The 72,089-nt window shown below is 39.5% G+C and overlaps 3 protein-coding genes across 5 annotated transcripts; 1 reads left to right on the top strand and 2 right to left on the bottom strand.

Moving 5' to 3' along the window:
- Nucleotides 1–7,665: 7,665 nt before the first annotated feature.
- LOC135473470 (probable ATP-dependent helicase PF08_0048) lies at nt 7,666–8,785 on the bottom strand. The gene is made up of 3 exons (XM_064753321.1): nt 8,581–8,785; nt 7,942–8,175; nt 7,666–7,886 (listed from the first exon to the last, which is right to left on the bottom strand). Exons 1-3 carry the CDS (start codon nt 8,783–8,785, stop codon nt 7,666–7,668), a joined length of 660 nt encoding a protein of 219 aa, XP_064609391.1.
- A 7,224-nt stretch (nt 8,786–16,009) lies between these two features.
- On the top strand, nt 16,010–28,517 carry LOC135472547 (uncharacterized). 3 transcript variants are annotated; one of them, XM_064752100.1, is made up of 7 exons: nt 16,010–16,053; nt 20,489–20,626; nt 22,423–23,006; nt 24,136–24,295; nt 24,597–24,779; nt 25,376–25,507; nt 28,140–28,517. In XM_064752100.1, the coding sequence occupies exons 2-7, from the start codon at nt 20,585–20,587 to the stop codon at nt 28,434–28,436; spliced, it is 1,398 nt and encodes a 465-aa protein (XP_064608170.1). In that variant the 5' UTR covers nt 16,010–16,053; nt 20,489–20,584; the 3' UTR covers nt 28,437–28,517. The 3 variants fall into 3 exon arrangements, with proteins under 3 accessions (XP_064608170.1, XP_064608167.1, XP_064608168.1); XM_064752097.1 differs by lacking the exon at nt 16,010–16,053 and adding an exon at nt 19,243–19,449; XM_064752098.1 differs by lacking the exon at nt 16,010–16,053 and adding an exon at nt 20,147–20,362.
- A 1-nt stretch (nt 28,518) lies between these two features.
- On the bottom strand, nt 28,519–66,200 carry LOC135473469 (cadherin EGF LAG seven-pass G-type receptor 1-like). Its single transcript, XM_064753320.1, has 25 exons — nt 66,178–66,200; nt 64,945–64,995; nt 51,013–51,239; nt 50,302–50,455; nt 49,277–49,461; nt 48,826–48,970; nt 47,031–48,533; nt 45,569–45,670; nt 44,625–44,737; nt 44,199–44,402; nt 43,695–43,766; nt 43,324–43,480; nt 41,238–41,363; nt 40,795–40,863; nt 39,193–39,413; nt 38,632–38,741; nt 37,844–37,943; nt 36,856–37,006; nt 36,393–36,459; nt 35,619–35,682; nt 34,675–34,769; nt 34,149–34,278; nt 33,188–33,229; nt 31,600–31,782; nt 28,519–30,784 (listed from the first exon to the last, which is right to left on the bottom strand). The coding sequence occupies exons 1-25, from the start codon at nt 66,191–66,193 to the stop codon at nt 30,626–30,628; spliced, it is 4,446 nt and encodes a 1,481-aa protein (XP_064609390.1). The 5' UTR covers nt 66,194–66,200; the 3' UTR covers nt 28,519–30,625.
- Nucleotides 66,201–72,089: the final 5,889 nt, after the last annotated feature.

The raw sequence follows: 72,089 nt of genomic DNA, 5'->3' as shown, positions 1-72,089 counted from the left end.
GAAACTTAGATGTTTTTTTGATATCATTATGTTATCTTTTGCCATGTAGTATGGTCAATATCTTCTCCCCTTCATGTGAGCCTTTTACATTACATGTAGTAAATGAGCTGATCTTTGTGTGGAAGATACTGATATGTGGAAGATGCTGATATTATGCGTAACATCTGTTGAGCCCTGCTCAGTTTTGTTGTGTTACCCCATTTACGCAGGTGAGGAAGTGTCCCAGCGTGTAAAAATATGAAAATACAAGTTTATTCATGGAGAGAAAAATGGCTTTAAACCAGAGCTTTACCACTAGTATTCAGTCTGAAAATCAAGTAGCCTACATATCTCCCCCCCCCCCCCCACCCACTGATGGGGTAAGAGTTCAAATGGCGGCTCTAAGCTGGTCCCAATTTCCCGTAAGTTCAGACATTTTCAACCAATGATGGAAAATATGCAGAAAATAGAGGGGTTATTAATGGATATAAAATAGGCCTGAAAAATGGAATTAAAAAAAAAGTTGGGCAAAATGTTCGTCTCCCTGAAAACCACAATTTTCATTCTAGTTTTCCTTTTCATGTAAAAGTAATTTTCATACTTTTGTTAATCTCATCAGAGGGAACAATGATATTTGCTGTGTGGCTTGACCAAGACACGTTGACAAATGACTGGATGATTGACTTCAGTGTATAGAAGAGCAGCTATGTTTTTATAATACATCTTTATAAACACTGTAGATTTGTATATTGCAGTCTTTGTTGAATTCTGTGTATATGAACACACACTCATTTGTATCTATTTGTTAGGTATAGGTGTGGCCTTGTAGCTGATGTAAATGTAGATACAAGTAGATCATTGTTAGAGGGCTACTGAGTATAAGACAAGCACTAGCAGTTGATGCCGTGACCCCTTACTTCATACCAAATTGTACTATAAAGATATATATGTATGTATACATATGAAAGTGGTTATTTATTTCAGTCTAATCTATTCCATCCAATAATGTCAATCAAAATTATGCATGTGGCATGTTTGTAACTTAATGAAATAAACACACATAATGTGAAACTTATTAAGACCTGTCGGATTTTCATTTTAATTCCTGGCGCTTGCTCGAAGAAATGACTGAATGATTTATAGTATGTACTAGTATACAGTGATCCATGTGTGATGCATACTTGTGCTTCTCATAACTACAGATGGGGACGAAGTAGTCAGCATGCCAGTGCCACGCCATAACCCAGCAGCCTCTCACCAGTGCAGTCACTGCTTCACCAATGATGGCTTCCTTTCCTGTTGTGCAAGCAATCTGTGGATGGTTATGGGTTTGCCCTGGGCTCTGTTCAGTTTCCTCCCACCATAATACTGGCCGCTGACATATAAGTGAAATATTCTTGAGTGTGGTGTAAGACACCAATCAAATAAATAAATAAATAAAGTGACTGCAGTTGTACATGGCTAAAATGATCCTTAGTGTAAATAAACGCTAAGACAAGAGAACTTTCAAACAAAATCAACATTTAAATAAGGTGACAAGAACATTGAATGATGTCTTATATTTTGGAGTTTCTGTTTCCGCCACCTGTAAAGCTGACAACTGTCATATGAGCGAAATATTGTTTTTGGCGTTCTTCGGTTTGATAGCAGACAGTTCTGGTCCGTTCGATAGGTGTAGTGCAGATGATGTAAGGCTGGATATGCCAATACCGTAGACAAGGAAACCACGGAAAGGTCTCCTTGAAAACGATCTTACGATTATCGATTAGGAATATCTCTTTCATGGTCTACGATTGGAACACGAATGTCGAACTTGACGCTTAAATTCTGGAAAAAGACCAGGGTGTAGATGAGACACAGTGGTTATGATTTATTAAATATGCCTGTTAGATTTGGTTAGTGATGTGTACACAAGGTAATTGGGTAAAGGGTACTGAGACATTATGCTGGATCGCTTCACCTCTTTGTAATGTTTATGACAAAATTCACCAAACAAATATGTTCAGAGCCCACTATTGTTAAAGTGTAAAACTTAGTTATGTATGCCTTATTTACTTATTTATTTGGCTGTTGTTTTACGCCGTACTCAAGAATATTTCACTTATGCGAGGGCGGCCAGCAATATGGTGGAAGGAAACCGAGCAGAGCCCGGGGGAAACCCACGACCATCCGCAGGTTGCTAACAGACCTTCCCACGTACGGTCGGAGAGGAAGCCAGCATGAGCTGGACTTGAGCTCACATCAACCGCATTGGCGAGAGGCTCCTGGGTCATTGTGCCGCTCTGGCGTGCTAACTTACACGAAGGTCCCTTTTGTTGCAAATCGAAGCAAAAATGACGCCTGTATGTTTGTATGTCCATTGCCTTGTTTGACAGTACTGTACTAATTCAAATATAGGTAAATATGTCTATAAATACTGTGAATCGGCATGTTTTGTTTCATCGCCTTTTACACTTCAAAACTACCAAGCATACTTTGGATATATAGCACGCTACTCTTACGTGTACTTCTAAAACAAGGTCACCTAACTGACGGTCTGTCTGGCGTCCTTTGGTCACGTTTTGTCACCATTTTTTGTATCAGGTATAGTCAAGATCAAGATCGTGACCATATCAATAGGCCGGTGACAAGAAATAACAGATGATTGTATTATTCAGGTCAAAACATAAACACTGGGTGAGGGGTGGCAATACTATAGGTTTACTATGGCCTTGTGGACGGGAAATCTGTATGAATTGTATATACATACAGGATAGATTTGGTTGAAAGCAAGGTGTCGGTGATGTATTGTATTTGTTATTTTTTAATTGACTGGTTTTCAAATAAAAAGAACTATTACAAAATTGCTATACGATTGCGGTAAGATTGCTAGTAAGAATGACACTGAAGACAACTACAACACGCAATGCAACATTATTAACAATGAAAAATTTTGAGTAGTGTAGCCTGTATATCTTTCATACAGGGAAGTACAAAGAGTTCTAGTGAAATGTTCTAATGTGAAATAGTACCCACGATATACGATGCCCATAGGGTGTTACACTTTTACATTTCACCGGGATACTTTTCACGATTTCGGCCTTTCTTTTTTTATCTATCGAAAATATAGAACGTTCTGCGTAATATAAAAAAAGATGGGATTTCCTCTGTTGTATAAGTGAATACTGTTCATTATGGCGTTAAACCCAAGAGATATATTATGATGTAGAAAAAATTTGTGCAAAGTTTTATAAAAGCACGGCTGGTGTTCTACAAGGTTCATAAATGTGCCGCTGACTTTTTAGTAAATCAATGTCAAATATTTATTTTACGGGCGCTTTGTAAATATATGCTAAGTTTGTGTCTAAGTTTTATAGTCCGGTCTAAAACCTCAGGGTTATGTCAGTGATATATTATCTTCGTGTGTACGTAGGGTCACAACTAGGACAGGAAACTCGATCCAGAACACCAAATCTTGAGTGTATATCACTAAAGTAATTACCTGCGGAGGAAGTATGGACTACATTATAAAAGGGCGACGAAATGTCGTGTTTATATAGAGGAGGCAACAGTCCGTAAACATTTTCAACACCTGTCAAAAAAAAACAGGAAAATAATCCATTATAATGGCCAGTGGAATAAGAGAGAGAAAAAAGGGGAATTCAGCGCACCTATATAAGACCGTTTAATCCTTAAAGTGACATACTTTAATATAGAATGATTTGTTATAAAGGGCAAAAACTTGTTTTTGAGCCTTGAAACCGACCTGAGTGGAAAGCGTTTAGCGCTAGATGTAAAAAAAAAATCAATGAAGGCTTTCTTTATTAAACGCTATCCCTTCTCCACATAAGAAAATACCTACACATACATAGCCTGTTGATGCTACCTAGCGAATGGCACCGGTGCGGTTAGGATGAAAAACTGATATTAAATAACCTATATACGTGTTCTTTGCAACACTGACAGTTGCAATACACTAACCGTCACCTGATGAACATGGGTCATTAATTACTAAGTTTTTTAAACGAAAAATGTTGCAGTTCACAACAAAGGAATCAAGTAACGCAGTATAGCTTCATTTTTAAGACAAGTGTATCTTCCACTTATTAAATGACTTTGCGAGCAGGATATGTTTCATTGCAGGTCTGCATTTTCACGTAAAACAACTGTACATCTTGAATTTGTCTCCCTCCTTTCAGAGCCTTTGTACGGCAAAGGTCGGTATAATGTAATCCATGTTATATGTGTTTTGTCAACTTTGCACGTTTCATGGGATGAAGAGCTGTCATGTGGTTTAGATATATAACATTACACAATACACCTTAACACTATTTTGCGGTTACGTGTCGTGCAGGGTTCACTTCTGAACCTTCACTTAAAAACAAATTCAAATCAAATATTTGTATATTGTCTATATAGATATGCGCCTAGCTTGCACAGGTTTTTTTTATGACTTTGTGTGTAGCAGGGCATATTACTTGAAATGGACGTACTTACGGCACAACAACTACTCAGCTCAGTGGCCGTATTAAACGAATCCTTCAGCCTTCAGTACCTGGCAACCGAGGCCTCTTCTCCGCGAACCGTCCTTATAGGACTATACAATGTTGACGTGACCTGTACACTATATATATAGTAAATAGTACTTTAATTATTTACTAACTGTCTGTCATAAAAAAGGTAAAATGAGACTTGATTTATCATATGAGCTTAGAGGTGTGTACCCGGTAAATATTTAATCGTAATGTAAAGAAATGACCATAAATTTCATCCATCATTAACTTGTCCATTTTTCCTGATTTTGAAAGTTCGGTTGATTTTAGAAAGGTGTTTTGAGGTTTGCTTGGAACATGGGATGATATTCCACTGGAAAATTGTAAGTTTCTGCACCAAAAATAATATTTTGTGACATTTTTTGCCTCTAAAATGCACTGATGTGTGCTAATTTTTTAGGTCATTTAGGGTACGTATTAGTTGGCCCAAAATTTGGTATCTCAAAGCGCCACCGTTGTTTATATAGGCCTACTCGCTTTAACTTTCATTTGGTTTTCGTTACAAAGTGGATATGGCCTACCGTTGGTTGTATAGAGTCAATGACTGAGCGAAATATAGTGTCAGTGTAGGGTGTCGTTTACTTCGAAATCCTTAGTTCCTTAAGATACAAAAAGAAAAACAGTGAATGGAAATAGACATTCTAAAAAGACAACTGACATTTACTTTGTTCAGGGTTTAGACGGGCAGCGTGAAATGTCAAGTGAATGTTGCAATGGTGTGCTCAAGCTAAGGAAATTCATTCTCTTTTAAACGCCAATATACAAAAGCCAGAGTTCCGGGCCAGTTGAGCTGGAAATTTTTCTGTGACAAAGCGCATCAGTTATACACCGCATTGCAGTCGACTGGAATCTTTCTGTAGACATGCATGCAACTCACTGGTTCTTCGAGTATATAAAACACATCCGTGTATATACTTGTATATATCGTGTCTGCCATGAATGTTTAGGTGATTGTTTTCATCGCAGCTGAAGGCTATGACCAAATGTATTATTATATGCATATTAAACACATTTCAAAGCAAATGTGTATCAGATTTTATGCAAGATGGCAAGCCCTGATATCGCTAATGTGTCTTAAGTTATTAATGTGTTTTTAGGGGTGATTTAGACTGTAGGACTTCGGTATATCTTCATGGTTCAGGTGCAGTTGTGTAGAAAAATCTCTATTAGTAATGGGCGATAAACACTTCTGATGACATATGCGTGTCAGAGATTCAGATGACAAGTGTATGTATTGGTATATACACCTTACTATTTACACATGAACAGACACGGGTTCGTGCAAAACAGTTATCAGGCAATAAACTCGAAAAGTGGATTGTTGTGACTTCACATTCTAGAGCGTATCTGGTGCATGCGCATTATGTGCTATAATACTTGTACAGGTTATCATGCTTCAAAATTTAGACGAACAGATATACACGCCTGTCGTCTTCAGTAACAGTAGGTCTATTTGAAGAAACGTCACTTACTATGCATCCTGTATGCACTAATATAATTCAGAGTTATATCAAAGAGAGCATGGCTAAATAGTCTTATTATCAGAATTGAATGACATTCAAGTATAGAATGTCGCCGTGACTCGTTACTTGTCCCAGCGCATTGATCTATGTGTTCGCTTTCAAAGGAAACTTTTCTTTCTTGTCAGTCACTGCATGCCTGGATGTGGTTATGCAGGTGAAGAAAAAAGTATGTCTCTTTCTATTTTTGGTTGTATATATATTCAGATCTAAATTCGTACTCCTTCAACTAAGGTTTGTATGCTTCAAGTTCTGAGTATGTTAAATCACACAAATGCAGTTACAATGGTTCAAACAATGCGTTGGCCACTTGCCACAATTATAGGGCGTGAAATGTCCATTATTCCTTTAAAATGCACTTTAAACACTGAGCCGTTATCTTTACAATAATTAGTATCTACCAATAAAGAAGTAGACATTTGTATTACCTCTAAATTTGCGCTTTATATCGGCTGTACTTTACCAGTTTCAAGTAGCTAAATATATGTTTTAACGTTGGTGGAGAAATAAGTCCGTTCACACAGGTCCACAGATGCTGCTCGTTTTTATGTTACCTTTTCTATCCGTGTTGCCAAAAAGTCAGTCCGTAAAAACTGCAACGTCATGCTGCTAGGGACACACATAGTGTTAAAAGTGAGATTTGTCTGTTTTAACACCAGAATGAACAGTTAAAAAAATCTGTAGTATTTCAATATAATCATGGCTGATGAAGCCTACGCTTTTCATTAGATGCACTTCTTATATACAAGCTCACCAATGCGGTCGCTGTGAGTTCCAGTCCAGCTCATGCTGGCTTCCTCTCCGGCCGTACGTGGGAAGGTCTGTCAGCAACCGATGGTCGTGGGTTTTCCCCGGGCTCTGCCCGGTTTCCTCCCACCATAAAGCTGGCCGCCGTCGTATAAGTGAAATATTCTTGAGTACGGCGTAAAACACCAATCAAATAAATAAATAAATATATACAAGCACTGACCACCGGGAACCAATCTAGTAACCATTCAAGCAAGAAATTAACCATTCATTCAAATATTTGGACAATTTTGGCGACTTTTTAACCAAGCTTTAAAGACCTTTATTAAATCCAGCCGGACTTTTCATGGTAAAACTCAGTTTCGAACGTATAGGACTATTCACTACAAAATGGACACATTCTTTAATACCACAAAATTCAAGGCGTGTTAAACCTGCAATCCATGGTATCACAAAATAAAACATTGCAATGTTAAATAACATCTTTGTCACAAGAGCGATTGTGGTGGAAGCATGCCATAAAATAGCCAAGTCACAATAATATGTTCTCGAAGAAGCATTGCATCTACACAAATCCTACACACCTAATCAAGGATCTGCCTTCATTCAAATTATACCAAACACACGCAATTCACTTTAAATCGAAAATTAATGAAATCCTAATATATTGTCGTAGAAACACGGCACCTACACGGCTATTGCACACTAATTCGTATTGCATGGATTCGTATTTATCCAAACAAGCGCTTGTGACCCAGTAGAGACCCTGAACGAAATAAATCCATCCACATTCTCCCGCATTATAGAAGCACGTATCAAACATAATTAGCAAGCATCAGCAATTATCTTTTGGTTTGTTTGTATGTTTGTATTTTCTTTTCAGAATATCAAGTTTTTGGTTGTAACATTGTTGTCTCCATCATTTCCACACTGTCCGTCCTCATGATATGGGCGTGGTTATTCGGGCACCCATTTCCATCATGGGCGGAGTAAGGCTCCTCTGTGTTGATCATTGTCATAGAGCCTAGAGCATTCGCTGCTGTCCAACGGAAACCAGACAAATCCACAAAGAGATCCACTTCCGTTTCGTCTTCTTCCTCTTCTTCGTCTATCGAGACAGCAAAAGACGAAACATTGCTTAAAGTTTCCGATGTGAGACAAACTGTCGTTTTCCGATTCCCGTCCATTGGTTTCTTTCTCTTTCTCGGCATCTATTTTCTTTTCCTTGTCGCCATCTTTTTTATCATCGACGTCATTCTTTTCATTGTCTTCTTTCTTGGTATCACCATCTTTCTTGTCGTCTTCCATTTTTTCATCTCCTTTTCCGTTATCGCCATCTTTGTTATTGTCATCATCATCTTTTTTCTCCTCTTCAAATGGGTCTTCTTGACATACAACTAAATCAATCAATGGCCAACTCTGCTTGTACCCATTAATGATTTCATCAACTTGTCCCTTAAAGCTAACACTATTCAAATTCAAACTTTTACCCTTTACCTTTGAAATAACACTTCGGAAAAGCCATGGAAGCAAACCTCCAGCCAATGTCGCTGCATCTGATTCGTGGAGGACACTCGATAAACTTCGCCGAACGCCATACGACAATGGAAACGAAGAACAAAAAGAGCACAATGACGAGGAACCTGCCAGTGGCGTGGAGAAGATTCAGATAGACTGGACCGGGACATCCTGATATCTGGATCTGACAAAGCTGCTGAAACAGGCGTTTAGAATCCTTGGCGTGTCATAAGAATCAAAGAACAGCAGTAGTTGTCCGACATCAAACCGTAGTCTCTTCTTACGCGCATTCAGTCTGGTTTTGATTCGATATTCTTCCTCAACAGTTTTGACCTGAAACGCCATGTTTTCCTGTTCGTCAGAAGACAAACAGGCCACTTTTTGCAAATCGTCCACTCTCTTAATAATATCTCCAATGACCGTCTGATTAAATTTGAGGTAATTGTCGTAGACGTTGTTATAGCAGTCGTTCATGTACAGGATCACCATGAAGATTAGGGCTACGTAACGTAGTGTGGTTGCCGGCGTTGACAATAATCCCCATGAGTGTAAAAACAATCATCTCCACGAGGAGTCCCAGCACATTCATGATCATGGACAGTCATCGTGTATAGAATACACAAACAGAACAGACTCATGAGAAGCTGCGCTATCAGTTTCTTTCCATCGAGTCATCCTCGTGCGGGATTTGGCCACAGCCAATTGAGCCGCAATGCTGTTGTGCGTGCGTTTTTTCTTCTGCGCGAATTTAAGTTTCTTTAAGTTTTTGAAGCGTTTTCGCAGCCTTGATCGACTGATTTCCTCGGATTCGGTTTGCGCGTCGTCCTTGACGATTTCTTCCCGTGACTCCATGATGGAGTCTGAAGGTCAAGTAGACAGTCGGCAGACAGTACAGAAAGAAGCCAATCACAGCTAAAGGGATTCCTACAATCCAGTAAACAGGCGCAATCAACAGGCCGAAGACTCCCAGCCTCCGGAATGGCCAGATGATGATCCCGACGATCATACCAAGAGTTTCCAGTTGAGAAACATTCGCCATGTCGCGAAAAGCATCCTGTGCAATGGCCTTAAACTTTTTCCTGAGGGAAGATCCGGTTGATCGATAAGGATAGCAGCCAAAATATAGAAAGAATACATACAGATGAATACTGGGTGGGTTGGGGACAAGTATTGGAGAATGGTACCTTGGTATAGGGTAAACTTCTCCGTCAATCCTAAATGGCCCATTGCCGATCGGCGACTGAATATCTCTCCTGTTTCGTAGTTGTAATAAATCAGTACCCGTATATAAAAAGGCAACGGCAGCAGAACAAAAGCAAGCAGTTTGATGAATAGTTTGCAAGTGGTAACCCACTTCACTTCGTGAGAACATCGATTTTTCAACGGCCCGAATGTGCTCTTCGAGCAACAATCCACAAAAGGGACCAACATGCCGGATTTGCACTTGAATATTTGAAGATATAGAGAGTACAAAAGTCCAGTAGGAACGTCGTCTTCAGGAATGATTTTTCTTGTTTTTGATTTTAAGTCTCAACTCTGGCACAAACAGATCCAGAATTTCATCTTTTGGTAATGTTTCCATTGTGTCTAAAAACCGCCTCCAGTCAGCTATATCTGTCACGGTGACCTTATGTTGAAGCTCACGGGAATGTCCCGTTTTTCGCTGATGTACAGTTTCATTTTCAGCTTTTCTTTACTTTCACCACATATTCGGCAGCAACAAAACCTTCTTTGTACAGCGACTGGGGGACCAAACAATGGGCTGTACATGAGTAAACCAAGTTTCACCATCATAATGCACACATATAGCAAACTAATCCAAATATCCTTGGCCGTGTCCTCACAGATGACGTTGCCCATTATATAGCCGTCGGCAACAGCGATACACAAAGTTTGCGTATCCATCATCGTCGGCTATAAACTGGTTACATGCATACTGTACCTGTAGGGTCAGCTGTGGAGGTTTCGGCTCCTGACGAAGATCGTTCAGCACAAGAGAACGGAAGATGTCCACTTTGCCCTGTTCATCGAGGCTCTTGAAGCAACCTGTCGGTGAGTCCACGAGGCCAACCTTCAATTTCTCTACCCCAATCGTTAGCATAGACAAAGAGAGCACATTGTAATGGAACGACAGCATCAACAAAGTTACACCATGGCGACTGACTGCCTTCATCCAGAAGAACGGCTGGTAATTGCCAAGATCGTCCACTTGGCGACCAGCAGAGTGGTTGTTGATTGTAAAATCATACTCAATCAGCTTAGCACGACCTTTCTCTAGCAAAGACAAAGTGTCAAATATTCTCTCGTTCACAACATGAAGATGACAGTAGGTGTCGTGAACATGACTGTGGGATGTCCTGTTTGGATCCTTGGTGATCTCAGCACCTTGGCCCTTTACAACAACGACAACAACAAAGAATAGAGCGATAATAACAGTCACACTGTGATGGCGAGGGGGGACCCGGGAAGGGGTCTGTAACGTTTGTAGCAGGCATGATACCCTACTGTCCTTAACTACACTGTCTCCACATAACGATTCAGTCGGCGCGTGCCTTGGAAAGAACTGCAAGAGTTCATTCCCGGCGAAATCAATACTTTATGTCCATACCTATCTCATCAGCTACTACATGTAAACGGTAGGTCGATCGGACTGAAAGCACACGGGAGCTTAGACCTAGGCTTGAGTCAACTGCACTCGTTTAGCACAGGTATAAGGTCACACGGTTTTACTTCTTTAGACTACCGGTTGTCCATTCAGATTTCCTATACGGCGAGTATATGTATATATAGCCAGGAAAATACCTGGCGTCTCAACCCACTTTCTTCCTCCGCACACATATAGCATACACACAGTAACGCCCAGGTCCGGCCGGGTTTCGCGTTTTCAACTTTCTACACAAAATATAATATTGTGTATAACACTGATGGTCTGTATTCGCCTCGAGGCCATAGCGCTACGGGTTGAAAAGGCAGGAAAATAGTCATTATAATTTCAAAGCGTACCTATGTGATAAACACCCTTGTATTGTGGTCCGTTCCGCTAGACCACATTACCCACCCCCTTTCACCCTCTCTGTCCTCCACCTCGGTTGATGAACTCTTTATCTGAAGTGCTCATCGGGACTTAAAACTTAAGCGATCTCTAGAATCAGACTACATTACGTCTAATCGTATGGTATAAAGGAAGTGTGATTAACAATTTTGACTACAAGGTATTTGGTGCATAATTTTTCAGCATTGCTTATCTTCTCGACTAAGTTTTTTTAACAAGTCTTGTGCAGTTTTGACGTTCCAGTGTTGATTTATCCTGTCAGACCGAATGCAGGACAAACCCTACATCTGACTACTCAATATTGTGGATTCAGTTAACATTGATAACAATTTTTTTTTACAAATACAGGTGTAGTTATAATATAAATGTGAATAGCAATGCATTAATGAAGACGTTTATTTGTAATTGCACGTATGACTTTACTCCAAGAAGTTGCATTGTTGTATCCTGGATATATATAGGCTTATTAGTGGAGGTAACTTAGTGGAGTACTTCTGTTTATTTAAAGTATTCTTATTTTTGGATACCGGCACGCCAAGTAGTAAGTTAGCTTGTGGAAATTGACTCGGAAATTGACTCAGAAAAGTGTTGGGGTGAGGAGTGTTGGATCTTATGTGCTCAGTATGCCATATCTTATATAGTATTCATCACTAATTATTGAAGTAATATGACACGATATTACAGTAATTTATGACTAATTCATAGCAGAGGAGACGAATTCTGTGACACCACCGTTACCGCTATATAGCTGCTAACTATAGTGTAGGTGGAGTGGACGAGAGTCAGCCTCAAGCCTAATTAGACTGTCTGCGGGAGAGAACAGGTATGTTGACACATTCCACGTATTCAAGGCAGGTGGGTGAGGCGCGCCACCTGATAAGCACACATAAATGTACCCCATTCTATGGGACTGGATCGAGTGACAGTGTGTACTTTTGAACGGGTGGTTGTGTGCAGTTGGTATACTACAAAGACGTTTTTAAACTTATTATATACGTGCAGCCCGTAGAAAAGATAATGGGTCATGTACAGTTGATACAGTTCTGTGTATAAGTTTTTTTTATGCACTTCTCTAAGGCACGGAGTGTTCAAATCGTATGCAGTACACTCATCTATGCAAGCTTTACTTTTTGTACTTATCGCTCAGCATTAGTGGATAAGCCTAGCCCAGCGTCCGACCACAGGTACTGGGGCTGGAAGGCCAAGAGCATCGTGTCTGGGGTCTGCTGTCATCGGCATGCCGTTCCAGTGAGGCAGCATTATAAATATGTATCGGCGTTCACATTGTTCCATCACAAAGAGACGGTGTCGTGAATTGAACGAAACAATGCTGACACCAAGGCAATACCGCAGGTCTACCTGTCAAAGGTCGGTGGTTTACGCCTGGCACAAATCTGAGTCAATGCGCCTCGCTGGCAAGCTAATCACCTCAGAGAGCCCGAGGGACATCCCAACATGTGACGAACAGATATGCGCATTATATGGGTGGGGGACAAGCGGCCTTCAAAGAACACTATTTTGCGCAAGCGGCCAAGTGAGAGACATCAAAATATAGCCCCTCAAGAGTGGTTGAATCAGTAAATTTCCTGCCCGTTGCCGGGTTTGAATCCACATCTCGTGTGTCCATGACGTTTTACCAGCCTTTTAAATTTAAATGTCAGATTCGCTTTTTCGGTCACAGGCCCTTTTTGTATGAGTAAAGTTTACAAGAATTTTATTCAGGCCTTAAACATACAGTGTAGAAAAAATTGTGTGACGTCAATGACGATATTATCTTATACATCTATATTATACAATCAAACGTTGGACTGCATTGAACTGGGAGTGTTTCCCGTCTGAAGAAACTCGGACCAAAGCTATGTCGTCTGTTGTTCATTTCTGCATTTGCGATGACGCGTAGCAGACATTCTGATACCGTATATATAGTACTCATTCACTACAAGAGAACAATGGGCAACTACACAGGGAACAGCCCAATCACTATATCGTGCTGGAAAACGTATCCAATTCCATGAAAAAGTTTATAAAAAATGTACACATAATTTCAGATACAGTCTTTAACGGTCTTTCTACGTGTTTTAGCCTTTCTTTTCCTTTATAGCCTTAGCTCATTCAATGCGAACTAGATTCGATCCAAAATGTTTTGAAACACTATACTTTCAATTGTAAGTGTTTGCAATTAACATGCAGATTTAATTACAAGGATGTCGTAATACATACGTCTCTTACTCATTCTGTGTTAGTTATAAGTACATTTATATATATATATATATATATATATATATATATATATATATATATATATATATATATATATATATATATATATATATATATAGGGAAAATCTCACAATACTGAAACATGCAGCAGGCATCGCAAAACAAACTTGTATTTTACGTCTAGGCCTACTTACACCCTGAGTGACGAGTTAATACTACTCAGCACTGCGAATTTCGGGCAAACATGGCTGAACTTTGGAGATTCATGACCTTCAGACATGGATGTTTTACAATGGCCACGAAGGGATATATAATCATTTTAATACTTCATAAATACCGTGCTCCACCTTTTGGAACTGTACCATATTCCGGTGTTTCGCAATATTTTTCCCTTTACTGCCGATCATTAATCCTAAATTACAGAAATGACGGATTAGTGAGCAAAGTTGCCGCGTACATTTATTCTTAAATATACCAGTAAGACCCGTTACAAGCGGACGACATTTTATTGCTAGAGTTGTGTCCCCTGGTCATCCTAACGATTGTGTCTACTGGTCTACAGGGATTTTCTCAAAACACTAATAATGGCCATAATTGGAAGTGGCAGCACTCGAATAAACAAGAAAACAAAATGCATTAGTCGTGTACAAAAAGGTTTGTTTCTGTATAGAAAAGATTGAGGATTGTCTTTCTCCTCCTAAAACTGAGCGTCGTTTTCAGGTGTCAGTAAAATGCCAGTATATGTATACATTTTGTGGAGACGCAGGTTAAATTTGTATGTTCGCAGAATTGATCATCACGAAACTGATCAGCTTTTGTATCAATCAATAACTATTTATTTACATGTAGCGGCCTGCGTGGCCGAGGAAATAGCACGCTAGGACGGCCCACTGACAAGGAGTCTCACACCAATGCGGTCGATGTGAGTTCCTGTCCAGCTCATGCTGGCTTCCTCTCCGGTCGTACGTGGGAAGGCCTGTCAGCTATCTGCGGATGATCGTGGGTTTCGTCTGGCTCTTCATGGTTTCTTCCCACCATAATGCTGGCCGCATTATATAAGTGAAATATTCTTGAATACAGCTTAAAACACCAATCAGATAAATAAATATTTACAACTATACCTTGTATTTCACTATGAAAGATATTTCACATTTTCTTCACAGGTGCGCGTTCCATTCAAGAGCGATAATCATAACATACTGACCATACATCTTGAGAGTTCATGAATACAAACAGCGATATCTGATATCAGATTTGGGTACCTGTTAATGAATTGATTTACGTGCTGAATTGTTTTAACACCGTACTTTAGAATATCTCACTTGAGTAACGGTAATCCAGTTTATAAATAAAGAGAGCATTTGCACCTTGACAGATATCTGGGGGGAGAAAAGCCGAACGGGGATTGGATTCGAACACGCCACCTCAAAGCTGAGGGCGTTTAGATGATTATAGCGACATCATGTCATAGGTTTACCGACATTTTATGACTTTTAAGGCCCTTACATGTTTTACAAGTTTTTACAGGTAGTAATAACAATATGGGAGTTACAATGCATGAAAACTACGTGACAAGAGGGGAACTCTGTCATGCGAGGCAGATCTAATCTGTTCTTTTTATTGCTCAGTGTTCTTTTCTTCTTCAGCAGACTGGTTTTTGTTGTTGTGGGAAAAAGACAAGCGTGCAGAAGAGTGAATAATTATTTTATTCACTCTTTATGAATTATTAATTAAAAAATATGACTAATATATATATATATATATATATATATATATATATATATATATATATATATATATATATATATAGACCACTATAGTACTATTACATGTACTTCTACTACTACCTTACCCAAATGAAGTCAGCTTGAGAATCCTGTTATACACTTCCACGCACTGGTCATATCTGAGTTTGTCAGCCGGAAATAGGCTATTCTGTCTGGTGGTCCTGGACAGACCAAGCAAGAGTACAATAATTCTGTGTGTCTCAGAAAAACTGAGGTACCTGGTACCACAAGGGGCCTCACATAGTTCAGCAACCAAAAACTACATTTGATATAATCAAGTGTCACTCAAAACACACAAACCTGTCCCCATAGCGGTTTTACAACACGTTTTTCCCCTCAATTACGTTGTAAATTACCACACCTAGCGTGTGGCATGATATATTAGATTGTTATAACTTAGTTATTTCCGCCCATTGGCATCAGCTTCTTGTCATTAAGGTGCCTTAATGTACGGTTTCGCTGATATTCCATCTTGCTGATCACAGATTTATATGGGAGCATTGAGATTTATGCTTTATTTACGTATTTTTTTATGGTGTTTGTGCTGTCGGTTAAGGTTGCAGCTGTCGCCCAGGTCCGCGCCATGCAGTATCGGCATATAACGGCGTTTCAGTTATATTCCTTTGGCTCGCAGAACGATATTGAGATTTACAGGTATACAGGTTGGGATGGCCTTACCTTGCCATTCATTTGAACAGGTAAGCGTGTATCTTCTGTGTCTGTGACAACTGACTGGTTGATTGTTGTTTAACCCAGTATATCAAGAATATACATGAGTTCGGGTAATATTTATGACCAGCTGTTTTATACGCTTTTAGGTTACAGCATTTCCACACAATACATGTATGTATACTTGACATAACGTATACCCATTCATACTCCGCATTCATACAGGTCATTTATATATTTACTATATATATGGTCAGACTGCAAACTGTTCCTTAATCGCATATCAATTCTTGTGTAATTGCACTACCTAATTCTGTATATACGCATAGACAACCATATAGACGCAACCAGTTATGCTGTTGAAGTGCGTGTGGCTATAGCTAATCTGTATGGCTGGTGTATCTGGATACAACCTATATGAAAAGAGAAATGAAAATTGAGTCATATTTACATATGCATTAAGCCCTAATCGCTTCAGGGAGATCTGAAGAACTTGATAGCAGACTATAAGGTCAAATCTGACAGCCAAGATAAGCATATGTCCCTAGCCGACACCATCTGTGCCGCCTCGTCCGACCTACATGTGCATATTCAGTCATTCACTGTTAACGTATCTGTATACTATATAATATCGACTCCTAACATCAAACAAGCATTTTAACGCATCCCCAGGGCATTCTGAAGGCAGAGAATATTTATTTCTAGAGTTTGTTTTCTTCCGTTAAATATGACTGGACATTCAATATAAGTTATGTCTGCATCGTAAGCAGTATAGGGCCAGGGTTCAATCCCGATTGGGATTATATACTTCAGACTAAAACAAGCTGACACTGGGAACGCCCTGCTACAAGGAGACAGGTCAAACAGATATATGACTGAAACCTTGTTCAAACTTTGTTATTTAATCCTTGACAGTGCTTTCTTACTTTCCTTATTGTGTCGACTAAGCAATCCCTGCAAGCTGTGTATGCACGGTTTGAATTTCTTCAGGTTTCCTTTGGACATGATACTACAGCATTTTTAACCTTATTCTTCTTAAAACTAGGGGCCATTTTAAGTTGTTACTATTTAAGCATTTAAATAAAGTGTTAAAAGAAAATCATAAATGAGGTAAATTGACAAGGGGTTTTTTACCGCTTTGACGTGACTATTTGCCAACTGTCTAACCTCTAATACATTGCAAATAACCTCTAGCTTTTATTATATTTTATCCTGTTCTGCGCACGCCATGGTGATATGGTGTGTATAAACTACTACTTTGTACACATGAATGTGAACAGTTAGAATAAAACCCTAAATGAGGTAAATTGACAAGAGGCCGGACTTCACCTGTTACGTTTCACATCTTGCCAACACTTGTCACTGCTCTAGTTTTACTCTGCATTCCGTACGACTTTGTATTTATATAATGGTCTGAACATTTCACTGACATTGTTTCGTCTTTAATCCTTGGTTAAAGCCATTATATACTGAGTATTTGCCTGGATACAGGATGATATAGGATGATACATCGTCCTCCTGAATTCTTGCCAATATCGAAGCTTCTCACAAGGATTAGATATAAAAGACTAGAATATTAAAGACGACAGCATACACAGAGCGTAAAACCAGAACAGCGATGACAGTGGGATAGTTGGTAAATGGTCACCCATGTTGTGTCATGCTGTGGTGTCATCACATTTAATAGACAAACATATTAAAACAATGCAAAATGACCAGGCCTCGGGCACCAGCAGAATCCCAGCTTATTGCAGGATTACAATGTAGCAGACGCCGCCCTGGTACAAAGGCAGAATTAGACTAAAGACATAAGAAAATATGTTAAGTAAGAAAATGGGACAGAATCATGGGAAGAAGATTTCAGCCATTTGGAATTCAGTGAATCTGATCAAAACACAATCTGTTCCGAGACCCCTTATTAAGTTGCCAGGACCCGTTTTCACGAAACATACTTAGTATTAAGTTGCCCTTAACTAAGTGTACTTTATATCTCTACAACATACGTCGTCATGGTAGTTAAGGGCTTACTTAGCTAGATGAGCTTCATGAATCTGGCAACAGGAACAAAGAAGGGAATACAAACAGAGAAGAAAAAAATCCAAACGTATGTCTCATAGTTACGTTCAGACCGGTGGTGTCTGCGTCAAACCATCAGACAGACCCGTTATTGGGGAGGATCTCACGCGCACTGTCGTTCACTGTTGACTTTGACTTTGGTATTGGTGTATAGCCTATATTCATCCACGAGCTTACTGACATCAATATGTTGATTCTTCGACGCTGCTGACAGGGTTTAGCAGGAAGTTCATAACGATAACCTACTTTCATGCGATAACAGCTTGATGTGTTCTTCAAGACATACTGCATGAAGTGTGTACGAGCATGTATTGTAAAAGACTACAGTATAACGAGTAAAACCAGTACAGTAACGACAGTGAGAAAGTTGACAAATGGTTAGACAGTTCAGCTACATGTAGGTTTGTTCTAACGGATCAGGTAAATGCATTACAGGAGCAACATACGCCCCCTGTATCTCCAGGTCAATAATCGCAAAGCTATGCATTTCAACACAAACCGTAAATGTAGTAAGAAACACAAAATAAAGTAAGAAATTAGAACGGCACGATGAAATGAAAAGCAACAGATTTGAATGATGTTGGAAAGTCTCGCGATATGCCAGTGTCGTGTACATGCTAAGGTGTCGTTAATATAAAAAAATCTTCACCTCTTTTGCGTTTTTGCTAGCAGCTGTTCAATGTAAACAAACGTGCTGATTTTTTTGGTCCTTGATCAAATGGAATTATATAGACATATTCATAGAAGTAGAGCCTCAGAGATTCTGAACATTCAGTTCATATTTACTCTAAGTAGAGTCAAACTTAAGAAACGTACGGTGAAAACGTTTGATAGAGTACCCTTAACTAATGGTGCTGAGTCTGGCTTAGTTTTTAATACACTTTCAGCAACTGGTCCCAGACCCGCAGCGCAATTGTTGAAACAATGCCGTTGTTTTGTAACGGTTCGGTCAACTCATATCTGGGGGCTAAAGGCCTGTCCACCCCGATCGTACACGTTAGGTTAGAGCCCCGTACAGGTGTAACCGTGATTCACCAAGCTGTTTTCTAGGACAGATCAAAGTGTCAGCAGGTGTTATTCTGTAACTGTCGTGGGTGTGATAATGCATCAGCCTACCGTATTGCCTCAAAGATTAAAACTGAGGTAGCCTATACCTTCAACGTTGTGTAGCTAAGAGCAGGTGGTTACAAAATACCGAGGAACATTGTGCATATGGTGTGTCGTAACCTTCACTGTGACAGTTTTACCGACAACAAGCATTGGTTTTCCATTGATTTACGAGATATTTACCCTATATATGACGGATTTGTCGTGATGCAGTGCGTTATTTATTAATGCTAAGCCACAAGGTAAGTGTAATGACTACATCCATGTAGAAATCTGCTAGTAGATATTTCTATACAGGCACCGTATGCTACACAGGAAATCTTCGGTTATGTCTATGGCACTGTTTAATGGAAGGTCACCATACCCTGGATTAGACGTATACAGAACGTATAAATTCAACGCCTAGAAGAGTTTAACAATACTTTTTGCTGTATTTGCGTCTGATAAAAGATTGTATATTATATTTGATTAATTCTTGATGTTGTGATGTTATCACCGTTTGCTTTAGGGATTGGGGTGTGTAAGTTGCTAGTATTTAAATATATATCCACAAGAGGGCGGATTCCACCGTTACGCGTGATCATTTGCCAACTGTCATACTGTCGTCGCTGCCCATGTATCCCTTTCTATGTTAATGTTTCTATGTGTGTAGTCTCATAATTTCCATTTGCATTGGCGACATGTCAAAGTAATTTGGCATTAAGAAAAAGCAAAATTTTGTCGACGAAAGGTTGAATGCAGTTCCCTACCTGGACTTACAGGTTATCTCGTGCTACTTTACTTTATCAACGACGGCATGAATATGTGTAGGACAGGCTATGCATAGGCCGTATCTGGGCGTTCCTCTAGCTGATTAGTTCTTATCGTGCGTATTTATTTTTCAAGTCAGTTCTCAAATCACGTTTGTACACAAAATTAACCGATAATAGCAAAGGCTTTCGCAAAATGGCTGTGGGTCACTTTTTTCACCTAAAGTGTCATAGATAGTCAATGTTAACCGACATTGCACAATGGATGTCCGTGTCATATGACAAAACCAACAGGTAAAATCTGCGTCATGTGACTGGAGTCCATCTATCAGGGTCAAGAGCCGATTTGTTGACGACTGATCACACATACATGTACACACCACTGCCCTTATACAGCTGCAAGACTGTAAGTAAAAAAAGTAGTGCGCGTTTTTTTTTGGGTTTGTTTGAGCGAGTAACGACTTTGAAGTGTATACCTATATACGAAGAGTACTGTATAGCCCAACCCTACATGGCGACGTTGTTGTTTCAGATCAATGGGGAGTAATCCTGATGTGAGAAGACATTTAAAAGTCCTACTTTTCTTTAAAAAGTTCAGAGAAAGGTAAAGCCGGTGTAGCTGAGCAATATGGCGGATTCTATGTACAGATCCACCGGTGGTCCTGTAAGGGTAAGTCTTACCGTGGTTTATTATCATTTGTGTTTAATACTAAACCTGTTCCTCAACTCTATTTCAATCAATTGGTGGTGAAAATATGCCCGTTGCACAATTAATACAATGCTATTAAAACAATGCCACGATAATCTTGATGTCAATGATCCGGTGCCCACAAGCGTGTTATGACAAAGTAGTGTTTTAAACATGACGTGACGCTTTAAAGGACAAGGCATAATCATGTCACACAATACCTGAAAACTTTCTATAAAAACATCTTGATCATTAGAAACAAGAAGTTCCATCATTTACTTTTCAAAATAAATAAAAAAACGATAAAATAATTGCAAAGTGCATTGCGTAACTTGCCGTAATACCTTAAAATAAAAGAACAAGAATAAAAATATTATTACAGTAAACGGATTTAGACCTTAATACATCAACGTGGAACCCAGCTCTGTTGATATTGCCCATCTCAAAAAGTTTCACAAAATAACCGTCTCTGATGACTGTGAATATATATTGCCCTGCCTATACCTTTAAAAAATTGGAAACATTTCGCTAAATTCCAGTCAGTAACTGTGACTGAAAGTTTAAGGTAAAACACTTGATGAAGACCACAGGGTCAAGGCCAAGTTGTTGTTGAGGGGGGTAGATGATGATGACGACCGAAGATGTTTCAACGGATACCGTCAGACGACGCTTTATATAGTTTCGTATCGCTTCTTCCACTCAAAAAGTCTGCTCACGTAGCTTTTCAAAGCCATAACATCTTTGTCGAAGGTGTCTCAAGCTTTGAATAAACACAACCTCTCATCCTCTGGTAACCGAAATTATGCACGACATAACACATAACCTATGGTGACCTCATCGTGATCATGGATCTATTTCTCTTTGTTTAATATAAATGTCATAACGCTCTCAGATATACGCACGATCTGGTCAGTGCCCTTGCTGCTATATATAGTCAAAGTTCATGTGATTCTCAGAAAATCCCAAATCCTGGAGGACAACTTTCCAGGGTAAACTTTCGGTTGAGGATTAATTATGAAATGACTGTATGTAATGTATGTAGCAGACTCGATAACGAGGAGGTGAGATAGTGGGTATACATTAAGCCTGTAGCACCTTCTACAAAAATGACATGGCTCTGGAATATTAAGGACGCACATTTTTTTGGAGTGGAAAAAGTGATATGAGGCTTGATAACCGGGTATCGCTCGTTGCTAAGGTAACTGTTGATACGTCATCGGCCGTCAGTGACAAATACACGTGGCCTTTTAGTGATGTTTGAACTTGGCTAACAACGTGCCGGGAGTTAAACGTGTGAGGCTGACTTAGTTAATGTGACCCTTCAAAGACAAGCTTCTCCTCATACAGTTTCTAAACAAACACATAATATACTGTTAATAAAAAAATATATTCTATATATTAAACACGCCAAGTTTATTTGTTGATTAGGGGAATAATGTATCAATAAAAATGACGCGACTGATGAAGGAATCTGTATGCAAATAAGTCATGGTTAAAACAGTCATGGTTGAATGAAAATTTCCAATTGTGCCCTCAATCAGATTCAAGTATATGTCATATAAACTAATATTTTTTCGTCATGATTTCGTCGTGATAATAAAGAACAGGAAGTCCGAAAATTTAACTTCAAAATGTTTAGTTGTTAAAATGCTGAACGTTTTTATAACATATTTATGGTTTAGCATTTATGAATTTATGGCCTTTATAATCATATGCTCATTCTTGTGATAGTAAAAACATTCTTTATGTTTTATTTTATATATTGTCTACCATTTCAGCCTGGTTTAGTATCATATGGGAAGCCGGACAGCTTCCGTTATACTCCAGCGCATGTTGAAGATCAGTTTTCGAGGTCATACATGGGTCAAGGTCGAGGACAAGGTGAAGGTCTGAAGAGGTACATAGACAGAGTAACTTCAACCTGGGAAGATTTGGATGCTCTTGCCCTCTTACCCATAAACTCTCTTCCAGCGCAATCTGTGACAGCCCTAGAAAAGACTTTAGAGAAACTTTTAGAATTCCACACGTTTTCAAAGACCATATCTAAGGACCACGACCATTTAGCGAAAGTAAATAGAAGTTTATCCGAAGAAAAGGAAGTTTTGATTAATGAAATCCGTGAGCGTGATACCATCATACAGCAACTGCAATCCTCGCTGAAGGCTTTCCGAGATTCTCCGAGAACGGGACTCGGCGTGCACACGCACACTCGTCAAGGTTCCGACGGTATCCGGAGATTGCCGAACAACGCATTACCGAAGACCCCTGGTGCCGCCGCAGGAATGGATTTACTGACGCTTAGAGAAAGAGTTGCTGAATTGGAAGATCAGCTTAATTCTCAGCAGTCGAACACAGTCGGCAGGTGGGTCTCAGCCGAATAACTGACAGTTAATTCGTAAAATAGAATGCTAACACTTTACATGGCCATATTCTTTCACCGTACGAGTTCCCTGTGGGATTCTCTATTGTCTTAGGGTTCTCATGCTTCGGCAGTCTCAAACAAAGCCAGATAGACGAGTCGCAATACAGTGTAGGCGACATTATTTTGTTGATGGCACGTCATGTCAATCTGCTTGCAGCAAATTTAAATCCTCCAAAAAATTCCTCGTTGGTTGTTTAATGTTTTAAATCTGTTGATCGTATGGCCTTGGTTACCTTCCAACCGTAAAGAGAATGGTTCATCTTGTACGATTACAACCCAGGGGTAAAATGGGCCCCTTCATATTACGCGTTAGCACTTACGCTGAATCTTAAACCGTTACCATATCTTTTGTCTGGAAAGTAATGATTTTGGTTTTGAATTATTATCCGAAGTATCCTGGTGGAAGGATTGTCATTTCTATCACAATAACAATTATATTGTTGTTTGCTTCTCGCCAGAATCGACAGAGAGTGTCCAACTGATTCAAAAGCAGTTGTTTCCTTCTGTTTTCTCAACCCATACCCCCAGTCAGAAATGTGTCCTGCACTTGTAAGCCAGTTCGCTGTCAAGCGATACATTGATCATAAAAGCAAATAAATAAATCAAGAAAATAACACCTGACCAATAAGATCGTTTGTTCGAATGCATCAAGTTTTGGATCTCATCGGCTCGGTGTATGGAGGTATATCATCGAATACGGCTGGCCTTAAACAACATTATGCTGGACCGAAAACTGGATTGTTGAACAGGGAATTTGCCTATATTAGCACGAATTAAAACTAAGAGTAAGCGATCAGTGGTCTTATGCATACACCATCGTAGCATGACATCTGTCCAAATATAAGGAATAAGCAGTGTCATTGGTACAGATGTATTTGCCTAATACGGCTGCTTATTTTCATGACCTTCTCTGTCAGACACCAATAAGCAGTGTCAATGTTATAGGCTATATGTATTTTCGTCATAAGCCTGTTCATTTTCATGACCTTCTCTATGAAGCACCAAATAGCAGTGTCAATGTTTTACGTGTATATATGTACTTTTGTCAAACACCGGTTCATATGTCCAGGATGTCACCAGAGAAAGAGCTAGAGAGGATAGACGAGATTCAGGCCCAGTTCGACAGTCTGGAATCGTTCGGTCTCAACCAGATGAAACAAGTTGTCGATCACGTGGCCAGGCAGCTTCCAGACGAGGAACGGTTCAAAGTCGTTTACGGAATATTGGTGGTGAGCTTTGTCGCGTAGGGTGTATTACTGGTGACATTTGTCCTTCACAGAGCATTAACTGTGCGTTTTGATTCTTCAGAGAGATTGTTTTGCTTGGTTCTTTGGTAAACGCATTTTCAATAAAAATCTTCCGCATGGCTAAATCGGTGTGAAAGTTCAAAAAGACATCTTGATAAAAAATCAGATCAAGAGTTTATCAAGAACCACACCATGGACATCTTCCGACCTGCAGGTACTAGTATCAAGCAAAATGTCTTTTGCGACATAGTGTTTTCAACAAGACTTTCTTTCGCCATCACAGGTTGCCCTTGACCGTAGTGGTGATATGTTGGCGTCGCTGAAAACAGCTATTAGGAAACTTATCAACCAGCCTGACCGATATCTGACGGTGGCTCCCTCTGGCGGTAATGACAAGGATGAGAATGGCTTGGAGCATCACTCGTCATTGATCGTCAGGGAAAACGTTAAAATGTTTGAAAATAAAGTAAGATAATGAAATCAGTTATCTCTTCATGTAACACTATGCTGAGATAACTTTATGCACAGTTACTAAAGATCCGTTCTTTAATGCTTCTTCAACTGAAATACAGCTCTTCTATAGTGTTTGTAAAAATAAAAAATAACCAGTACACTGTTGTATAAATGTTCCGCACTTTCGAACGTGTTTTTTTTAGGATAAAACTGTATAGATATCGATTTTTTTACATTGAAAATGTCTTTCTTTAATTTTTCAAGAAGCTATCTATTGAGATCCTAACGATTTAAAAACCTCAGTGATTTAAAAACCTAATATTAGGGCCTCCGTGACCTAGTCGTTAGTGAAAGACCCAGGAGAATCTCACAAACGCGGCCGCTGCTCATGTTGGCTTCCTCTCCAGTCGTACGTGCGATAATTTGAAAAACAACCCTCGGCTGGTGGTGGGTTTCCCCGTTTCCTCCCACCGTTATGCTGGCAGCCATCCTATAAGCGAAATATTCAAAAGCACGACGTAAAACACCAATCAAATAATTAGATAATTTACATAAAAACGTAAGGGTATATCAACAATTAATAAATTCAAGCGTGGTGTTGTTTTCTAGGAGTCTGGTCTGACAAAAGATCCTAGACAGCAGGCCAGGATAAGCCAGGAGCGAATCAACAATGTGTATAACCACATCCGGGAACTCTTGAACGAAACTGTGGACAGTTGTAAGCTCCATGCCTTAGAAAAGGTAAGCCAGACGCAAGGTTTTACCTTGTAGCCCTCAAACATGTTCTCCACTGACAATGGTCGTTTGTCACATTACCTCACACAGCACAATGCTGTGGTTAAATCAAATGGGTTTCCCACGTGCTCAAAACAGGGAACTGGCTACATCAGCTGTCATAGGGAGATATAAAATAGAACCTCAGCTGAGACACGACCGTGTGTACGACCATGACATACAGGGCACCCGTGAAAAGTTTTCTTAAAAAATGATAGTGGCCTTATTATAGTTGGAATAAAGGCCATGTTTTTGAAAAAAAAAAAAAACTAACGAACGATTTGGCGGTTAGCTTTACCTGAATGCTCTGTGAACTGTTCTGATGTTGTTAAGGTCATCATTCACAATTAATGAGTCTTGAGTAACAATAAATCTTCATATTTTAACTCAATTCTGTGGAAGCTGGATAAGGACTATGGTGGCCTTATCCGGCTTCCATACAATTGAGCTAATGATAACCGTTATCTCGTGTTAAGGTCCACCTAATAATGCATTAGTGTATAATAACTATCCCCCTCCTGACGTGCCCTACTTTATGACAGGCCTCACTTTTAGTAATCCTAGACCAGTGATGTTTAATAAACTCTGTCAAAAAAGAAACGCAACCCCCGTATTTTAGAGATTTTAATATTTAGTTTTAGGACGGCACAACTTTTTTCTTATTGAAGACAGAAGTCAAAAATTTGGCAGAATAATAATCAAGATGGTCATGTTTAAAACTGTCTTTTCAAAAGTCATCTCACAGACACCAATTGCTCACCAAAGGGCGTCTTCCTCAGTATCTCGTATGACCACCACGAGCTGCAATCAATGCACGGCATCTCCTTGGACAAGAACGGATAAGACGCCGGATTCTCTCCTGGGGAATGGCCCTCCACTCCTCCAGTAACGCAACGGCGAGCTGTTGAAGCGTCTGTGGCGGTGGCTGACGTTGACGCACGTGTCGATCCGTTGGAATCCTGCAGAAAGTTCATTGTTGCACGTGCAGTATGAGGCCTGGCGTTGTCCTGTTGAAAAAGCTGTGTCTGTCGGTCAATAATCGGGAGAAGGTGAGGCTGTAACACGTGGTTAATGTAACGTTGGGCTGTCAGGTTCCCTGGAACGATCACCAAGTCTAATTTCTGGTTTTACGAGATGGCTCCCCAAACCATAACACTGCCTCCGCCAAATCTGTCCACCTGCCGGACGCAGATGGGCGCAAAGCGTTCATGACGTCTCCTATACACACGCTGTCTTCCGTCGTGACGTGTCAAAAGAAAACGTGATTCATCAGAAAACCAGATGCGCCTGCAGTTTTGTAAAGTCCGTATCCTTACGTTGTTGCACCACCTGAGTGGTAGGCGTCGATGTAAGGGGCGTAGTACAGGTCCAACAACTGGTCTACAGGCACGTAAACCCGCTTCTTTCAGACGGTTCCTAATCGTTTCAGCCGACACTCTCCTCAAACCTGGTAATTGTGTGGCAGACACGGTTGGTAGGGCATGCCGATTACGCAGGTGAAGGACCCGGATGTACCGATCTTGAAGTGGGGTCGTGATTCTTGGCCTTCCACATCTCGGGCGATCGTTGGTCGAATTAAAGTTGTTGTAACGGCTCCAAAGTCGGGATATCGTTGTTTTGTGAACATTTAGGTGTCGTGCAATAGTACCAAAACTTTCTCCGGCTTGAAGACGACCAATGGCGATATTTCGGTCGGCAGCACTCAGTCGCGGCATTTTACCGACTGCCTTTCGTCGACGAATGAATGAATAAAATACGAAAGCACATGGGCTTTTATACACCCCCACACTATAGCTGCCATTGACATGGGCCAGTCCATGACGTCATAAGCAATAAAATACACTTAGGAGAGAAAAGGCAGTTGTTTGGATGGTAATCTTCATTAAAAACGTGTATAATTTCATTACATTTGGCTAAAATTTAGTTTGGAAGCAATAACTTTATTCGAACGAATTTTTGATATCCGAGGACAGAGGTTGCGTTTCTTTTTTTGACAGAGTTCATATTGCAGATAACATCACTGCATTTTTTTTTACCTAATTCTTCTTAAACAATGGTAGTAAGGGGCGTATTAATTTGCTTCTGTATAGGCATTTGCGCGAACAGTTAGAATAAAACCCTAACTGAGGTAAACTGACAAGAGGTCGCATTTCATAGGTTACGTGTGACCATTTGCCAACTATCACACTGTCGTCGCTGCACTATCCTGTACGTCTTTAATTATATCATACATGTATACATGTATGCGGCCTCAGGTGCCTTACATGGTTCTCTCCTTAGCTGTGGCTAACTGGTGTACCGGGTTTAGGTAACTATGATTCTTTATGGTATTAATTTAGTTGAGATCTGGGTGTGGCTCAAAGGAGTAAGGTGCGCGACCCCTAACAATAAGATACGGGAGGCATGGGTTCAGTCCCAGCCATTGGCGGGGATTTTCCCCTGCTCTGACTGTTCTGCCTCGGTTGTTTCCACCCATAAAACTAACTACCTTTGAAAAATTCTTCCGTCCGTAAACAACAACCATTTTTATTGTTTATACAGCTAATGATAAACCTTTATTGCAGTCACATTTTTTTTTATCTCTTTCTTGCTTTATCAGGAGGTTACGGATGTAATGAAGAGCGAATACGGCGCCACGCTGCATGCTTCACTTTGGTTTGACTCAAAATACACCAAATTTTTGGCGGACTGCTGCCGACTGGCCTGGAAAATCAGCTTGACGGATCGGGACATCGAGCTAAATTTCGCACCATTTGAAGTCTACAACGAAAAACGCCACCATGCGTTCCGCTCGGAACCTGGACCACGATCAAGGGTAGACTACTTTGCGTGGCCCATTCTTGTGGATGTGGAATCAAAATATGTGCTGCATAAAGGCAGAGCTCATTTCAGCTAACTCTTTTGAAAAGATTCCAATACACAAGATATCTATAGAGGGAAATGTAACAACAACAACAAAAAAAAAAACAAAACAAAAACAAACAAACAAAAAAAAAATAAAACATAAAACAAAAGTTTTTGTACTGAATCGTGCAAATGTTTTATTACAAAAAAGAAACATTGTGAAATATACAATTCGTTCTATGTACAAGTCTACATATATCTACTTTAAGAAACATAGTTTGATTTATGTACACAGAATAGCACTAGTATCACTTAGGACCGTCGGTGGGGACGAAACTGTACAAATATTATTAAGTGGAAAGTGCATTACTAGAATGTTAGATATACATGTATATAAATCGCGTGTTCAGTCAATCAAGGGAGTTAACTCTTTGAGTTGTTTCCCATGAAATGGTCTCGCCGGACTGGTAGTCGAGACAAGCGAACGTATACCTCGATATAATATTGTGCCTGGTTCATACTTTTTGTATCAGATCGTTAAATAAAAGTGCCGTTAAATGGAGATTGTGGTTAGTTTTGATCGTCAATACATCAGCCACAATTGACTGAATGAGTAACGTATCTAACTTTAACTGGTGAGATTAAACATCACAATCGCTAATCCTTCGGAGTTTTCGCATATCTGTCCAAATACTTCAGAACCTCTGAGTCAGTGTCTACACAGAAGACAACGGCGGAATGGGGCACTTCCGGACAATGGCGAATCGAGTCCAAGCTAAACTGACACCATTGTTCTCTTGCAATGCATGTGTAACACGTCATCAGTTTTAACACAACGCGTCAGCGCAAAGGCAGGAAAGAAGAACAGATTACACGAATAAGGTTCAAATTATTTTACACGTTTCCCAACGAATATCTGATAGGCCTTGTTTTTTTATTTTGGGCGCAGTTTACAATAAGGATCAAGAGTCCAGATAAAACGACATAAGCCAACCACAATCAATAACGTAATCTCTCTGTTCTGTTGTTATTGTTATCGGTATTTTAAAAATTTCCCACAGTTATGTTACCATCTATCTGCCTACGCTCTAAACCCATCACAAGACGACTTTCAGCAAAATGTGCATACGATGTCGTTTACCATTCACCATGACTGCTAATTTACGTGTACATGATTAATGGAACATAACAAGTAAAACAAAAACAAATCTCAATTAATATATACATGGTAATTAACAAATACGTATCTAGGACTAAAATGGCAAGAAAAAGCATAGTCTGGAAACATTATAGGGTACTCCTCTGATATTGCACGTCTCCAAAGATACAACTGAATGATTTAAACTTTTGATGTTTTCAGCACAATGCACGAAAATATAAGAAAAACTCTACAATGCATACATTACAGTATCATAGCAATCCATTCTGTCGCACCATGCTCTCTGACTAGAAAACTCCAAAGATTTGCCGTAGTTGTGGAACTACTTTGTACAATCTGATTTCATTATCATGTAATTATATGAAGGCATAAAAAGATAATAAGGACGTGCACTACAAGGGCAAGTATAGCCCATGTATAGTTTTACAATACAGCATATATAGGATGGTGTTGTGCACAAACTATAACTATATATGTTTAATACATACAGTTGAGCATCAATAGACCAAGAGTTACACAAGTTCAGTAGGTAATTACTATAGAGTATCTTCTTAAAAATAAAGTCAAATAGGCCGGTTTCCTATTAATATTACAAAGGTCTTTTTATATTATAGGCCCGTGAGGTAAAATGATATTAGAGTGGTCATTTTCACAACTTGAGGAAAATGGGGGTTTCGCCGCAGAACGTAAACACTTGATTACCCTGAGATATGTAACGCCATATACTATCAACAAACAAATATAGTCAGTGACCAGCTAATGGTTAGAAAAAGCATCATAACAACTTGACACTTTTACTCATTACAAATTTTACCAACCAAGAAAGCCAACCACAAATCAACAGGGTTGTCTCAAAAGTAGTAACAATGAGGTTACTGTCATCTTCGTTGGGAGATGTAACGTTAGAAAATGTATGCATTTACATCCGAGTAACATCTTGCTAGCTTCAGGTTTTACGTAACAACAACCTACACAAGCATAAATATTTACATCCGGGACATTCGTCACAGACTTCCGGAACTATTTACACTTATGTATGGCAAGTGATTATGTATGGTTATAACGTCTGTCACGTGATGATGTCACGTGGGCTTAGGAAGTTGTGACAGGTAACTCTCTGCTGTGTTTTTGTCCGCGGTAAAAGAGTTTTCAGGAACTGTTGATGACAGATTGTTGATACCCCCCTGACTTCCGGTTGATGGCTTACTGTAATAACTCAGTTCTGAGAATTCGGTGTCGTCCTGTGTATAGTAAAATATGAAAGTAAAATATCATCCACAGGCAATGCATATAATACATACAAATGACAGAGATGTTAGAGTGCAAAGCAAAAAAATGCAATTTTCAACAATATTTATTTTTTCTTTTCCGCTACCTAACAAGTCACATTACTGTTTCATTTTTGGGCCTTAGCTACTATGCTGCCTCATGCAAAATCAGTTAAACTTATGAATCGAAATTTAGAACACGCTTAAATTCTCCTTTGTATTAAAACCCAGAGGTGTAATTAATTTTTTTGAATTGTGAGGAGGCGTCTATATGGTGAGTGGGTGCTTGGGGTTTAACGTCGTACTTAAACATTTTTCAGTCATATGACGAAGAAGGAATCCTTAGAGTGCGTCGATATGGTCCGTGCTGATGGGAAAATATTTGACCAAATTATAACGTTACAAGGTAACTTGTTGGAATTAAACTCTTGATGTTCCGGCTCTGTTTTCATGTTGGGAAAATTTCTTGCGACCCTATACCCTCTTTGTTTGCGTTTTAATGCCGCTTCAACATTATTTCTGTCAAACCATGATGGCGTCTCGTTGTGGTAGGCCAGCCACAATAACGACATTCATATAGTGGTGCCTGACAAGAACAGTGTGTCAAAGAACTGAGGCTTCAACCAGTCATAGCATATTTCGATACCAAACTGACCAGTACTTGACAGTGTGACAAGAGATAAAATGCCGAGATTACCAATAAAAAAAAGCTTATGGTGGACGCCCTACAAGTGACGTGATCTTGGGTAAGGTATAACTCATACACCAACAGATGAATATATACTCACAGATTTGGTGGAACTCCTATAGGAGAGCGAGGAACCGTTGTAGGGCCCCGTGTCCACAAAGGGGTCGCAATCCGTGGTCATCAAAGATCCCTTCCGTCGTGACCCCGAATTCCGGTCGCCGTTGGGGATATTCACAGATGTCTGTTTTGGACGTTTATAACGCCTTTCGTACGCCTTCCGCACCTGAAGATACAAATAATTCTTCCCTTAAAAACTCAACATTTTGTTGTTGAAGCGCCAAAATCCGCTGTGGGCGACTCCATTTTGCCTAAGAACTAGTCCTAAATTCTGTATTAGGAGGAGAATTGCCGTCGGAAACCGACGAAGTGCAGTTCGTACATTTCCGGTAGAACCACTCTCACTGGCTGAGAGGTAACACACCCCAAGCATAAATTGCAGGCTGTTAAAGATGGACGCGATGGACTCAGCAATTTATACCAGCTTTGCCGTTTTCAGGCTTTACGTGTATGGCGAGGAAAAATCGCAAAATTATGCAGCAGGTACCACCAGATAGAAAAAAAATGTGCCCATTTCAGCCTATAGTGTTATAATTTTAAGTTTTCTTCTCCTTTAACGTATTTATCATGCTACTCTCAGAGGACCCGATTACCAATGTTCTAGAGTGAGTGAGTGCTTAGGGTTTAATGTCGTACTTGACAAATTTTCAGTCATATGAAAGAAAGAAAGAGTTCTTAGAGTGCATGTTATGCGCCTCCCTGTTCCAGGGCGATTTCCATCGCCTTTTTTGCCAGTGCTGCTTTACTAAGACGCCTTAATGAAGGCAAGTATGGCGCCCGCCCAAGTCATTATACTGATACGGGTCAACCAGTCATTGCACTATCCCTTCATGCTGAACGCCATGCGAGGAAGTTACAACTCCCTCTTTTAAGGGCCTTCGGTGTGACTCGACCCAGGATTGACCCTGGATCTACCGCTTCCAGAAGTGGACGCTCTACCAACTGTGCTTTTGGGGCCAGTTCAAACGAGCTAGCATATAGGCGTGTGTCACCCTCATAGGGACTGAAGGCCTATTGGGAAACTTTCCAAAAGGAACATATGAAAACCAATACCACACGACCTTGACATTTGGTTCAGTGTTTTGATTACAACTGCTAAAGAAACATGAGTGCCATTATAGTTCAACATGATATACATATAAATGTAACGTACTGAGGATTATCCCAGTTTTACCATCTTGAAACGGAACTTAAAGCAAAACGACACTTCAGAACTCTTTCCATTTTATACAGAATTTGCAGTGCAGTTAGAATGAATGACTGGGGCTTAACACCACTTTGGCAGCATTTCAGCTCCGTGGTTAAATGTAAGATATGGCATCAATGGTGTTATAAGCTGTTATGGAAATGAATCTTGCGAATATTTATTTGAAAGGGATGGTCGTTAGTTTGCCCCGGCACCTGTCGGTCTCCTATAATCATAATGATGGCGGCCGTCGTATAAGTGAAATATTCTTGAGTACGGCGTACAACTCCAATCAAATAAGTACATAAATGTTAATTATACATAAATATTTATAGGCCGATGGTTGATATATAAATGTAGGGTTTGTCACTTTATTCATACTTACATCAATGTTCAGTAGGCAGTGGAAAACAAAGAACAGCACTCCCTAAGAACAATCAAGTTTGATAATATATAAATAAAAAGATAACACTTATATTTAACAATAAACAAGTACATGCTTGTGTCTACAATCAAATACAATAAAGTTTTCACTTCTTTTATGGTACCCCAAAAAATACATGGCAAGTTCCAAAATAACTTATATCTATACATCGATAAATAATTGATCGCCTTGCATTACTCGAAGCACAATAATCAGTGTTTGTAAGGAAAGTTAAGGTAAAAGAAAGCTAAAATCTGAAGTAAGGTTCATCATAAAGACGAATGAAAACTATGCGTAAAAATACTTTCAATAGTTTTCCAGATTTTTTGGAGAGTTTTGAAAGGCATTCAAATATTTGAAAACTGTGGTGGGCTAATTGAGCCATACTGACGGTATGTAGGAACTCTGACGTCACATCCCCTTTTTTCCTGATGTTCAGGAGGTATTTTTGGGAACATTATTTCAGTAATCTTTCGATCATGGGTAAAAAAAAGTTATTCCAGCATTCGGTGTCGTGATTAAAGTTGGATACTTCCTGTGACGTCAGAGTTCCTAATCTCTGATAGTATGGTCCATAAAGCCCACCTTAGAATGCAAATGTTTTAGCGCCTTTAACTCATTTCACAAAAATCTGAAAAAATAAACGAAAGTATATTTATGTATAGTTTTAAGTGGTCTGTTAAGTTATGCCTACTTCCATTTTTAGAGTTATTTTCCTTTAAAATAACATATCAACCTTTATAGAGCCACTACATAGGCACGATTTGTTGCTTTTTTAAACAATCTGGTCAGCAAGAGGCCACCTATTAACCTGACCGTCGTGTCATCTTAGTCAACAGTGCGCTCAGATGGCACATTGTTATTTGAAAGAAAATGATTTCAACATTTGAATGTGAAAAAGATAAAACCTTATATGTCCTACCTGTAAACAGTTAAACAGAGTAAAGAGGTAGGTGAAGAGGAGAGTGGCTTTGGTGTCAAACGACAGGAAACAGAAGCTCCAGGTTAGACCCAGTAAAGGGAGTAAAACACCTGCCGCCTTTAGAGTGATTCTGAAAGCCACAGATAAAAATTAGGATCTGACCAAATGAGAAATAGTTGTGGGAATTTTATTATATTCGTGAAAGCGGACATATTTGATCATACGTAGAATGCTCTAGTTAAATTTAAGAACAACAATGACAATATAATATCTGTATATAGGATTCCTACGCCTTGGTTTATGTCCATTTCTGCTGACGGTTGGAATGCGAATGTCAGTTTTTAGGAATGTTGCAGGTCTGTTACTATAATTTCATTACCGTCCAATTTCAACGGCCCTATATCTAAACCTGTGCCTCTTAGACGGGATGTTATCCATTTTCTATTTCCCCAAATGGTCGGGTAGTATACTTCAAGGATTATTCGTTTGGATTCAGAGATACATTTTCTTGCATTTTGCTGTTTACCTTATACTGGAAGCCTCTTCACTATTTGTTTTACCCGAGATAGCGAAGGACTTCAGCATCACCCGTACAACCACCACTAGTACAAACACGTTCAACTGTGGAAACAAGAAAATAGCTTAAAATTGGCGGATTATGGCGAATTATGTTATAACGCTATAATAAAAGCTGATATACTGATATCAACAGATATAGACGCATATTGAGATGAAAAAGAGAAAACTACGTCACAACTAATCCTGAATTTTATCCTTAGGAATTTTTGACAGAAAAAATTTCTCCATGCAGAGAAAAATCTTATGCCTGTTAAAAAAGAAGCCCTGTAGCTTATGATAAATCCTGTGTAAAATGTGATGGTTTCAATCTACTTCACAAGTTATTGATTATTGATTACTGATTATTGATTATATTGAACACCTGTCAAGGGTATTCCATCAAACGCCTTCAGCCTAAGTTTCAGGGACAGAGTCCCCACCTCGCCTCCCATGAATAAGATGTCATGTCTAGAATATCGACTGCCTCCCCTGCATCACTGACATATCTTGACTGCTTCTCTTCTTGATGTTACCAGCTTTATTTACTATTAATTAGTTTATTTGATTGGTGTTTTACGCCGTACTCAAGAATATCTCACTTTTACGACGGCGGCCAGCATTACGGTGGGAGAAAATCAGGCAGAGCCCGGGAGAAACCCACGACCATCCGCATGTTCCTGACAGGCCTTCCCACGTACGGCAGGAGACGAAACCATCATTAGCTGGACTTGAACTCCTAGACCATTATGCCGCGCTGGCGTGCTAACCCACCTCCCCCCCTATTTACTATTAATACATTATTTCTTACTTATTCCTTTGGGAACTGGTGTTTTACGTGGTTGTAGAAATAGATCTTACGATTATAGAATTATAACGTTATATACCAGTCGTATACGAATGTCGGATTCTTACCAGTATGACAACTGTTGCTATAGGAACGAAGAGTACGAGGAGCATGAAGTTTGTCATCCAGCACCTGTAATGAATAAGGTATCAGTGTCAAAGGTCAGCCCGTGAACGGGAGATAATCGTAGACGAGTTCTTCAGACGTCATCATGATCGAGCGGGTAGAACATTTTAGAACATAGTACTCATTCATTCCTAACCCATTTAAGCTAGTTTAATTGAACAGCATTTAAAAGCATTACAGGAACACAGTGAACTAAAGGGTAAATACAACAAATAATCATGGGTATAATAATCAAGTCGTAATCATCAGACAAACCGCTGTAAATTACTATTAACTTTTAACATATCTTCAATTGTCTTCTTCATAACGGCTCTATGTTCATATCGGTCGGCGTCGATGAAGTCATATTGAGTCGTTTCATTGTAACTATTTATTTGACTGGTGTTTAATGATTGATTGGTCATTTATGTGGGTGAAGGAAACCGGAGGAATTTAATGACCAACTGCCCCAAATGTTTGATTTTTACGTTTGGCTGTTGACAAATTCTTGTGATGTACGTAATCTAATGTGCGCTCATACACATACTGAGCTATTCTGAACATAAATGGGTCGTTTAGAGGCTAAAAAAGACAAGCTCGTGACGTCATCGGAGCCCAACCAAACATCCATGTTGTTCATCAGACCCACAGTGAAGATATTTCTAGACACAGTATTCACTGAAGAGTCTGGTGATGGCAAATATTACTTATTATCTCTTTCTTTATTCATTACTTACATTTCTCCTTGCCCATAATCGTCGTAAAACACTCCAACCGATACAGCTACTATGATCAGCGGTATTCCTGAAAGGATAAACGATACTTGCAGTCCTGTAAAACTGGAATGTGAAACGTTTTGCACTCTTCCTTTTGCATTACAGGCGTTGATGTCTGATTTTAAAGAGTTTTCATTTCAGAAAATTCACATGGATTTTTCATAAAGTTCGTTTCAAATTATTACTGAGTCAAACGCACCACTTCCTTCTTAGGCCTAAGCATATCCATCATACAATTATTTCTACATTCTTTATCTGCAGCTTCTGTTTCTTTAGATACACGTATATGTTGTTTCTTTTATCTAAATAAATTTTCTATGATACTGTATTGTCTCATTCTGAAAATATAGTTTGTCACCTATTCTTGTCCAAAAACCCCCAAAACGGGTTATGCAGCATGCTTCGGAACTTGAGCCAAGCTTACCCCATCCCAGAGCCATGTACTTTTTCAGATGACTTCCTTTCTTGAAGACCTTCACCAAGATAACATATAAATGGATTCCTTCGACCAGCATCCAGCAGAACATGGCGAGCAGAGAGTAGTGTAACAGCACAGCGAACACCTTGCAGACGTGCTGTAATGACATGGTTCAACTGACGATGACGTTGAATTTCAACAGAATTTCCACACAAAGTGTAGCTTATCTACAGTGTATTTATAATGGTTCTTCCTAAAACGATATCTGCCTTTTCTGATAATATGCTTCCATGCATGTTGGGACACATCCTTTGTATTACTTTAACGATTATTTAAGGGATCTAGCATTTGTGATTACTACGCGATTACTATTGCTTCCAGAGCATGGGCTATGTGCTGTGACGCTGGCCACCTTGGTTTTATTTTTCCCACGTTTATGATGGTAGAACTTTCAACCTTTAAGCAGGCAGATTCGTCTGTCTTAATTCAATGGCATAATTTGATAAAAGAAAAGGAGAGAAAAACAAGAACGATAAATCCACGATTGAGAATTCGAGGTTCAGTTTTCTTCGATAATACAGGATCGTGTCATTCAAATGTGAAATCATCAAGCATGAGACATCATTCTTGATAAGGCGTGACTAAGGCGGCCCTGTAACATCATTCTTGATAAGGCGTGACTAAGGCGGCCCTGTAACATGTAAGGGTCCCAATCAGATCAAAGCCAAAATACTCGATTATGAAACACTGCGTAGATATGTGAAATAAGCCTTCTTTCTGACATGTAGGCAATATGTTTTCTTTCTTTACATGAAGGCAACGTATCAAAACCACTAATCCGTCGCAGACCATCCAATCCCAACTTCCACTCACCAAATGAAGTCAGATTCGTAGGCGAGCTTATTTTCCTGAATGGGATAACATTGGGCAAACGTATGGCTCCCTCAAAAAGAGAAAGTTTTCAATAGCGAAATGAAATTTACAATGAACTTACCGGGTTTTCCTTACGATCTATGCCCACCAGAAATATAAATTGCACCAGAATGATAGATATCGCCAAGTGCTCGTGAATCCTCACCCGGTCACTTTTCAGTCTGACAACAGAATGGGCAATGTAAAATAATCCATCTGTGAAGTGTACATTCTAATTAGCTCATCAGTGAAATTTCTACACCGGGTTGCGATTACATGTCACAGAAAATACACATCCCTCACATATGGAATGATGATAAAGATACCTCATTCGACACCGACTAGATGTTTCGGTTGTTATTTTGTATGCATATAGACTCCAAGAATAGTTATCTTTTACCACCATCAAAATTCTGATATGTGAATGAATCATATGTCTTTATCATAGTTATATTATTGAACAGATCCGAGATCGCTTTACCAAAGACGTTTACGTATTCAAAACTTATCCTTGTAATATGATGTTTAATTTGGGCTCTCAGAAGTATATCTTTCTATATAATTCCCTAATTAAGTACATGTAATTTCTCGCGGTTCTTGCAAGTGGGATGACCACCTGTGAAAAAAAACCTTACTTTGAAATAACGGCATCCAGTATCGAGTGTTGTGACGTGAGTCGTCATGCCGGTATGTTCCCAAGCGTGTATTTCTGATTTTAAGATCCTTTGACGTTCAATATTGCATGCAGTAGAAAAATCCAAAGTATAATACAATTAACTTAAAACCCAATTACAAATTATGACATAAGTGAAAACTGTCTTTGCTTAATGAATACCAGGTGAATATATACTTTGTAAAATAGAGACCCACCTAAAGTATTCGAAGACGGCTATTGCCAGAATACATCCCAGTATAGACAGAGTGCCGCCAATGTACGAAATGAACGAGAGAGTGCGCTCATGTACCTCGCTTAGTCCGTCCTGAAAAGTAAGATGAATATATCTTAATGACAATGTTGTCATTTCTTTTTCACCTTGCAGCATGCATGTAATTGATCGGTTTTTACAGTTAATCGTGGCAATTTTCTCACACGATCAGCAAAATTGCCTTCTTTTCTTACACAAAAAAGATTTAATCAATGCCTGAGTTTTTTGTATCTTTGTTGGATGGAGGAGACTGATGGTTTGATCATGAGAAAATAATAGCACAACGCTTTTTGCCGTCAAAACATGACTAAGTAGAATGTATGATGGCCACGACTCAACGATCAAAAATGACCAAAGGCAGACACAGGCCGCCATTTCATTCGAATAACTTAATATTTAAATAAATCTCACGTTGAGATTCGGCCTTATTGACACTTGTTCAATGAATTCTATTTTTTGCAATCGAAAATGAGGAAATTTTTCAGCTATTAATCAAATAACCCACACTTATTCCATAGACGTCCATTAATACAGCAAAATTGGTCAGGTGATAGCAATGACAGATCACGTGAGAGCCATTCTGCTCGAGAACTCCACATCCCGTTCTAGGCCACCTTGCGGAGGGCCACCTGTCAAAGAAAGATAAATGTGCATTGCAAAACACCTCTTCCTCTACAGATGTCTCTATGGCATTGATGCTTAAAAGGTTCATATGCCTGAGTTCACCTTCGGAAAGGGTCGAAAATCATTTTCCAACATAAACAAAAATTTTCAGCACAATGTTCATGTTAAGAAGAATAATGCAATATATATGCGTACATCTTTTTTTGTATGTATTATGTTTAAGCCGCTCTGTATAATACTTGTATTTGACTGACACAAACCTACTGCGGAAAGATGACAGCGGAAGCGTTTTTCCAAACCCGGGAACACAAACACTTGACCAGCCCAAAACTTGATGACGAGTTTGTGTTCTGCAATTCACTGTGTAAAGCGTTAGGCTATCATGGTGATATACCTACCTAGCAGAGGTATTCAGAAAGGAACAAAGAGGAGCATAGGATCTGGCCAAGGTGGGGTTCTACAACATAAAAGGTTGCGTGTTACCAACGAGTCTTACTTTACTGTTATGAATTTAAGTAAAACTGCAATGGCAACACTTCAGATCATAAGGTGCGAAAAAATCCACATTGCACACCGCGATACAGAAAAAAAACACAGTCCACAAGGACAAGAAGAACAACAACATTATCCTCTTCGTAACAGCTAACAGGATATGGATTTATAGGTTTGTGGGTAAATCCATCTTAACAATGCATGCCATTCAGTCTCTTCAAGAGGCATGTAAACAGGGTTTAAGAGGCTCTAGGCCAACATATCAACAAACTGCTAGGTACCTTAAGTTCAAAGGCTATCACTACAGGCTCAGTCAGAGAGTCACAGATCATTTCTGGAACGCCCAGAACTTTGGCAGCTATGACGTCAGAGTTGAGAACACCAGATCCTGTTCTGTTTGTCGTCACTACAAAAGAGAGTCTCGTAATCAAAATCTCGACACTTTTACTGTGTTAGGAACAAACTAGGACACAAAGTTAGTTGAACTGAAATATTCTCTATAAAACACAATCTTATAGTTTAACGTCTAATTCTTTTCTCATTAAAAAATTACTTAAATCTAAGCTCTGTACTCAGTCCATAAAAACATAAACAAACCTTTCAAACATTTATTGCGAAATTTTAACAACTCAGCATAAATGTTTGACCATGTGTGTAGCTACATGCTTGTAGTCTTGCTGTAACTTTTTTAAGCTATTGCCAAAATTTTAACAAATCAGCATAAGACTTTTGACGCTGTGTATAATTACGTTTTTGTACTGTTTGCATAACCTTTTTCTAAAAACTATTGCCAAAATTTTAACAAATCAGCATAAGACTTTTGACGCTGTGAGTAATTACTTTTTTGTAGTCGTGTTGTAACTTTTTTAGAACAAATCTGTGCTTTTTAAATGTATTTTATGCTGTTATAGCAGTCATTCTTAATAAGGGTGCTATATGATGTGGCAGGTAGACGTTAACACCTGTGCCAATGCGTTATTCACCTGTTTACAGAGAACGGGCGGGGAGTCAACAGCCTGGACACAGATGAAAACTTCCCATAATAAACACCCAAATGTTCCTGCAAGCACAACATACAAAGGAAATAACTATTTGGATCAAAATTCATAGCTGTGGCGAGAGAGAGTTTGTTAAGCAACTCCGAGATGTGTGCTCTCCATGGCGTCAATAAGGTCAAATCGTTAAGTTTGCACAAGGTTAGAGAAAATCGCCACCACGTAAGCGAATCTGTTGATAAACTGGGTATATGCCTTCAAAAATGCAACAACTTAATATTTGCCTTCTGTGGAAGCGATAAAAGTTAGACCTAAATTTGACGGAACCAGAAATGTTTGCTATCTTTGTTTCATAATCTGAAAATTACGTCTGAATTGATTTCCAGGTATACAAAGGCCTGAAACAAACTCGTCAGTGCGTAAAGTTCTCCTTACATACCTTGACCACCTTCACCGACTGTGGTCAGTATTTCTCTAGGTAAGCTGATCGAACTGGATGTCGTCTGGCCGTGGAAGGACAGCTGGTTACCGGCGGTGTCAGGGGACATCAATTTTATTCGAAACTCTACAATATCAGTACCGTATACATTAGCATTACCTTCAATATCCGATATTGAGACCATACTACTTACAGCTCATGGGTCGCTCTGTACCTTGCGCTTTACATCACTGCCAGCAATAGCAAATATTGCGCAGAAATCTTGAACAACGCCGAGATCACTGGTGTCACGGTGATGAGGCAGAAAGTGACATCAGAAAACACAATTCGTCTCAACCTTTGTCTCTAATAATACTTTATACACATGCATTCTCTTCATCTACAGTATGTACAACATGATTCTAACCAAAATCCGAAACAATTTTATTGATGAATGATTAAATAGTACCGCGGATGGAGACAAGTGATGAGGATAAGCCAAACAAGCCTACGTACGTCTCACAGGCGCCAAAGGTCCAGCTTGTCTATTGGTGGCAGTGATGTAAAGCAAAAGGTAGAGAGCGGCGCATGCGCTACAAGGAGTATGTATTGAGACTTGTCTAGTGTATAGGGTCTTTTCGATATTTTTTACTCATGTCATGCCGGTATCTACTTTTAGTAAATATATTTATACTGCTGTATCCAACTCCATCTGAAGACATCAGACAGTATGATCCTGTCACTGTATATTACACCGTCCGGTCACTATATATTGCATCAGCCGGTCACAAAATATTCACCGCCTGACCACAGTATATTCCCCATCCGGTAACAGTGTATTCACCAACCGGTCACAGTATATTCACCACCTGGTCACAGTATATCCACCATCCCGTCACAGTATATGCACCAACCGTTCACACTATATTCACTACCCGGTCACAGTTTATTCACTACCTTGTGAAAATACATCACACCACTCCGTCACTGTATATTGACACTACTACTTGACCTATCTCTTCATATGACAATGCTACGTATGATCCAGCACTTGATTTGTGATTGTTATAAATTACCGCTTAGACTCCAAATAGTGTAGTGTGTTATAGATCTCTTGCGATCTGCATTGTGATCAACCACATAGACGGCGCTGTTATCCTTATGTACATGGTATTTAACAACATAGAGGGCGCTGGTTGCCGAGTGTAACCGTCTATCTTGTATAGCTTTACAGGCCACCATGTCATGTGTAACAGCTTAGATGGCGCTTCTTGTAGTATGAGATCCTTACATATTAACGGGAAAGACGAAATCGTCCGTTACTTTTGAATCACAATCTGTGCCGTTAAGTTCTGTAAGGCTCGTCATTTTCGAAGTGTATCTAATACCGCTTTACCTGAGGCTAGGGGCCGTAAAGGCAGCCACGCTCAATACATCTGCAGGATGCCTTTATGAACAGTTGCAATCAAAGCGCGATTGAGATACCTTGTTTAATTTTTATTTGACCTGGAACTCATTCCTGCACTACGAATTTGAACTTTGATGTTGAATTCATACCTGGAATATTCATTGTCTGCCCGTCATCACTGAAAACTGATGACCGCTTCTCTCTTGTGTGTTACCGGCTTTATTTCCTATTCGTATGATTTCTTACATATTTTTGTCTTTGGGAGCTAGTGTTAAACGTTATTTTATAAATGGATCTTGCGATTATCGACTTGGAACGCCCTTTACGGACTACGAATGGTATACAAATGTCGGACATGACGCTTATATTTAGGTCTATAATTAAACAGGACTTCCCTTGACCTATTTGTACCATATCACGACATCTTCGTATAATAACATATTTCATGAAACCAGCAACTCCATTGTAACAATAATAAATTATCAAACAAATATTCTCCGCTTAGATAATATTTATCATAATCGCGGTGGATAGTTTCCCTCATGTAAATAGAGGAAATAATAATAATATTTATTTTTCTCGAGAGAACGTTCACACCTCAAAAGCGCTAACAAACAAATTGATGAAGTCAGCTGCATCAATACTCTTAGCCCTGTAGACTCAACAGATTGTTGGCAAGAAGAATGGCCAAGAACATACCCATGTTATGTTTTACTACGGAGATGGTGTCGTCCTCTATGGTATCATATAAACCTCGTTTTCGTCTGCGGTAGAACTGTGACAATTTGGACGCCATGTTTTCAGCAAGAAGTTCTGTTGAGTCTAAGACGTCCGTGACCTTTTCCTCGACAAAGCTCTGAAATATTTTTGAAATATACTATCTAAGTCAAACACTAAAAACTTTCATGACGTACGTGAGCAAACTTTTATTATATCTACATTTTTGGTACTTTTGGAAATATTTGTTTTTTTGAAGGGCATCAATAATTAAACTACCCATATGAAGAGAAACGTCAAATCTGAATTCTCTGAACATAGATATTAACTTTTTAAAATGTTAAGTTGCTTACCACGTCGTTGATCTTGTTCCACACAGTTGCAGTTTCCGGGTCAATAACATTCACTAATGCATCACCATATATCTGAAAAATAACAATTTATCGAACTGAATTCTGTCACGAAAAGCTGATGATACAGCTGATTCTATTATAATATATAACACTAGCACTAATGTCCTCTTTCTATCGTCCATAAACGGCATTTCCTGAATGTTGTTCTTTATAACTTTCGTAGTTAACTTTCTTGACAATATATTACCAACACCAAGGGCGTTTTTTGGCTTAAACATTGAATATTTTGATTTCCTAACAAACAAACACTTCGCCAGCAAAGAAACTAATTACCTGTTTTAACCAACTCTTTGCCAGTTATAAAACATTTTCAACATTTTATTTTGAGTTTTCCCATAAGTGAACATTAATGGTTACGTGAGAGATTATTCTGTTTTCGACAGTTACTGTAATAAAGACATCCCCCAAAGAAGAAAACACCCGCTGTCCAGTTAGATTTATTACCTCTGCCAGCTTTCGGAGCCCCTGCCCGCTAACTGTCGCCTTTTCTACTGCCACAGCCACGGTTCCCATGGTTTCCGAGGCAGAGATCAAATCTCCCGGATACAGCGTTGACCCTGCACGGAGTTTGGTAGCGTTCACGATCTTCTCAGTGAGGAAGGCGATTTGACGATCACTAACGAAGTCATCTGTCAGCAATCGTTGAGCCTATGGTGATTTGGTAGAATATACAAATACAAGGTTGAATTCTTCGACTGGGATCAAAGTCTAAAAGCTTTTGTCAGGTAAAAATATTGATTAATGCTCCACACACAATAACACTTTAACCTTTGCGTTCCCAAGATAAACTGTTTTCCTGACAGTTCGTGTTTAAACTCTTTTATACTTATATTATCAATATTTCCTACACTATAGACAGTTCTAACTCACCTCGTTTGATAACTGTATAAGTAGAGGACGGACGCAACCGCGCAGGTCAGGATCACTCCAGACTCCGCCTAGCGGGGACGGGTCATCTGAACCACAAAGCCTCGTGGCATATCCTATTAGGAAAGGTCTTATTATTATTAATATCTGATCGAGTTTGTGAAGGGGTACCCAAGCTGTTGTGGTTAAACTCTCAACATACCGTTTATAAATTATTAAAGGTTACTACAAAGCGTGTTCATATAGCACAACTCTTATTTCGAAAATTACCCTTTTATAAATTATTTTCTGAGGATATTACAAAAACTGTCGTATGGAACAGCCCTTTATTCAGAAATTCCACCCCAAACAAAGAGCTTCATTCTGAGGGTATTGTAGTTTTCTTAATATTTATTACGGTTAATTAAGCTCTAGTTATATACAGGTCTATTTCTCTGTAGGATTATCTATTCCGCTGAGCGTTGCTTAAATACATCACTGCATGTCAATGTACATGATCTTTGTAACAATCAATTATACCAGAAAGTCTCAATGGAAAACGTGTCAATGATTAAGTATAGGTAGGATGTCATATTAGTCATACGCATATATATATATATATATATATATATATATATATATATATATATATATATATATATATATATATATATATATGCGTAAGAATAACTCAAACACATATGTGACTATATAGCTAGTCTAATAGTTGGTGGTGGAAAAGTAACTTGGGGAAGTATACTGGTTTGATAAGGTAGTAAAGGTCAAGTACAAACCTACCGTCTATTATTTTATTGTGAAAAACTGTCTGTAACTTAATTTATCCGAAATGGATAACTTTATTAGACCTAATAATGATGTTAATCAAACATTTGATTTTTCAGAGTGAACTTTTCAAAAAAAAAATATAGAGTGTTCTTAAAATGTATTTTCTTAAAGAATCTGTTTACCCATAATGCCCGGCGGGCAAGGTCGCTTCTGTTCCGTTCCGGTGAGCGTGCTAAACCAGATTATACCGTTAGCATCCTCGTCGTCTTGACAATGGGGGGAATCTTTATCGTAAGAGAACAAAGAAAATTTTAATTCCACATTCACAGTGTTCAGAAAAAGGAAGATAAATTCAGGACAAAAAAGATAACATTTGTCCCCCAGGAATGGATATCGGTAAGAATGGGTTCATTTCATGCCGCATTTTACTTCATCTGGCGATGAAGGGTTAATGATTGGGGTGAACAATGCATGAACCCGTATGTAATGAAAATCCTGAAACTGGCAACACAAAGAGAAGAAACGTTGCGTGATGTATTAGTAGCCATTACGGATTTCACACCTCAGCGATTGGTAAACGGAAACGGGATTACAGTCTCTCGCATGGCAACTTAATTACAAGTGACATTTGTTCAAATTAACATTTGCCGTCTACCATTCCCTTTTTCCCGTCTATTTCCCAGCAGAGACTTTTTCCGTTTTACACAGTCTGGATGACTATTGAAGAAATGCTTGGTATCAGGGTGTCGACGTTGACAAACTTTTCCACAGGTATTTACTTAATTAGCCTCTATCAGGTGTACACGTGAGAGGTACCTGAGGGTGGTGGAAGGTAATCAAGTTTGATTACAGTGCGTCCCTTGGCGCTGACTCACAGCAAATTTGTCCTAACGTTAGAATTGTGGACAACACCCCTTTGCAGGAGAACAACCCGCTCAAATACGCACTCTCACTACGCTAAACTTGTCAGATCAATACCACCAGCTTTCCAAACACTAACGCCTTCTGTATCAATTTCTCCTCATTTACCCATCCCTAACAACCTGTCCCGCGCGTTTGCTTTTCACATTTATACAGTAATCACCCTACATATTGTTCACTCTTCCATTGTCCATTCTTTAAGAGACCGCCCCATTCATTCTCCGGGAATTTGGGAATAATTTGTAAGGCCTTGAAAGTCTTTCAACGACGTTCAAAGTCCTGTTCTTTCTGTCTGACCTAGTAAGGATGCTGGATAGATGAATTTTCCAAAATTACCAAAGCATAGCTCTGTTATAAATTGAATTTTTGTCATATCGTGTTCTTTCTTCTTCGTGACTAGTCAAAAAGCAGGCTTTTTAGTTTAATGTTATTTTGCCACTACTACTGGGAAAAAATATATTCCACCGGGTTTTACAAATAAGTAATAGTATTTATATTCTCGTGTCTGTAACATTTATCAGTGCTAATGTGATATACATTAGTAATAGTAACTTCTGTGTATGAATACACCTTTGCATATTGATCCGTCTATGCTATTAAACTACAGTGCCTGTGAACTACTTCAGCGTTTTGCAAGCACCACCATACAGAGACAGTGACGTGTTACGGAAGGATGAATTAAACAATGTGCTATTAAGGCAGTATACCTGTACGTAGACTTACCCTTTAAAATGAAATCGTCACAAGTTTTGCCTCCAAAGGAAGCACCACATTCACATCGGAAATCGTTCACCATGTCCACGCATGCTCCGTCATGTTTACAAGGATTTGAAGAGCACTCATCAATATTTATATCGCAAGTCTTTCCTTGGAATCCTGGCACACACTCACAGACAAAGAAGCCTCTATGATTTACACAACTACCGTTATTCTTACACGGCCTCTCCAAACATTCGTTGATATCCGTCTCACAAACACTTCCGGTAAATCCAGTTTTGCAGTGACATTGAAATTCGCCGTTGTTGTTGTTGTCCTCACAATCGGCATCGTTCTTGCAGGGCCGTGAGCTGCAAGTGGCCACCGTGATATTGCACCGCTTTCCACGAAAACCTCGAGGACAACTACACATGAAATCATTTACCATGTCTCGACAAATGCCTCCATTTTGACATGGTTCAGAGCCACATTCGTTGATCTCCACCTCACACTGCTGTCCTTCGTAGCCGAGTGGACATTCACAGACGTAAACTGGACCCATGGCCTGGATGGTCGCCACGCAAGGGGCATCGTTCTTACATGGGTTACTTGTGCAGGGGTTGATCGGCGTATCGCATGTCTTTCCGGTCACTCCAGGAGGACAGATACATTCTAACCCCCCAGTTGTGTCCACGCATGTCCCACGATTTCCACAAGGAGAAGGGTCACAAGCGTCCAAATACTTCTCACAGAGTTCACCGACGTATTTAGGCGGACATGTGCACCGGAAGCCGGGGACGAGATTTTCGCAGGTGGCGTTATTTAGGCACGGGTTGTCAGCGCATTCGAAAATGTCGGTGTAGCACCTCTCCCCCGTATAACCTGGGGCACATAAACATTGGTAACCATTTTTCCCATCAACGCACGTGGAACCCCGATTACAAGGATTCATCTTACAGTCGTCGATGTTTTCATCGCATTTCTCGCCGGTGTATCCTTGCTCACACTCACAGACCATGCCGTCCGGCGTGCCCTGACACACCCCGTGGACACACCCGTCCGAATTGCACGTACTCAGCTCCTTCTGACATATCTCACCTGTGAAGCCGTCCGGACAAACGCAGATAAAACCATTCCGGAAGTCTTGGCAAGTTCCGCCATTTTGACATGGTTTCCGATCGCACTCGCTTAGAGGATTCTCGCAGTTCTTTCCGGCATAACCCTCGGGGCAGATACAGCTGTAGTCTGTAGTTTTATCAACACATGTCCCACCTTGGAGACAAGGATTTGGAGCACACTCGTTTATTCTGACGTCACACGTCTCACCTGCAAAACCCGGTGTGCACTCGCACACAATCTCTTCGTCAGTTTCGATACATTCCGCATTGTTTTTGCATGGCTGATTTTGGCATGTCAAGAGCTTCAGATGGCATCGGTCACCGTGGAAACCTTTGGCACATTTGCAGACAACACCCAGCATTTCGTCTTCGCAAGTCCCGCCATTTTCACAATAGTCATCCGTGCATTTGTCTGCAAAATAAGATGCAGTTGTCAAGTTTTTACCTGTTACTCCCTAAAATGTAAGGTAGAGGGGGCGTAAGCCAAAAACCAATAATCTCTCTATAGTGCTGCACGATACCTCCTAACGTCGTTCTCTCATTACAATAATATCTGATATTAGAATTGGGGTATCAATGTATCATGTTATTCAGATCTTTGTTAAAACTCTGAATCTTGTAATTGAATGGAAAATTACGTAAAGTAAGCTTCAGTGAGGAAGCTGACATTGCCAAGTTAATTTATACATTGCTGTTCTTCTTACCGACAAATGTGACATCCAGCGAAAACACTGCGGGCTGGACACTGGGTTTCTTCGTATATTCTATGATCATCTTATTTCCGTTAAACTTTGTTGGATCAATTCTGTCTCTGCAGATCCAGTTGGCTTCGTCAAAAGAACCATACAACTGCAATGTACAGCAACACAAATCATTGGGGCTACTCCATATACGTTCACCACTCTTAAATATATAGGGGGAAACGCATTGTAAAATGAATTAGTAAAACGGTGACATCTGTATCCGGTAACAAACAACTGAACCGTGAAGCAAGGCCACTTGACAACTTTAAGCTGATTGAAGACCTTGTTGAACTGTTTAAGGCAACGTGACTTGTTGAGACAATACGTTTTGGATGCTTTGACAATGGAAAACATCGTCCTGAACGCCATAACGCCATTGGGAGATTCAAAGCGTAAATGTCTGAATTCTTACGTTCACGATGGCGTCGTCACATTTGGAAGCGTTAGTCCGGAAATCCGGTACCCGCACCAGAGGGGACATGGTGTCTGGAACAGTCACCCACCACTCACAGCGGACGTTATCTGGAGGTGGTCTAGGGTAGTTAGGACTTTCCAACACCGTATCACTGTTCGTCACGTTGATGTTTTCACAATTTCCTGACAAAGACATCCAAAAAAAAATCATAAACAAACTATATCAAACGAACAGTCCAGAGTAATCAGTGGTGATGACCGATGCGTTTCATGTTCGGCCAAGGTTCCTCTTGGTCACTGAGAAGTATGGGCTCAAAAGGTATCAAAAAGATGTGCACGTATGTACGTGCTTAAACATAACTACATGTTAAAGTCATTGCTGTGGGCAGTCATCTATAACATAAAGGAGATTAGATCGATATACTGATGTTTATACTCATACATCTATATTAATAATGTTTAAGGGGGCAATCAAGGTTTGATATACTTATTCGACTGCGGATCAGTTTACTAGTGGAGGAAGAAAATGAACCTGGTGTAAACCACCACCTTTCACTGAAAGCTTTGTATACCTTCTGACTTAAAGTTGATTTCCATACAAATGCTTCCAGTCAGATATGGATGAAGAACACATACCTGCGCTAAACATTTATGGATTTATTTATTTGCTTATTTGCCTCACTCAAAAATATTTCACTTATACGACATCGAAAATTGATACTTTGATGAGATCTCCATAGTAGCCGTTAGCCTGTGAAAAATCCTCATTCAGTATAAATAAAGGATTAAATTAAATTAGACGGCAGCCAACATAAATGTGGGTAAAAAAACCAGGCATAGCCCAGAAGAAAACCACGACCTTCCACATGTTGCTGGAATACCTTCATACGTATGACTCGTGGGAAAGACATCATGAACTCAACACGCTTCAACTCTCATCAACTCTCTTATGCTTTGCCGCAGTTTCTTTAGTTCATTGCAGGGTTGTGTATCTGGTAAAAGGAATTTTGATCTTCACTATACCTGAATAAGTAAGCTTGAATCCACGATTCCCGCTATTTCCGTCGGAGGAAAACATAACTGTTATTTGATTGGATCGTGAGACCAGAGGGGGAGGAGTCGTTCCCCCACAAAATGTCCCCATTTCCTGCGGAGTGCTGATCATGCCATCGATAATCTAAGGACAGAAGACGAAGTCTAATGTTACAGCTTATGTCGTATAAGTCTTTCACACATTTATTATTGAAAGTAAATCGTTACATTTGTAGAGCCGTTTGCTGTTACGTAAAAATGTAAATACACTGTTGAATAAGTTCCCGACTTTTATGAGCGAACAAATATTTTTACTGGATAAGACTGGAAAACGTCCAACTAAAACAGAACTTCATACAGAAGATCACAGAGCATAGGATAAAATAATCGACCCTTACGCGACCTGTTTATATGGGGATAACCCTAGGTTGTGTTAATGTTCTGTTATTCTAACTCATTGTTGTAGTTGTGGTTGTGGTTGTATTAAAGCGAACAAGATGTTTATTTTTCATATTTGTTTCATGGAAAACCGAAGCAATGTCTGTACTGAAGTCCAATGGGTTTTTAATATACTACTGAAATGAAAAAATGCATGAAGGGCAATTTTTCTACTGGTTAGCGGTGAATAACATTGCAGTTTACAAAACAAAGGCAGGTGTGTGCAACGTATGTTAACGCAACAGGCCGTTTTCATTTGCTTACCTTGACATAATCCTGACAATCAGCACCTGTACTTGCAGCGGTACTGGTCGCAGGGTCAAGGTCAAATTCGTCGAATACGAGGCGGATGCGGCTTCCTTTGCTGAGTGTGACTCGCCAGGTACATATCTGGTTTGGTGGATATTGACCAGTATCGAAATCTGGGGTCTTGATGGTACCCGTCCAGTCCGAGAGGCTGAGCTGGTCTTCCCTAAGGTTACATACAGCATCTGACGAACAAAATGATTATGGCTTATATGGTTATTATGGTTATATTGTTTAAAAGATTCGTGCATAAAATTAATATCATTATGAAGCATGTTTTACGTCCTACAGCAACCCGCGCATGGTCCCCGTGGTATAAATAAAATTTTCTTGAGTACGGCGTAAAACAGCAATCAAATAAAGAAATAGAGAAATAAAGAAAGAAATAGGAATATTTTAAAAGAAAGATTTTTGTGTGCATTTAACCGGAACTTCCTTCTTATATGTCGACAATTCACTGAACTTAACAGAATAAAATCTTTTCAGGTCTGGATCAGAAAGTGACGCTAGCATTAGTTTAATTATAACGACGCTAACGTATATATTTGATGGTTGCATTTTGCGTTAACAAGTGACATTTGACGTCTGGAGCTGCTTATACGATGTGCAATGAGCGCCTTTGTTATGCATGAAAAGTGGTGTGGAAAATACAGGATTTAACAACAGGTTAAAGGTTTTGTGCCCATTAGAAGTTCGCCCAGAGAGCTCAAGCAGATACTAGGGTATCGAACCCTCGTTGTCCTAACAATGGGCTCAGGCTTCCGATATTTGAAGAAATTATTCAATCTGCTGATTAAACAAAGTCTGTCTGTAGTTTACTAAATGTCGCCACGCTATCAGCAGATGTCCTTTATGTTGTGCCTTGGGTGGGGGTAAGGCCCGTACAATACACATATACGATGATCACTCTTGTTGTACAAAATTTGAGCCTTGAAAAATACGATTTATGTTTTATTGATTTATTTAAATGTTGTTATTACACCAAACTCAAGAATTTTTCACTTGTACCATAATGGTTAGTTTTGTGGAAAGATTATTCTGAGTGCCTAGAGTTATCTGTTCATCTTTGGCCTATATTACTGAAAAACGTAAGATACGTCATGACGTCTTATTTGCAGATGACAAGCGGTGCCTTGCGAATTTCATGTAAGACCAACTGAGTTTCGTCCATCGTCTCTTAATTTCTACCAAGGGTCCTGGAACAATGCAAGAAGTGGAATCTTGAACATTCCCTGTCCGAGAATGTGACCAAGCGATTGAATTTATATATTTATTTGACTGGTGTTTTACGCGGAATATTTTACGTCCACAACGGTAGCCAGCAATATGGAAGTTGCTGGGAGACCTTCAAACGTACGATCGCAGAGGAAGCCAGCAAGAGCTGGATTAGAACTCAGGTCGACCGCATTGGTAGGAGGCTCCTGGGTCATTGAGCCGCGCTGGCGTGCTAACCATCTCTGCCAAGGAGGCCCCGCCTTGCGATTGGAAGGCAAGCACATTACCCTTCTCTTGGGTATACTGTTAACAGAAATGTAAAGTCTGTTCTTGAGACGAACATGGCCGTTAAATAACTTGGGGTCAAGAGTTTTAATATTTTTTAAAATATAAATAATACTTATTTTGTCGTCATTTTGCTAACTGATTAGTGAAAAAGGGAGTTGGAAACGGTTGAGGCAATAGACATCTGTGACACAAATCAGTATCAGATGCGACACATGTAAAACTGTTGACAGGTACTTCGGTCTTTTCTCGGTAATCCCTTGCCCTAAGATCTCAATTAGCACCTGCAGGCTTGGAAATGTCACTGGATGCGGTCACACGAGCGATTCTGCCCGGCAGGCCGAGACCATGGGTGGGGAGAACTTTCCCAGAGAGCTGGATTAGCAGGTACTAGTCGAGGATTACCTTAATTCGAAACATTTCAACTGTAATCGGGCTGCAGAACTTATCGAATTTACAGGTGAGTCGGTTAATTATTTCAGGAATCCAGACCTCACCTGGATGATATTAACAGGTGAGAAGTGACAACAAAAACCTGAAACCACTAAGTAGGCCCTGACAGGAAAACTGTCGTCATCTGGTTTAGAGTTTTGTAGGCAAGCGGACCTATTAAACTCGACCTGGGTACAACACGAAAAGGCATATATGTCATTTGACTTTGTCATTGCCTAGCATACTCATATCAAGTTTCTATATTAAGGGTACCTGTAGGATTATTTCACAAAAGCCGTTGCGTGTACGAAGTTACTACGACAGCCGTTATTATAGATAGTACGTAGTCACAGTCGTTACGTAATTACATGGTGGTTATGTCTATGATCTTTTGAAGCATGATGTAAGATGGCTGTACGCGTAGGTGACGTGACGCCTCCAGTCACAACGCTGTAACAATATGATTCATACTGATAAGAGTAAGTGTCCCTTAATGCTTTGTTATACTGATGAACCTGTTCAGAGGAACTGTCAAACATTTTAAAATGAGATTTCAACTTTGCACTAATCAAGTCTTTGTTTGGTAGTTCCCTCTCTCTCGAGGGTATCGTATCAGTTCCTTGTAAGGGTCATTTCTTAAACTACAATTCCTAAAAGAAAGACGTCGGTACAAAATAATTTGATCACTTTTTATCCTAGCCAAATAACAGGTAATACTAGGTTATTTAATATTTGTTTTATAGGATTTTTGAGGCAATCAGGTTTATGTTTTTTTTTTTTTGCTTAACCGGATTAGCCGTAAGAAACCACCGCTTTGTACCAGGCAAATGACAACCCCTCTGGCTTAAGCCGCAACTGGGCACATGGTAAAAGTCTGGTACAATCAGAGTTAGGTACATTCAAAAGAGCACTTTAGCAACTTGAGGCCCAAAAAAAAGGAAGAAAAAAAAACCTGTCAAATTTAAACAAAATTAAACAATAACAGAGCGAATGAATTAATTGACAGATAAGCAATCTGTGACAAGCAGTTGAGATCGTCGTCATGAGAAATAAGGCCCAGGTCATGAGATGGGCTAGTGGACCAGGAATGGTCTGCCAAGTTAAGGTGTAGAGATGTGACCGTCAAGTGATGGACCGAAGCCAGGTCGGCCTGGTATACAACAATAGCCATGTGGCCGCGACCAGAACAGAGAGGTGGCGGGCTAACCCGCGAGACGCCGCCACAACACCTCCATAATAAACCGCATTCAGGGCCTTCAAAGGTATGGCGTAACTGTGTTAAGCTCCTCTGCGGTGTATACAAATGCAGGATACGGCAGAACGGAAACGCGTCTTAAACCCATCTCTGCTGCTCCCCAAGCCACAGCCCCAACGGAGACCTCCTCCTGGCTGTTGTTGCGGGAATACATGTCCGTGATATAGCAGTCAGTGTGAACACATAACTGAGCGATTGGTTATATTGTCAAACAGTCAAATTTTACGGCTTTGTTTGGTGTTTTGTTTTGGAATTCAAAAACGTATTATTAAAAAAGTAGGGATATATATTTTTTATCTATATGGGTCACAACAAATATTTGAAATCTTTCATTAGATGCTATGTTTATCAACACCGAGAAATTTCATGGAGGAAACGATATACGATAAAGGTTTAGTTGAGATCTGATCAGTCAAATATAGGGAAAGTTCGAAAGCAAATTTCGAAATGCACCGCACAGAACTGGTGTGTTTCATCGACTATAATGACAATACAGAAACAGCCTAATGCCTTACTCATTCACATTATTACACGCCTATTTATTGTTGATAGTAAAACTATCAGCCCACTTTTCCCTAGCCTCACCCCATTCCGCTACCCACAACTTACACAGGAGCACTAAGACCCGGTATGATTCACGTCGTCCTTAACAGTCTTACCTCACGTGTTGTATGTACAACCAGTGTGCCAGTTCAAAATCCTAGCTGACGCTTCATAAACAAGTAATTAATGGTGCGGGACAATCAGACACGTCCAGTAAACTGGGGAACCTGAGGCGGATGAGGGAAAGTGGAACAGGTGAGGTCGGCGTTTGACCACATTCAACATGTGCCGGCCAATTTGTCACGTCCTGTATGTTAGCTGGAGTGGTCAGTGAATTCCAGGCACACGAGGACGCAGGGACACTCCAACACCTTTACGTTAGCTCAAGCCCCTGGGGTCTCCCCCAACCTCGAGGGGACAGTCTTTAGCCACGCAATCAACAGGTACAGGTCGAACACGTGTTGGCAAGGGTCACTGGTCTTTAAACACGCATAACTGTTTTAGACATTTTCCATTTTGGGATCCCAAACTCCGCTGGTCGCTGGAGTGTACATACACTGAATTCGATCTCACGCAAGTCATGGCCTGCTTTTGCGCTATGTTAGACAAAATACACTACAGTTCGTTTAATTGACCCCTAAATTAAGAAAACTGCTATTCACAACGTTTCATCAGCAAATATATTCTTTAAATAGGGCAGAAAGAAAGCGCACTTAAGGTAAAATAATTGCTGATGTCCACATTCGTGGATATATTATACATACATGTCAAATCTCTTGGGGGTATAGGTTATACACACATTCCAGTTGACGGAGCAAGGAATTAAATCTCCTCTTGCTATAAATATGTTTTAACATGAATGAATACATGCAAGTCCAATCGTCAAGCATAAAATGACATTCAAAATCTTACGGATTATTTCCAGTAGAGCAATAAACATCAACGTAATATGTGCTTTGCATCGCCCATAAACCTGCTGTGGGGAGCAATTTAGGTCATTTTACTTAGCTTATATACATATTAACACATTTGCACATCTAACAATGGTTGACTACCTAACTCATTTTCCGCTATTCAATGAACAATAAACAAGAACTTACAAATTTATATTAACAAACTGATTGATACAACACTGCAGCAGTATATTTAGCAATGATCAAAATATAGCTATGAAGGCAAATAATACTGGGCAAATGAACCGCTCCTTCATCATTGACAGAATGTACAGGCCCTGTAAGCATGAATAAATATCATGCAACTATGAGTGCCGGCAGTTTTTTTTTATATAAACAATTAAGTCGCAGCCAGCATATATTTCGGTAAATAATCCGCGTATTAATAAAACGTAAGATTACAAATTTCGAAATTTACATCCGATAATTTCCATAGTAATATGTTCGAGTTAAAAAAAACAGTGAGAATGGAATATTCCTTTTTTTTCTTTTGTGTGCCCATCGGCCATCATTAGAACACATAAATATAAATAGTTATTACCAAGTTCATAATAACCCTCTATAAACCATGCAGCATAGTATTAAGACCAGCCGGAGAGACCTGAAGTCAAAACTAGTTAAAATACGTATAAACTAAACATCGTGCGAGTTAATGAGGAGGACAAGAATGTTCATCATAGATGGCCAATAGACCAGTTGAGGAATACAACACAAATGTAACATGTAACAAGGAAATGAAACATAGAAACGTTCTTTATTAGCTTGTTATCTTTCAGTTTTCAAGTGTACTTCCAATGTTGTAATGAAGAGTCAGTAGACATACACTGTATAAGTAGGAAAGAGCTTGATAAGTAGCAGAATTTAAGCATGCTCTGATTAACTTAAGTTTCGGGTCATTTTTAGCTTTGTGCAAATACAAATCAGCAAGTTTTTGTTTGCAATGCCGCAATGAGAATCAGCCGACCCGCGGATTAAAGAAAAACTCAGACAGAAAAAAAAATAAAGTGCATGCATTGATCTGCTTCAGTTTTTGTTATTTCAAGTTCTGTAAGCTGCTGAGTTATTTGTAAAACTAGAAAAACAGTGAAAGGCATAGAGTCTTCAAAACAACGAAATCAAGCTTTGGTTTGCGCAGACATGCGGACAAATCCCTAGCAAACGACCAACCGTGCATGTCAATACAACATAGTCGAGGGTGGGGTTTACATTCAAATTATCTCTAGTAGCTCCTCCCATAATTGGCGTCGTTGTGGCATTTGTTGATATACACTGACAGTAAATACCATTCCTTGCATACCTTGTTGTCGATAATATTTATATATCTGACTGGTGCATTACAGCGTACTCGAGAATATGTTCACTTATTTTACGGCAGCCAGTATTCTGGTGGGATGAAACCGGGCAGAGCCCGGGGGAAACCCACTACTATCCGCAGATTGCTGGCAGACAACTTCCGTAATGCGACCTGAGGGGAAGCCAGACTTCAACTCATAGCAACTGCATTGGTGAGAAGCTGTTGGGTTATTATTCTGTGATAGCTCAGCAATGAAGGCCCCCTATTGACGACAATAGGTAACTGTTACAATGAAGACTGCTAAATATTTTCAGATGTGATAAGACATCTTCTCTCAACTTGCTGTAATAGTTTAAAACAGGTCCTGTCTGTAATCTCACAACTAATTTCGATAAAAATGCTTTTAAGCTAATTTTCTTGCAAACGTAAATTAAAATATTAACATCAATATCAATACCAACATTCTAGACAATGAATATGAAAACAAAATTTGAAATCGCACAGTCAACAAGGGCAAATTCGCAATAATTTCCTTCGCAATAATCCCGCAAAAAGTCGACGTCGTCTTTCAGTAAGGTCATTCGTTAAGTGAATGTTCATGTTAAGAGATGTGAGAGGAGAAATTCCACAGGCTTACTGACAACAGATAGATTGAGCGACTGTGGCAGCTAAAATCATGAAAGTCAAATGAGATAAATCTCAATCGAGTTTTAACTGAAGCCATTTATATGAAGCGCAACCAAAAGTGTGCAATAATGATGCGTATGTTGTTCCTTATTTGTATCCCGGCCGTACGTGAGAATGTCTGTCAGCAACCTGCGGATGGTCGTGAGTTTTCCCGGGCTCTGCCCGGTTTCCTCCCACCATAATGCTGGCCGCCGTCGTACAAGTGAAATATTCTTGAGTACGTCGTAAAACACCAATCAAATAAATAAATAAATAAATACCTTATTTGTATCAAGTGACGTGAAACATGTACGATAATACCTGAAACATTTTCTGGGCCACAGATTTGGGCAATTTTAATTTGAGTCCAGCTAGGACAGAGTTATTCATCGATGCAAATAATAAGTGGTGATACTAGACATGAAGCACCGATGAATTACCTATACCACATGTACATAGGCCCTATAGTTTTACTTATCGTTGCAAGTTAAATGTTTAAACATGACAAGGGTTTGCGCATTAGGCGAGAGACAGGGAGAGGGCAATCTTTGACAATGGCGAACAGAAGCCCTGTAGACTACTCAATCCCTTTGTTGACACAGTCGATTTTCCCGGTCAATTTACTCTGGCAGCGACAAAGACAAACTGTTGTTTCCCCACTCATTGTTCCTGACCGAGGATGATGGACCAGCACTGTCAGCTACGTGCAGCCGGACTTGATGATCAACAACACCCATGACGTACAGGCACAAATCAAAATTCTGTCCATTTGAACCTAGCAGAGGTCAATCGATCTGTAAGCATTCCTCCTGCACTTTACTACCACATACACTTCTGTTGAATGATACGTGAGCCAGATAGGTTGACCTCTAATGGTAACGTGATAATAAAGTTGACTTAGTCAGTAGTTTTAAAGTTACAGTAACATATTGTTTCACTGCATGACAACCAAGGTAGTGGACCTAATGTTAGCTTATTCAGTGGTCCGAAAATTATAATCTCATGCAGTTTTGTTAATTATCGATCAAGCCAGTTGGCTAAAGTTACGACGTACATAGTCATAAAGTTACAATCACATACAGCTTTGTTAAATGATAACTTAGCCAGTGCTCTTAAGGTTGCAATGATATACAGCTCTGTTAAATGACTTAGCGAGTGCTTTTAAAGTTGTAATCACATACAACTTTGTTAAATGATAACTTAGCCAGTGCTCTTAAAGCAATCACATACAGCTTTATTAAATTCTAACCAAGCTGATGTCCTAAAGTTACAATCACATACAGCTTGCTCAAAATAATAACCAAGCCAGCCGTTCTGAAGTTAAATGATAACCTAGCTAGTAGTCCTAAAGTTAAATGATAGCCTAGACAGTGGTCTTGAGGTAAAAGGGTAGCCAAGCCAGAGGTCTTAAAGATAAATGATAACGTAGCCAGTGGTCCTGAAGTTAAATGATATTCTAACCAAAGGTCCTAAAGATAAATGATAACCTAAACATTGGTCCTAAAGTTAAATGATAGCCTTGCCAGCGGTTCTATACTTAAATGATAACATAGCCAGAGGTACTAAAGTTAAATGATAACATAGCCAGTGGTACTAAAGTTAAATGATAACATAGCCAGTGGTCCTAAAGTTTAATGATAACATAGCCAGTGGACCTAAAGTTAAATGATAGCCTAACCAATGGCTTCAAAATTAAACAATAACCTGGCTAGTGGTCGTACAGTTAAATGATAACCTATCCAATGGTTGTAAAGTTAAATGATAACCAGCAGTCTTCAGGTCATTGGATAACCTGGCCAGTGGTCCAAAAATTAAATGATAGCCTAGGAGGTAGTCCTAAAGTTAAATGATAACCTAGGCAATGGTCCTGAAGGTAAATGATAACCTATTCAATACCTTAAAATTAAATGATAACCTAGCCAGTGGTCCAAAAATTAAATGATAACCTAGCCAGTGGTCCAAAAATTCAATGATAACCTAGCCAGTGGTCCAAAAATTCAATGATAACCTAGCCAGTGGTCCTAAGGTTAAAACCCCTTCTAAAGCTCTTTTACACGATAACTTAGTCAATGGTCCTGAAGTTAAATGATAACTAAGCAAATGATTACAACAACAAACAGCTCTGTTAAAGGGTAAATAAGCTAGAGGTCTTTCATTAGATTAATTGATGTTGAAAACCGTATGGCTTAATTTTCTTTTATAAGCGAGCGGTCAGATTTGTGAGTGGTGAAAAACAGGGTAAACGACCACAATGTGCCAAGTTGTGTTATTCGAAGAAATTCTAAGATACTTGCAAAACCTAATATGAAAACTGAAAAACTAATCGTCTCAAAGGTTTAAGACACTTGACACAGGTCATTAACGAAGAGCTCAAAATAGCCTACTCAAAGCAGGTCAAGTTTGGAAAAAGAATGAGTAGCTATTCACCTACGAAACGATTGTTAACGACTGTCAATATTAAACCAGAATGGATGCAGAAACGAACCACTGGACCTTTGTTTGAGGCAGCTTAATTTTTGTACAAGATCTGTTGTCTTGACAAGCACGCCATTTTGGGAAGTTTGGTTGCTTCCAAATCAAATCCAGCTTCTGTTAAATACTAATATTATACAAAACAAGGTGTTGAAAAAAGGCTGTTTGTTAATATCAAGAGATACGTAGCCGGTTATTTACCTTAAAGTGATTAATCAAAGGCATTGTATGAGTGGCAATCAGAATCGGAGTAGATCAAAGGATTAGCACATTGATGCGATAAAACAAGCTAATTTGCTGTACGGGAGGGGATGTGATCCAAGCAGAAAGCGGACCGGACAGAGGGGAGGGGGTAGGCTCTAACAACGTGTTCATTTCTGAATGGGAATTGTTAATCATCTTCAAATCTTCACACTACAAAGATTCTATTACCTCGCCATGTTTGCACACTTTTGTGCTAATATTTTGAAGTAATACATCACTTTATGTTGTGAGTTTTCAAACAATAACAATTTCTCATGCAAAAAGGTGTTACTCACGTTTACAATATAGTAAAACCAGAGCAGCGACGACAGTGTGGTAGTCACCAAATGGTCACACGTAACCGGTGAAAAACGGCCTATTGACAATTTACCTCAGTTAGGATTTCATTCTAACTGTTCGTGTAAATGCTTAAATAATAGCAAATTACACGCCCAGCAGAATTAGGTAAAAATGCAATGATGTTAATTGCTAATTTATTGGATATCACTGATCTAGAATTACTCAAAATGTGAAGACATTTACTCATGTTGTTCACTTTAAAAAAATGCATATTTATGAGTCTTCATCTGTCAATTGATGTTTGTTTGATTGTTCTTTTGCTTTACATTTGAGCATTTGGCATTTGATCTACCTTACTCGATGTCATATGTGTGAAATTTACTCTTTCACGTCACATCAACAGTATATTCAGGTGACAATGCTAATTGTGCGTAAACTGTGAGTTGGAACACTTTAGTTAAATGATGTTATTCAGTATAAATCTCTTTGAACTGAGGTTTCCAATTCTTTGCAAGGAATCTTTGGTGTCGAACCTCTGTGAACAAGGTTGGTGTAGAATCTCTGGGAATAAGGTTAGCCCCTTTTAATTGTTGTTTAATTATTCATAAGATGGATGTGTAAGTGGTGAACAATGTAAGTGTGGTAGGTTAAAACTAGTTTGATGTTCAAAGTTTAAATTAAACCACAGAAAAGCCATCACGGTCAACCATTCTGACCGACATTTTAGTATTTTTAACAGCTGGCATTGGCGACAAAATCGTTTCTTCATTCATGGATTCTTCTTAAATACCAGCGTAATTTAGTTGTTTTTTTTTTAAATATACATAAAGCATTGAAAACTGTGTTGAAGGATACAAAACCTCAGAAAATAGGACTCCCTGATTCGCTTTTATAAGCATAATTTATATTGTGATGACCGGAGTTAGCTGACCGACCCAGAAGGAAGGCCTCTATACCTCACATCAGGCTGATCTGTAGGAGATTCATAGAATTGTAAACACTGTCATTGTTTGGGCGAGTTTGCGCAGTGAGTGTCGGGGGAACATTTGAGTGCTGTACATCAACAGCACAAACTGAGGCTGGCCTAAGGCCAATTCTGCGCTATTTACAAACAAATACCTCATATCGGACCGCGATTGTCAATTTTGACTTCACTGGGAATAACAGGGTACAGATCAAGCCGATTTTTTCTTCAATATTTGTTTTCTGAAATGCATGGTGGCTGTATACTTGGGGCCTTTTATAAAAAAACGGGACAGGGTCAACCTCACATTAGAAACACTTATAAAAGCTTAAGTTGACATGAAGTTGTACGTGGGACCATAGCTCGTGAGACCATGCTGCATGTTCACGTTCACGCACAATTTTGTGATTGTTCCTAATGAGGCTAATTCAACAAGAAAAACGCAGCATATACTTAAAAAAAGTCACAATTTACAATGTCGTTCATCAATGATGTACCTTGCCAGCCTACACTGCTGTCTATTGCTCAGTCCTTGCTTTGCAATGGTGTTTTGTGAGGAAACTGCTAACGTAGTATTGATGTACTGCAAGAGAGAAAATGGTCAATTCCGCTTGCGCTACAGTTGCCCTTGCGCGTAAAGGCGCTCCATTTAACAAGGGACAACTTTTTTAGAATGAATTCTTTTAAGTTTTTCAAGTAAGCTAATACTTTACGTCTTGGAAAATTTGAACAAACAATACCTTTTCTAGAATGAACACTTGCAAATTTCTTAAGGATGTTGACGTAAACTAATACTTTACGTCTAGGAAAATTTGAACAAACAATACCTTTTCTAGAATGAACACTTGTAAATTTCTTAAGGATGTTGATGTAAACTAACATTTTACGTGAATGAAAGTTTGAGCAAGAAACAACATTCCAAGAATAAATACGTCTAAAACCGTTAAGGATTGAATTTTTCGTGTTTAACTCTTTAACACGGGACTGCATTTTTCCTGTTTAATACTTTAACACAAGACTGTAATTTTCCTGTTTATCACTTTAACACGGAACTGCATTATTCCTGTTTAATACTTTAACACGGAACTGCATTATTCCTGTTTAATACTTTAACACGGGACTGCATTTTTTCTGTTTAAAACTTTAACACGGTATCTCATTGGCAATATACTCATTTTATTAATTGAGCCGGCCTTACTTCTTATTTCTCCACGGAGTGCATTGTTTCTTTTCTTCATTGTGAGAGTTTTTATAGCATGTTCCTGGATATCATTATATCCCCAGCTTGTCCTCGTTCCTTATTTGGGCGTCTGCTTTCATTAAACAATAGGCACATGTAACTGTAGATTAAAAAGGTAGAATGCTGGTGCCCAAATACGTAAACCACACTTTAGCTCGATTCAGCTAATAACATGTTGTAACCACACCCATGGCTGTGTATATATTAAAGTACTGGTGTTAAGTGTCATGTAGCGTTATAATCAGAACACTTAGCAAGGACGAATAAAGAGGCCTTTGTAACACCAGTAGACGACTGGCATATAAAATTAGAGCATTGTTTCTTACTGAACTAGAGGAAATGTGTGGAGAAAACTTCAAAGAAATTTGAGATTTGTTTACTTAAACATAAATTCTCAATCAAAATCAATCGGACAATCGTGTTCGTGTCCGTGGAGTGAGCCATTTATCTCAGTTGCCTACCATTATTTATTTCTATGAATATATTTTGGAGATAAAAAAGTTTCTAACTGTTGATTCTTTATGCAAGTTTTATTTTTAGACTCCGATTTAGACACTCCCTTGCCGTTCCCATGTTCATATTTTCATGCTACGTCAAAACACGATTTGGTCTCAAACTCTATATATATCTTACTAAAATACATGAGATATATAGTATATCCTGGTTTGAAAAGGAGAAAACATTGTTAACATCCCTTATAAATTCTTGAACGGTATAATTACTGACAGGCAAAGAAACTCACAACACGATGTTTAAATACCGTTATATAAAAACCTGGAATAGTCTAAATTGCGGAATTAAGGATCTTAAGTTACCGCCCTCACTTCAGGCTTTGTTTTAGTCGAGTTAACGTGACCTTGGGTCTAAAATGGTATAAGGACATCCTCAGTGAGTGAAGCAAGGTATGTCGAGAGTGTTAAAAGAATAGTCCTCAAATTAGCTCAACTGGTCTCGTTCAACACTTGGAAAGATGTCGGAAATAGCGTCATCAAGACTTTGCGTTTCAACAACGTGGGTTGGAAGCACGCACTACGATACCTGGTACATTCCTGCGTGTGTTCAGCAATGTTGACTATCAAGGGTAATACACAGGTAAACAGAGAGGTCGTTAGTAAATTAGTCAAAACCCACCCTACTACTGCTCCATCCCCTCTCCCTCCATCTTCTCTATGTCTGTGTTTGACCTGATTCGTGGGAAACCCACTCAATGACCTCGCACGCGCCAGCTTTTGAAAAGACACCGTGTTTAACAGAAGGTTGGTGATAGTTTCGTGGGCTCGTTCTGTCAGTTGTATTCTGCAGTGATTAGTCACTGTAATTTACTATCGGTTGCTTGAATACGGGATGTACGTCACGATACAGTAACCTTACAAGTGGAGGGTGGCGGAGAATGAAGACGGGGGAAGGTGAGATGGGGGATGCACGGGGTTCAACCAGGTCGGGGACAAAATTTTGATACCTGACAAATGTCAACAACTGTAATAGCTCAAGGTCATTTTTCACGTCAGTAAGTTTTTAATAACCACGTTTAATTTGGAACTGTAGGTGTTATTTGAAATCATTATACCTTTAGTCATTGAACTGACCTTGAGCAAAAGAATGATTTTTTTCTCCTTCCATTTAAAAGATCTTCGGTTATCTCTAACTAGAGTCTGTGTTGCCTCATTTTACATACTCTCTATCAGCAACCACTTTTTGAAACTTGCCGTTTGTAGCAGGCTCCAAGCATTTTACTAGAATTCACTTCATTTTATCCTACATAGGCTTTCAGTACATGTATAGTGAGAAACAGAGATCGGCCATTCCGTCCAGGCGCTCCATTCTACAGGCACACAGCATTGCACAACACCAGCAGGCTAGAGGCTGGCTGCTGGGTTTGCTAAAGATAACTTTTAACCACCCTTATAGTGTAGCTTAATCTCTGTCTATGTGGCACCTCATGAACACATTTTGGTGTTCAAGAAAAACAACAAAAATTTATATACTAATCTCCTTTGAGAGCTTGATGAATAAATGAATCAGACTTACCTGTAATGGTTACTATACAGGAGATCATTGATACCAGATACAAGGCACCGGCTGAAACAACCGAAGAGTAGATATCACAAATTAGATGGATGTAAGTGTACGTAAGCACCCAAGTAGGTGTAAATACCGGAGTGTAAATTAGCACTATTAGCTATTTAGTTATGTGTCAAGTGTGACTTCAGTTCATCTTTTAATTGCGTTATGCAAATATTTATTTATTTGTTTGGTGTTTTACGCCGTACTCAAGAATATTTCACTTATCATGACAACGGCAGCCAACATTATGATGAGAGAAATCCGGCATGATCTGGGTTTGAGCCCATCCACATGGGCCGCATTGGTAAGGGACTTCTAAGTTATTGTGTTGTGCTGCGGCCACCTAAGGGGAAAACGGAGTTTTTCGTTGGCAACCTGGTGCCACATTGTCGACAAAAAGCCCAGTCATTCACGCGACTTGCATACTCAACTGACATTAATTTGGAACGCAAATACAGCGTACAAAGAAAGATGAGGCAACGTTCATAGGGAGTCGAAAATTACTCGGCTCAATGCTTTTTTTTTTTGACATCTGTAAAACACCGCCAAGATTTGCGAGTAGCTAAATGTAAATGAAGACGTTTTCCGCAGTATCTCTAAACAGCGACGTAATGTGAAGCACTAAAATGTAGTTCAGATCGGGTAATAGAAGTATGTCGTCCATCCAAGCCACAACAAGCTGGCTCGGGGAACATTAAACCCGCGCACCACACAAACAATTTATCCCATCTAATACACACAAAATCCACCGTACAACACGACAGCAGTGGAAAGAGCGAGTCGCAATCCTAATATAGAACCGGGGTAGCCCCGTGCTTAACTGTGAAAGGTAGAGATGTTCACTGACACCCGTGAGTTACAAATCGCTGATCTCTAAAACAGACCACCACGAAGTAGGTGGTAATTTATAAGCTAGGTCGCAAAACTGGCCCATGTAATATCAACCAGCTTGTGAATATATATATATATATATATATATATATATATATATATATATATATATATATATAGATATATATATATATATATATATAAAGTCACCAATACCGTTTGTTTCGCATTACAATATCATGTAATTATTAACTATGCTGTTTCCGTTGTCGTCTGCAGAAAAACTCATCCACGTAATTGACAAAGATTTATTGAAAAACGATCAAAGGTCTTGACGGGGATGTATTAGATGTTACTATATCTTACCTTTAATGTTTGTCATGATTGATGTTCTGCCAAACGCCGACCGACTTCTTTAGGGCACACTCTCACTGTTACTCCCCGTGTACCACTGGACCAGGATTATACCCACGATGTTCAGAGACGTTGCAATTCTTAAGACGCCTGCACCTTTTCTTTCATCGAATAACTCCTTTTGTACATCCACAATCGGCCACGTTCGGCTTTTTCAGTATATTAATTCCAAGGAGTTTTGACGCGTAGACTTTTGTCGCAGCATCTTACTGGTACAGCCAACGGCTATATTACAGGCGAGCCATTTGAGGGGTATCACAGGGCGGACAAGTAATCTTTACTCATTGTGTGCTCTGGCCAGAAATCCGTCGGCCAATCAAATCGCTCAGAGCTTGTTTGCTCACAACTTTGTCAAGCTTGTCCAAAATTCAATGATCCAGACGACAGTTTTATATCACGAACTTTCGCGGGGAGCCTCGTTTTAGCTTTCACTGCACTTTTACGCCCCTGTCTGCTCTTCACAGTTCAAATACTAGTTTCTCTTCCTCGCTTTATAAGATAGCAATATTTTTTTTTCTGGTGACGTGAAATGAAGACGTGGCCAACGAAGGAAGCTAGCCATCAGTCTCTTCATTAGGAAGGATAGGTAAACACTCACACATCCAGAAACATGGCGGCCGAACAAGGTGGAGTGATCGCTTTTGTATGTCACTGGTAAACAGTCCTATCCTGGTTTATATAACTCACTCTGTGTTTTTCGTATATTCTCAAAGTACTGAGCGTTTTCACGTTGTACTTTGTTCGCAGTTACGCTGGGGCGGCTGCACATATTTCACTGGCGACCGTCAAGCTCTCCCTGCAATTTGCCCATTACTTAGTGCGCCCCTGAAAATCTTCTCGGCCCTGCCGTCGTCTGTAGCTTGGCAGACTATTGGAAGCTACTGCGAGACCTCATCTTATTTCACCCTAACTCACTATATTTTTTAGTTGTTTCGTAAATTTCTGAACCTGTTTGGCTACTACACAAGACTTACCGTTACTGTTTCAAATATTTAACCTAAAATTGAATTGCGATTGCTTTATGTATTTATTGTTCACGCAGGACGCAGACAACATGTCTACATACATAATTTTTCCTTTCATCAGGGTTCTACCTTCTCCAGTCAACGAGGTAGATTACTTATTATATATGTTCAAAAATTAAAATATTTCCACTAAAGCAAAATGAACTTCTGAAGAAAGAAGGTTAAAAGAGAGCAGCCTTTTCGGTTACTAAGCCCAACAACAAGGGCAATCGAGAACGACAGCAGACATTTCAAGTTACGTTTTCAAAGAATGGGGAAAACATACACCAAAGTGTAGCTAACTCTTAAGGAAGGATGCGAGGAGGAACGCAGCCATTGCGGTTACTTCGACTTCGGCCCGAGCATGTCTCGTTACAAACGAGAATTTGATAAGCTAAAGACAGATTTTCTGTGCGATTACCACACGCTGTGGTGGTGGGGACGGCATCTCTCACATTCTGATATATACACGGGGTGCTTCCGGCCTTGACAGCGCCATGACAAGACAACATTCGGCAGCGGCGTGGAAAATATCTTCACTCTCTGTACATGACCGAATGAGTGCATACATAGATCGATGACCTGGGCGCATTTCGGGTCAGACAATTTTCCTGCCTTTTTGTACACGCGTAAAAGCCCTCCCCAATTTAAGTGCAGTTAAAGATCATAATTTTTGGACAGGTCAATTTGCTTTTTTGTCTTTTTCTTGTTTGAGTGTTAAGAAACAATAATCTTGTTCTTTCTAGTCCAATCAAGCCAGAGATGTCAATTTTCCAATTGGAGCCTAACTTCTAACTGATTTAGACTCCCATTCTCTTCTTGTCGTGATGTGTTTACCGACAACTGACATGCTGTCGTGATGTATTTGCGCACCACTGACATGCGCAAACCGATGCGGATCACTAATTTACACGCAAGCACGTGACACTCGTCTTGACACCAGTGCCACAAGCACATTTTCACATTTTCTTAAACTTAACCAACTCGCTTCGAATAGGTCCAGAAGAGGTAGGTGCGCACGGAACAATTCCCGAGAGCTCCCGCTAGAGGTTGTCTTCGCAGGGAGGGAGGCACGTAGACTGGCCGAACGTCCCTCTGTTGCTGAGAGTCAGGCCCTTGTAAAATTTAACAACAGACTCCGATGTTATTACATGTTGCTGGTATATACACAGCGACAGGGCTGGTGTTTGGCTAACCTTGGCCAGCAGACAACTGCCTACTCACCAAGTACACAACCTGACACCAGCAAGGCTGCACGTTTGTTTTGAGCTACACGGTCGGACAAAGCGCAGTTATTTTTTTCTCTCTGTCTGACAAAAACAAACTGACTAACTGGCGAAACTAAATGTCAGAAGGATTTTTTGTCAGAAAGAAAATAATAAAGAACAAATCACAGATTATGTAAAAAATCGATTCTAAAACTTTGATTTGCATTTTTTAAATCAACATCGGTTATTCAAAATGTGAGAGGTTTTAAAAGGATTCGATCTGATTGAAAGTAAAACAACTCTAGGCATGTGGAACTAGTAAACACATGCCTGATACTTGAGGGTATTTTTGGCTTCTGGCAAAACTTGTAAATATGGTAAATGCAGTGTACCTGCTCAGTGTCATGTTTATGTAAATCTATCATAACCTGAGTTACTGTCTTCAGAAGAAAGACACAAGAGCTGCACTAGTCACGTATATTTAACAAGTGTCCAAATCTTGTACCATGCTAGGCCATGCCATACTGTTTTAAATGTCCAAAAAGGTGATTTTATTCATCGCCATGGATATATTGCTCCCAGCCCCTTTAAACGGAATTATGGAGCTGAGAACCAGAAATTTTGGGCAATCGCAGGAGAAATTTAGAAATATATGTACACACAAAATGCAGAACTTTTACATACCGATATCAATGTAAAGATAATTAACAGTGTGATAATTGAAACTGTCTCTATTGTCTTGAAGGTGGTGTGACGGGAAGCCGTTGTCGTCACCGAGTATTAGAGGTACTATACCGTCGGCAGTGTCAATACCAATTGATAATGGTATCAGACAGGAGTATGGCAAATACATTTATCTTGAGCTCCACGCAAGAAAATCACGTGGGAAAGTTTGTCAGTAGCAGGGCAAAGGCCGGTGGTTTATTCCGGGCACGCCGCACAGCGTTGTACATACAGAAATCCCGAAGCATGGCGATAAAGAACGATGAAATATTTATTCATTTCTTTATTTAATGAGTGTTTACGCCGTTCTCAAGATTTTTTCACTTGTACGACGGTGGCCTTTATGAAATCTGTACTTTGCACATGTTCCCTATGCATCGTGCACAAAATTGTGGTAAAAGCGCGTAAACGTTGACTGATTCGAAGTTTTGGATTGCTAAAAAGTTTGAAATGGACCGGAACTCGTCAATTTCCCATTGAGAAGCAGTCTGCGACTGTATTTTGTACATGGGTTTATTCATGCGTGAGGTGTAAGTATCCAAGTAAAATAAATACTTAGCTTAATAGAACGGAATAGTACGGAATATATGATTAATTTATTTAATGACAAATATGTATTCACATTTATAAAATACTTACACCAGGTATAGGCCTTTGTGCGGAATGACCTATTGAATCGAATCCTTGAGCTATTAATTTATTTATTTATTTATTTGATTGATGTTTTACGCCCTACTCAAGAATATTTCACTTATACGATGGCGGCCAGCATTATGGTGGGAAGAAACCGGGCACAACCCGGGTGAAACCCACCCACCTTCCAACTTACGGCCGGAGAGGAAGCCAGCGACCGCCTTGGTGAGAGGCCTCTGGGTGCTTACGCTGCGCTAGCGCACTAACCAAGTGTGTCATGGAGCCCCCCCCCCCCTTTTGAGCTATTAAGCCTTTATCTGTCTCAGCTGTTAAACATGGTAAACATGCTTGAACCTCGCTTGTAACCTTATTTCCATCATGACAATGTTACCTTGTACAACGGAACTTTCCAAATGCTGACATGTTTATGGTGCTGAGTCACTAAAACCTCTTGAGATGATGCAGACATGATGCCGTCTTCCAGACATTAACCAGATATATATGGGCCAAAAACCATACTTAAACCAAACCGAACCAAACTGTCAATTACAAATGGCCATTACTATATTTGGAATTAAACCCGGCAAATTTTTTACCTCTTTATCGCGAGGCAAACAGATTTTCTGAACAGCCTAATTAAACAACACCAAAAATTAAAGCTATAACTTTGTGCGAGACTTTATTGAATACTGTTCAAAGACATACCATACAAGGCATATAAATATTATACACAAACACAGAATAATATAAATAATGATATAAATTTGAGAAGTGAGTCAGTGTATCAGGGCGTTATCAAATAGAAGTGTACACAGCATTTCTCCTACAATAAATTTGCGTATTTAGATGGGAGGGACGTAGAGACGTAAATACAACCAATGTTCATCTAATAGCTCCAAATCTGAAAACGTGATTTACTCTTGAGTGGTTTTAAGGAAAATATATCTTCTCATATACACATGCAAGGAGAAGCGCTTTGGAGAAATAAATAGGTTTACAATACTTAAAACTGTACGGAGAAGCCTCACTCTATGTTACTCAAGCTTTACAGTGAGTATAATTCTTTACAAGTAAATATGAGCAGGGCGTCCAGACTCCCCAGGACTCTCCGTCATGATTGTGCATTATTTCCGCTTAACCCGGGCCTAAGGGCAATATGTTCATCGGGTTGAATTAGATCGCCACATAAGATACATGAACAGTTGCATTCACACGTGATTAAGACACATATTTTGATTGTCGAGAATGTGTAAATTAGCATAGTAGACGACATAGATACAGATTTCATTCATTCACCTTGAACAATCCTAGCGTCTGTCCAACGTTACTGAAATCTGTAGACTGTTTCCCTTTGTATGAATCCGTCTTAATTTCGTATTTTTATACACTTTGTTAGTCCTCAGTGGTAGCTTGTGTAGAACGTTGTTTTGAGAATTGGCCTTGCTCTTATTGATCTGGAACGCTCATTTTGGTTAAATATAAGCTTCAAGTCCGACATTCATATACCATTCGTAATCCGTAAAAGGCGCTCCAAGTTGATAATCGCAAGATCCATTTCCAAAACATCGTTTAACACTAACTCCCAAAGACAAAGGTATGTAGGAAATTATACAAATAAGGCCGGTCTGTTTTGACTCCTAGATCTGACAGAGCTGTGCCTTTTATAGAATATAAAATATATATCGACTAACAGCCTACTAGAGTTTAAAACCAGAGCAGTGTGGAAAGTGTGATAGGTGGTAAATGGTCAAACGCATTACCGGTGAAAGCTGGCTCCTTGTCAGGCCCGCAGCAACCTGCGGATGGTCGTGGGTTTCCCCCGGGCTCTGCCCGGTTTCCACCCACCATAATGCTGGCCGCCGTCGTATAAGTGAAATATTCTTGAGTACGGCGTAAAACACCACTCAAATAAATAAATAAAATACATTATAACCCTGAGATAAAACGACTGGAGGCCGTGAGATAAAACGACTGGAGGCCGTGAGTTAAAACGCCTGAAGGCCGTATTTCACTGGATACGCGTGACAATTTGCTCATTACCACATTGTTGTCGCTGCTCTAGTTTTACTCTGTATGCTGTAAATCTTTTATTACATTTTGTCGTTAAGGATAATTGGCGTCACATGTATATTAAAGGAAACCCGGGAGCAAAATCAGCTCTGGGAAGCCAGAGTAAGTGTCCACACACAGGCCTGTCGAACTGTCATATACAACATAAGTTTTTGTACAGTTAGAAATCAAGCCTCTTTGGGTGGGTTTGGACTTAACGGCAAGTCCCAAGTCCACAAAGGTGCTT

This window comes from Liolophura sinensis, chromosome 8 (assembly GCF_032854445.1).
Source record: "Liolophura sinensis isolate JHLJ2023 chromosome 8, CUHK_Ljap_v2, whole genome shotgun sequence".
NCBI classification, from domain to species: domain Eukaryota; kingdom Metazoa; phylum Mollusca; class Polyplacophora; order Chitonida; family Chitonidae; genus Liolophura; species Liolophura sinensis.
Note: the sequence above shows the minus strand (reverse complement) of the source record. Positions and strands in the feature narration are given on the sequence as shown.

What these genes read in the sequence shown, in the direction of transcription:
- LOC135473470 (XM_064753321.1), bottom strand. Translation starts at nt 8,785, where the DNA reads ATGGTGATCCTGTACATGAACGACTGCTATAACAACGTCTACGACAAT. An exon ending in CAAAACCAGACTGAATGCGC is followed by an intron (nt 8,176 to 8,580) that starts GTAAGAAGAGAC and finishes TGATTGATTTAG; the next exon opens with TTGTATGTCAAGAAGACCCA. An exon ending in ACGGGAATCGGAAAACGACA is followed by an intron (nt 7,887 to 7,941) that starts GTTTGTCTCACA and finishes CTGTCTCGATAG; the next exon opens with ACGAAGAAGAGGAAGAAGAC.
- LOC135472547 (XM_064752100.1), top strand. Translation starts at nt 20,585, where the DNA reads ATGGCGGATTCTATGTACAGATCCACCGGTGGTCCTGTAAGG. An exon ending in TTAAAATGTTTGAAAATAAA is followed by an intron (nt 24,780 to 25,375) that starts GTAAGATAATGA and finishes GTTGTTTTCTAG; the next exon opens with GAGTCTGGTCTGACAAAAGA. An exon ending in AGCTCCATGCCTTAGAAAAG is followed by an intron (nt 25,508 to 28,139) that starts GTAAGCCAGACG and finishes TTGCTTTATCAG; the next exon opens with GAGGTTACGGATGTAATGAA.
- LOC135473469 (XM_064753320.1), bottom strand. An exon ending in GGCTCCGAAAGCTGGCAGAG is followed by an intron (nt 43,767 to 44,198) that starts GTAATAAATCTA and finishes GTTATTTTTCAG; the next exon opens with ATATATGGTGATGCATTAGT. An exon ending in TAGCAACAGTTGTCATACTG is followed by an intron (nt 34,770 to 35,618) that starts GTAAGAATCCGA and finishes TTGTTTCCACAG; the next exon opens with TTGAACGTGTTTGTACTAGT.